Raw genomic sequence first — 72089 nt, forward strand, 5'->3', positions numbered from 1 at the left:
AAAAGGTTGTTTTCGAATAGTGTTTTGCTTGTTTATAATATTGTTGGTGGTTGTTTATAAAGGGGTTGGTGTCATGTGTAAAAAAAAAAAAAAAAAAAAAAAAAAAAAAAAAAAAAAATTGTTGTTGAAGTATAACGACTTATTTTCTTTAGTTCTTTAAAGCGAGTGTGATTGTATCTGAATCATGTTGCCAAGTAACGGGGTGGCATTAGTTGTACCACATGAAAGTTGATATGAGACATGTTCTAGGTGGATGGTTGGACAGTAATTAGTGCATGTTGGGAAATCGTGAGCGACGATTCGCGTTGCGAGTTGGATGCTTTATATATATGTAAAATAACGGTTGACTGTGATAAAGCTTGCATGATAGTGACAAGAGTCGATAGGTATAAATGTGGTCGGTGATGATGATGACATGGGGGGGGGGATGGTATTTTCAGGAGGTAATGGTTTGGCCGGGAAGTTTAGTAAGGTCGTGTTGTTTCCATGTCACGAGCGGGAGAGGTGAGTTGAACTTCGGGGACGAAGTTCTTTTTAAGGGGGGAAGACTGTAATACCCGCCCTTTTAGGTACCCTTTGACCATCTTTGACTGTCCTTGGGAACGGGAGTAGTCTTAGGAAAGTATGCCAAAACCCGTTTGAGTGCGTGTAAGAGTGTTACTCGATAGAGTAGAGGCTACTCGATCGAGTAGCTAGGGCACTCGATCGAGTAGGGGGCCACTCGATCGAGTAAGTTGGGTACTCGATCGAGTGTCGGGATTTCAGCGAGGGTTTTATATCGCGTTTTGTTAAATCCGCATATCACTTCCGCCACTTTCCTCCTATCCTTCAGTCGCCCCTTTCCCTTCCCTTTCACCTCAAAGCCTCCATGGATGTCTCTTGAAGATTCTTATGCCTTAGGAGGGCGTCCCTTGAGTCGGGTAGCGGTCTTGTGCCTTGTCTCTCCCTAATAGGTATGTCATAATCATCATCCGTGCCTTTGTTTCTATAGTTAGGGTTTTGCTTGTAGTAATAGATATTTGCGTGATGATAATAGGCTTTGCTTGGTTGCTGGACGTGTTATCTGTCGGCATGGATTGGTTGCGGTTGCTTAAAGGTAGGATTTCCTACTCAGTATTAGTCTCATAATGGGATATTGGTGATGTGCTGTAGTTAGTTATTTGATATGTTGATTGTGATTGTGATTGTGATTGTGATTGTGATTGGTTCCTATGGCTCTCGAGATGCGTTCTCGGCTGAGTGGAGTCACTTGCGGGAGTGGCTTCACGCCCTAGTTTCGCCCTTCGTGGAACCCGCCACGAAAGGGGATGTGCACATTAATGAGCAGGGTTATCGCTCGTATGATGAGAGGGGCTTAGGTGGGAACAGTGCGGTCCCCCATCGCGGGGCTGGTCCAGGTGGACGATCGATGTGAGTTTGGTTGGATTGTTGAGGTGGCGATTGGGGTCGGTGTCATTGCTTGTATGGTCGTTTGTAGTTGTCTTGTCTTGTCTCAGTCCTGACCTTGTGTGTTGTTTGTTTGTTAAGTGTCTGCCGTGATCCCTTATGGTGAGCAGTCGGTCTTAGCAGGTGTTGATGTCGTGGATAGGCTGGAGTCCCAAGGGGATGAGTCTTCACGAGATGTGATGGTCATAGCGAGTAGTCTTTGAGTTGTACCTTGTATTGTATTTTGGTTTGAATCACTTGTAATATAACTTAATAGTTCTTTTGTTGACGTTTGTAATCTTTCCTCGGAACAGAGAGATGGTAACGCCCTTATATGCTAAGGAAGGCCTAGTTAAGGCTCCTCTGGATATGGGGGTGTTACAGAAATATTTACAAATGTGATTTTGTTTGCAATTGATTCAAACTTCTAAAAAATTATAACGAAAAGAATTTCATTGTGATCGCCAATCAAAAGGTATATAAATCAAACAAAATCAAGATTTGTTACTATGCATTTGAAACGTAAACGATTAAAATAACTTGGAGGACTGCGCAACGCGCGCCGTGGAACCAACTAGTTTACACAAATAAGGTGAAAATGACAATAAAATACACAAACCATTTTTAAACAAAAAATAAAAAAGGAATAATCAAAGAAACTAAAAAACAACAACTAATCCATTATATGTCGACATGGATCATTTACACGTGTTCATTATTTGGCCAAACTTAAAAAGTGCTTTTGTAATTGAAAAAGTAGTAGCTTGGCTAAACATGGTAAATTAGAGAGTTTTAAAAGTGCTTTTGAGAAGTCAAAAACTGATTATTCACCCCTAAAAGGAGAAGTAGATATTTACTACTTCTACTTCTACTTTTTACATAAAGAACCAAATAAGCAAACAAAAGTTGTATTAAAGTAGTTAGGCCAAACATATAAATTTTGTGAGAAACCGCTTTTACAAAAGTATGGCCAAACAACTAAAACTTTTCCGAAAAGTAACTTGTGAATAAACTCCTTTTGAAAAGGAAAAGTCATTTTCCATAAGCAAGGCCAAACAACAACTAAATGAGTTTGTGACCATTTAAAAAAAAATTAAAAAATCCCCCCACCCCCACCACCAAAAAAAAGTGCCCGTAATTACTTACATGTGCCCCTCTATTAAACCGTCAACCAAAATCCACAAACTGAAAAAATTACAAGATATCTGAAAATGAATACCCGTCCCGACATCGTCGCTTGCATTTGTCCGTCTAGTATTTTTCCTAGTTTGCGCGATTTTTGTTAATATTTTCTTTGCCATGTTACCAATTTTTTTTAATGTATGAGTTTCTAGTTGATTTGTATAAAAGTAGAAGAAAGATTATAATGATTTTTGGAATATTAATATTTGAAAAAGAAGAGAGAAGGAGAATTTAAAAAGAAAGAAAATGAGAATGGGGTAGATCATAGATGACACGTGAAACAAGTGTAAATGATTAGGTTCAATTTTGATTTTTGAGTTGTGTGGTAGTAAGATACCTTGGGAATACAACAGTACTTCCCCATTTTTTTTAATCCCAAAAGGCATCATCTTCTTTTAAATGTGCGCACAGTAAAATATCTTCTCAGTTCTCTACTATCATCCGACCCGTCTTAAACTTGCGACGGATTAACCCATCACAAACAAGACTAATCGTTAAATTTGAAATGTGTGTCACAAATTTACAAAAACGGAAACTTAGTCTGAGATCGTTGTGGAAAAAATGTGGATTATTGTGTGCAAAATTTGTTGCATGGGGGCATAGTGTTGAAAATCTACAAAATATGAGCTCAATCGAATATTTTAAAATTAGACATAGCAAACAAATGAACTCGTGTCAGGTTAGTATTTGCGGGAACTTAAAATGGACCGTCGTTCCTTCAATTCGAACACAAACTTTGACATAACCCTACCATTTAGTTTTAGAATAATCCAACTTAATCAGTTTAACCCATGACCGTCATCTTCAAACCATTTAACCAATTTAACTCATTAATGACTAACCTAACTTATATTTTTTCACTCATTAACAACGTAACCACAAATGCTATTATATAACTTGTTGTATAAGAGCATTGTACAATTATAATCAATTTTGCTGAGCTTATTTGTATTTTTTTTGAGCTCATATTATTTTTTATTTATATTTTAATATTTTGACGTAAAAAATTAAAATTTAATTGAGCTCCTATATATTATTTTTGAGTTTCATTATAATTTTGTAAGTTCAATATTTTTATAATGGAGCTTGGATTCTTTAAATAAAGCTCATAATCTATAAGTCTAAGCTCAAGTAAATAATTCTAAAGCTCGGATTCTTTTCTATACAACCAATACATTGGTTGAATAGTCTATTTACTGCAAAGTAACAATTAATGATAATTCTTGTTTTTAATTAGATTTTTCAGGGAAATGTGACCTCGTTTAAGTAAATGAGTTATTTATAACGGGTTCTTGTACAAAAAAAACCCAACCCTCGTGCGTTTTATGTCGGAGCAACATCAATCCGGTTACATAAATGAATCACAAGATCTTTTTTTTTTTCGGTGACGAGGGAACCTACAACCGCTACCTTCTGCAAACCACGTATACCAGGTAAGCCACTCGAGGGTGATAACCGACACGCTCAAAGTCTATAAGGCATGAACTCAAGCCAATAATGCTCCACAAGATTTTTGCTCTTATGGAGGTTTGAACCTAAATCTATTGAGAATTTCACCCAAGTTCTAACTACTATACTCCTAGCTACTACTAACTTGATCTTAATCCTAGGCCCTAGCTACTACTAACTTCATACCAGGATCGTGTTGCATTTTTGTGTTGGATCAATGATTGTCGCCTCGACTTAAGACTACAATCTTAAAACCAAATAAGGTGAAAACACAAACCACAATTCTTCGTTAAGTTCAACTCAGTTCAGCTTCATTAAGTTCAGTTCAGTTCACCTAAGTTTCATTAAGTTCAGTTCAGTCCATTAAATTCAGTTCAGTTCAGATAATTTCAGTCTAAAAGAACAGGGCCGAAGTTCAACCACAATCCACCCAAAATTGAAACAAACACAGGATATCAGGAATCAAGTTCCAAACCGATATCACTCGAATAATTCCTGATTTCAAACTCATATACACGCACGAACTAAACGTCCCCTAAACTCTACAACTTTATCCAAAAACTCTATCGAATTTTTGATTCGGATCCACGATTGTCACCTCTTCTTTAAAACTACAATCTTAAAACCGAACAAGGTGAAAGCCCAAATCACAAGAGTCCCTCAATCAAAGCCCAAAAAATGGCATGAAATCCATGTTGATTAACCCTAAAATTCCACATTTCTAGGGTTTTAGATTTAGATACTTGAGTCTCTACACTGCTTCATCCGCCTCTTTCTCTCTCTTCCTCAATCTATCAACCATGGTACTCTCTCAATCCCTCTTTCCTTCTTCTCTACCAGTTTTACTGCTTTCTCATCTTCCCTTCTTTAATTTATTTAATTGTTTTCTTTACATTTATATACTTCGTTAATTCAATCATTGATTTATTGCTCATTTTTGTGGTTTTTTGCTTAGAAGTATGGTTGTTTTGTTTTCAAATTTGTTTAGTTGAGCTAAACTCTTATGATTCTGGGTATTTGAGGTGGTTTCGCTGTATAATTTCAGCATATTATTGTGAACTTAGTCAATCGAACGAAATTTGGATGTTTTGGGATAAATAAGTAGATAGTGTTTTAAAGTTATGGGTCGTAATCTGTAACACGTAATCGAAAAGAGTATACGAAGCTAATATAGCGTGCCAGTTGATATTGGAATCGGGTTCAAGGCGGGTTTTTGGGATATGGAGAAATTTGCTTCTTGTTGATGTGGGGAGTTTGTGTGTGATTACAGCATACAATTTGAAATTAGTCAATCTGCTAGCTTATACTATGAATGAACGTAATTTATCAAACGAAACTTTGTTGATTTGGGATAAATAATTAGATAGACAGTGTTTTAAAGTTATGTGTCGTAATTTGTAACACATAATCGAAAAAGTATACCAAGGCGGGTTTTTTTGGATATGGAGAATGGTGCTTGTTGTTGATGTGGGGAGTTTGTGTGTGATTGTTTTTAATTTTTTATTGGGAGTATTGGGTATTGGTGATTTGTAAGCATGAATGCATTGACTAAGGGTTTTGTTGATGAATGCAGCCGAAGCAGATTCATGAGATCAAGGATTTCCTCCTAACTGCCAGGAGGAAAGATGCAAGGTTTGTGAAGATCAAGAGAAGCAAGGATATCGTCAAGTTCAAGGTTCGTTGCTCCAAGTACCTGTACACCCTCTGTGTTCATGACAAGGAGAAGGCTGACAAGCTGAAGCAATCTCTTCCCCCAGGTTTGTATCTGCCTCTGCGATCCTGGTCTTCATCTGTTGTATTGATCGTCTCCGCTTGCAACCTAGTTTCTTCTTTCTGTGTAACTAACATGAGCAATGATCAAATCTTCTCAAATTTAGAAGTATTCGACTGCTACTAGTATATATGTAGGCTAACTGCTTGAATTCACTATTGTCACATAGCATTTCAATGATCAAATCTGCTCAAAATTACAAATACGTGTTGTTTGACTGCTTGCGATTACTAGTATATATGTAGGTTATGCTAGTGTTGCTGAAATTCATTGTGACAGTTGACAGCTCACAATTGAATTTTCCACAATAAAATTCAATAATTGGTGTTGTTTTTGTTCCTCCAATGTTTGGTGTAAGAATTCAGTAACATGGTGAAAACTAGTTTTCTACTATGCTAGTAGAGTACTAGAGGTGATCAAATGGCCCAAGCCCATTGGCCCGACTCGGCCCAGCCCGCTTTTTTGAAGGGCTTGGGCCTTTTATTTTGGCCCAAAAAAGCCCATGGGCCGGTCCAAAAAAGCCCAATGTACTTTTGGGCCGGGTTTGGGCCAAGCATTTGGCCCAAATTTTGGCCCGACCCGGCCCATATTTATTAATTAAGGAATATTTTTCTTATAAAATTTGTTTAAGTAGCGTAAATTTTATATATAATTCCTTATAAACTCATGTATATATTTATTGAGTTTTAAAAGCGGTGTTCACGTAACATAAATCATATCTACTAGATATGATTAAGCATTATAATGTGTCGATGATTGTCTTTTATTCTATTTTTGGAGATTAATTCATATGTATTTCATCATACTTTGTACGATTTTTTATACTAAGTGCACATTTAAAGTACAAGTTGAAGGTATTATACTACTTATCTCGTTTGGTAAGTCGTAAATTTTAGGGTCCGAAAAGCCCATATAGGCCCAAAAGCCCGATTTAGCCCATAAGGGTCGGGCTTGGGCTCGCTAAATAGGCCCTCTCATTTGGCCCGGTCCAGCCCAATCCGCACATGTGGGCCATTTTTATCATCTCGGCCTGGCCCAAGCCCGCATAGGCCCGGCCCATGATCAGCTCTATAGAGTACTATGTCATAAAACAGTGTTCGGAGGAGTCTATCCATAGACAGTGCACCTTGCCTTGCGTTTTGTTGTGGTGGTACCGCACACCTTTTAAATATAAGCTACCCATTAATCTTATCTTCCTAACTGTTAGTAGGGTTACTTATGGCTAACAGCAAATACCATTTGTTGTCGTAAGACATGGAGTCTTGAGACCCATCCTCTTGCTTTCAATTTTGTTGAGGTAGAGAAGAAGTAGGAATGCATTAGATTTATTACTTACGCTCTTATTATGCTTACAAACTTCTCCGTATTGATTGCAGGTTTGAGCGTCCAAGATCTTTGAGCAGTTGGTGTTACGTGTTACTTTCTGCATTGTAGGCAGTTATTAGGTGTAATGACCCTTTGTTTTTGTTTGATTTAAGCATTATGAGAACTCAGTACTTTGTGAACATCAGATTGCTTCAACAATTCGAGTATTTTGTTGTACTGTTTAAAATTTCTAGAGAGAGTTGAGTTATTTTGCCCCTTTATTTGCATCTTAGCTTCTCAGGTTGTGTTCTTGTGCAATTCAGTACATTCTTGTTGTACTGCTAAGACGATATTATCTTTGTCAGTTCGAATTAGCGCGGACTCCAAAGTCATTGGCTTTCAATCCTATATCGAGGTTATAACATCATTGTTGATGTTATCTATTTTACTTGAGCTGGTAGTATAATATGCAGTCTGATGTTTAGGTCAGTAATTTGATTTTTAAGCCTACCTGGCCGGGCTCTCTTTATCTCAGACTCAAAATGGGTCTTACAACCTATGATTAGTTACGGACTATTTTATTATTTGGACGTGTTTTAGACCTCCAAGGCTCCAACATTTTCACTTGATCTCAGACTTATCAAAACTCTTTCAAACGATAAACATGGTTTACATTTTTCACTGACAAGTCGCAATTATTATTATCGTTTATTATGGGTCTTAAACCGAGTCTTTTGAGCAAACAGTCGGCATCAACTGACAACTACATCATATGTTTTATTTGCGCACGAAAACAATTTAAAAAATACAAATGAAGTCGATAATAGACCCATTGTATATCCACTACTAATTTTCATAAGATGATAGCAAATAGTAATACGGAGTATTTTTTTTTTTTTTTTGGCAGCTGTAAAAGAAGGTACACCTAACTATCCATAGCCTTACATGCAAGTCCATGTGCTCTTTTATTAAACGATCTAAGAATAAAACTAATAGCTAAACAATGAAAAAAAGCGGCAGCCCCAATAACATCCTTTAGAAGCGCTTTAAGGAGGTGATGCGTTCGTTCAATACCAACTAGTTGATAGACAATTGAAATACAGTCCGTAGAGATCTCTAAGTGTCGTATGCCTTGCTCCTGAGCCCATAACATAACCGCTAACACCCCCAGTCCCTGGTGACTCAGCTCTAATCTTCCTCACCTCACTGCAACATCTTTGCCCATTCCCTAATACACCTTCCCAACCAATTCCCGCTTTCTCAGTCCCCCTCCATCCAGCATCCACCATAACCCTTACATAATCACAATTTCTTATTTCACCCACAATACAAACCGGTTTACTTTCTCTAATCCAAAGCATACTATCCATTCTTGATATATAAACTTGATTAATATACTCTTCCTATAGTGAATCTCCACATGTAAAACACAGAAGGGTTTCCATATAAGAGCAATAAAATGATCACAAAATCTCATTGAAAACGGCACGTATCCGTCACTTTGGAGTGACGGATACCATTTCCTCTCACAAATGACCCAAATAGAGGAGAGAGGGAAGCACATGGGAGTGCCCCCACCTTGTCCCCCATATCCGTTTTGTGAGTGGCATTACCCGTCACTTGCTCTGACCCGTCTTCAGTAAGACTAACTGTAAAATGATTACCAAATGAAAACTAAATTTATTTCGTGATTGTGCCATTGCCAGACGGGTTTGGGAGGGTCTCAGATTTGAGGAGGAAGAGGGAGGTAGGGGAGGTGGCGTACGAGATTGGGTTGAAGCGAGGTGGAAGGAGTTTGGGTGTCCGGAACATGCCTTGTTTATGGTGGGTTGATGGGCTTTGTGGGAACATCGCAACAAGGTAATTTTTGACTCGAAGGAGGTGGACCCGTTGAGTGTTGTTAGGCGGGCTAGGGACATGCTGGAGGAGATAGAAGAGGGATGTTATGCGCGGGTTCGAAGATGGTGTAGGGGGCAGGGGGAGGAGGATTGCGAGAAGTTTTGGCAAGACCCCACTTGCCTTGCAAGGAGATTCAACCGCATGAATATGTCGTCGTGAATTGAAGAGACGGAGCAAAACCCGTTAATTGCCTTGTATCGGATATGCTATTTAGGTAGTTTGAATAAAGTTGGTTGCCTTCTTCATCTTCTTAATTAAGAACGGTTATTGAAATAGAAATATAAGGCATGGACTTGATATTTGCAGGCAAACACGACGTTGAGTCATCCTCGAATATTTCATATACTTTGAAACTACTTCTCGTCAAACTTAATTCATATATGAAAAAAAATAACTCAATAACACAAAACAAAAAAAACAAAAAAAAAAAAAAAAAAAAAAAAAAAAAAAAAAAAAAACGCCAAAAGCTACGGAATAGATTTCTTTCAGGGTGAGGATAAAACACAACAACAGTTGAAAAAATGACGGATTTAGGGTCGAGGAAGGATCTAGGGACTACAATACGAAGTGATGCGCAAAAACAGTCTAAAGTTTGCATGATATTTGAACTAGGGACTACAATGCAACATGCCTTCTCGACTGTGTAAGCCACGAGATTCACAAATTCAAGCAAAAGATTAAAAGAAATAATCAAACTGGTCATGTGACTCATGTCCTACAATGCAAGAAGACTTCCTAAAAGTTAGGAAATATCGGTCTCATATTTTGTAAAAGTTGCTCCTCCTAAGCTAGTTCAATAGGTAAGAAAGATCTGTTTCATCTCATGTAAAACTTGCACCTAGTAAGCTAATTCATTGGGTAAGGTCATCGGAAATCGACAGCCAGCTTAAAAGTCTTAAAACACATCAACGGCTCAACTGTAATATGCAGTTCATAGACTATACATCTGAGGTAGTACCTCTTATTGTTTATTTTCTGAGTTTTATTTTAAAGTTTTTGAATTCTGCTTTAGTATAAAGTTTTTGAGCACATTTACTAAAACATTACACTAAAAAAATATAATAATCTTTCAAAAACTATATTTATAAATGGTAATATCTTTCAAAAAAAAATGTGTATATCTTTCCAGCTTCTGAGTGCCTGTCTTCGCCGGATGCGTAATCCTTTTTCTCTGTAATATGCCCTTCCTTCCAGAAGGAGGCAAAATTTTTGGAGGGGAGGGATATTTCACTAATTCAAGATAAACTATATGTACACAGCCCGAAAGATATCCATCTCATTTTTCCATTACTGCAATAAAATCAATCAAACTAGTTTTGGGTCTTATAATGCCAGTAGAAATGACAGTAAACTTCCTGAAAGTAACAAAAGATACATTTCATATTTCCATCCTATGCAAACCTAGCACTACCTAAGCTTGGTAAATAAATGGGTAAGGTCATCATCACAAATGTTTACATGGGTAAGATCATCACGGATGTAAGTTGCCGTGATTTTCTAAATACCTCAAAGGCGAATTTGAGTTGGCCTATAATGACAGGCTGATTCAAGATGAGAGGATTCACAAAGCCATTACAGCCATGGATCAAGTCATACTATAATCCGAAAGGGTACAGTGATGTGTCTTCGTAACCCACGCAAAAACGTATTCTGCTATCAGAATAGCCTAGCTACCACACATAGGATAGCAATCCTAACTTGACAAAGAAGTTTATACAATTGAAACAAACTAGTACGGAGAAACAGAAAGATAACTTGATAAGCATTTGTAACAACATTCGATGCTAACACACAGCTTCAATCAACAAAACAACAAATTGGACTCTGCTATATATACATAACATAATCCTGTAGGTACGCAACTTCCAAAGTAAGTCGCAATACCATTCACAGCAACCTTGTGATAGAACTCATAGAACATGTAGCTAAACTACTATACTAACATACATCAAAAACGATACTACAAGAAATGAAGAATAAAGAAATTTTACCGCCTCTATACTCTTCTACTCTCAAAAATTAACCCCAAACGTAATATGAAACAGTAAAGCTCCTAAACATCCTTCAACACACCTGTCTAGTACTGATAAAAACGGGAACCTCTCATTGTATTTGCCAGCAACATTCAAAAGTTTTAATTATACCCATTGAAACAACATGATCAAGCTATACCTACCCAACCGCCAAAATCATTTATTCACCTTTGAATAAAGTGCACCTCACAATAGAAACACACACAGGTAAACAGTCATTCGGGACAGAAGGATTACACCTCTCTAACCTTCTACTCTCAAAAATAACCACAAATAGTAATGCAACCAAACGGTAAAAATCATTCATAGGCCAGGCCAGATTGACCCTACCAACCTTATATCATCTCAAACATCAATCTAACCTTCTACCCTCACAAATCACCACAAATTTAACACCTCAACATCCTCCCTCCCTCCGTCCCATTCAAATGTTTACATCTTTTCATTCTTGGGAGGAAAATTCTAACCAAAGGTTAACAAATGACCAAGAATGTTTACATCTTTTCATTCTTGGGAGGAGAATTGTAACCAAAGGTTAACAAATGACCGAGAATGTTTACATCTTCTTCATTCTTGGGAGGAGATTTCAAATAAAAGGTTAACAAATTATTGAGACCGAACAAGCCAGATTTAAATGAACAAATCCAAAATCGAAACATATCACACAAAATCCCTAACAATGGCATAACATATCCAAGTCCGCACTAACATCAATTTAATCACACTGTCCAAACAATCATTCCCCACCAATTACACTGCCCAGTGCCCACCAATCAAAAACACGTGAAGCGTATACAAATATGTATGATCGAAACAGATTAATCAAATTAAACAAACCCATCTATCAAACCTTCTACTCAATAATCACCTCGGTACTAAACGAACACTCTTCTTCAATTAAACTACCCACCCCTTAAAACTTGCAAAAACCATAAACAAGAGACCAATAATCAAATTAAACAGCCCCCCTATATAACCTTCTATTCAACAATCACCACAAATTAAAACACCAAATTACTAACTACAACATCCCAAGCATCCATAAAAACAACAATTCTTATATAAAACCGTTTTACATAACCTTTACCTAAAACCCCCACTAAAACAACTTCCGCCAATTACCACTTTCCATGATCAAGGAATTAAGGTCCTTCATTAAATGGTTTTACAATGTGAATATTGTAAAACAGTTTTACAGGAGACTTACCCAAACTAAAGACGTATCAGGTAAACAAATAACCGAGACAGAATACGTAAACCAAAAACAAATCACACAAAACTCTAAACATAACCGCAACAAATTACGCAATTCCTAATTCAGTACCATAGTAAAAATCCAGAACTTGTTCAACATAAAACAATACAAATTAAAACCCAAAATCATTCTCATCGTCTTAAAATGTATCGAAACATTAATTAAAAACATAAACTACGCCATACTTATCAAAAGTCGAACCGAACCGATCAAAACCTGAGCTTGCTAAAAAACCAACGGTTCTTCCCAGTCTTAAACCGTTCCTCGAACCGGGCTTTCACCTCCTTAGCAGCAGTAACTTTCTTATCACGACTTCCAAGAACATCAGCAGAAACAACTTCTTTAAGATCAACATCAAGAGTATAACGAGTAGGCATAATATGATTGTAATTAACCATTTTAACAAAACTCTTAACCCTAGATTTCTTAGCTTGTTTTTTAGCAGAATCTTTCTTGATTACCTTGCTAGGGTATTTGGAAATTCCGGCGACAAGACAATGACCGTATTTGCGATCGTTTGTTCCTTCATCGTAGTTCTTGATGATTACTGCTTTCTTTCCTGCGTATCGGCCTTGCAGAAGGATGACTGCTTTTCCTGATTTCAGGAATTTCACCATTTTCTGTCGAGGGTTGAGAGGATTGATTTGGGGATTTAGGGTTTCGGCGATGATAAATGGGGATTGAGGGTTTTGGGAATTGAGGAAGAGGATTTGCGAGGGTTTTAAGAGGTGTGTGGTTGGGCTTTGTGATTGAGTTTCGTTTGGGCTTTTACATTTTATGATTATGATTATGATTATGAGTTACTCACTCTGTTCCGATCATTTATATTTTATATAAGATCAAGATGATTACTCGAACTTCAATGGGCCTCTGCGTAGATGACATTAGTCACCTTCTTATTTCGTTTCCAGGTCATGTAGTTTCTCGTGTTAAGCGTGGTGGGAATACGGTAGCTCATTCGGTTGCTAGATTGTGTGAAACGATTGGGGATGTTATTGTAATGTCTGCAGACTTTTCGTACGCCATTTCCGCTTTAGCGGAGATGATATAAAACCCCATCCGTTTTCCCTTCAAAAAAAAAAGTTTAATGAAGTCTCGAAATTTAATTTGAGATGGCAAATAGGTTAATTTGAGATGACTCTTTTGTAAGATCAAATTTGAAGAGTGTAACATCATTGCTTTAAATCAGTCTACAATTATCATCGCATCGTTACAAATCTGGCCTGTATTTATTGACAACTTCAAATTTGAACGCTCGATAAAACTGCGAGTACTCCCTTACCCTTTTTTATCTCTCGACTCAATATGGGTCTTACAACCTATAATTAGCTACACAGTACTCCCTTCTATTCAATGGCTTCTTTAAAAGCCACATGTATGTAAGATCCTAAAAATTCGCACCATAAGCAAATGTACAAAAAATTCGAAATGGGAAGTGTGATTTTATTTTTTGGACTTGTTTTAAACTTCTAACATTTTCACTTGATCTCAGACTTACGGAGTATCAAAACTCTCTCAAACTGAGTCTTTTAAGCAAACACAGTCAACTACATCAAATGTTTTCTTTTTCACACAATTGTTATATTTGTTGCCTATCAACAATTAATTGGTAGCTTTAAAATTGTTCAAGCATGGATAAAGCTCGAGTTAGTTACTCTAAAGCATAGTTGAGAAATCAGATTAAGAAGCTGAATATATTACATTTTCCTCAATGAAATTAAATGTCGGCATACCCAGTCTTCCCAAGTCTATTCATTTTACATAATTTGTTCTTTGTTACATACACATCACAACCTTGTTCTTTGTTAAATACACATCACAACCATATGACTTTGTCTCTTCCATCTTTATCATGGGACTATGTTTCTGCATTATTTCAAAATTTTCATCATCAATTCATCGATACCACAATGTCAAGTCTATCGTTTTCATTTAGTCAATCTCAAGATCAATTTTATTCGCAAATATTATATTAATTAATAATATAAATATCCCGTTAAAATACTAAAATTTTCCCCAGTTTAAACATTGTATAACAAATTTTCCATTAAACAGGCTTCACGCTACACTCAAAAGCACATTTTTGTGTGTATAATAACGAAAACAATTATGCTTTTTAACAACGATCTTATACAAAACCAAGTACCAATTTACGATTGCAAACCATGATACAACTCAATGGCACACTCAAAGGGCCCGTAAAAACGACATTGATAAATTATTATGGAGAAGTGGGTAAGAGTAAGACTTTTTTTTTGGTTTTGAGTGAGAATGACAACCAACCACACAGCTTGGATGTTTGATACACAGTTTGTTATGCTCATGATTCAACTAGGAGGCCCCAATTTGGTTTCAAAGCATATATATTTAGTGCTTTGGGTCAATAATGTAACATTGTAAGTTTGTAACTTTTGTATGGTAATCTGTAACACAAATTCTCATTTATGACGGATAAATCTGTCACTTTGAAGAAACGTGGGCTAAAGGAGCAAGTGGGAGAGTTGTTGAAAATATAAGGTAATAGTAGGGGCGAAGATATATTGAGAGAATATGTGATGTTGTGTCGTGGTATGGAGATCAATGAATGAGAAACGAAATCGCACCGACCATGGTACAAAATTGATATAGGCGTCGTCCCTCAAGGTCACAAAACACTCATAAAAGTTGTGTGCCAAGTACTAAGAGTTTGAACTCATATGGCATGCTCAAAATTAACATAGAGAAGCAGTAAATAATATATGAAGATGTATCGAGAGACTGCAAACTTCTCATAATTATAGTGATTAATTAACACCATAATCACAATGATGGTGGCATAACAACAACCATAAACATGGGCCAAAAACATGAAGTTAGTGGCTATAAACATGCAAGTAGTGGAGACAATGTAGAGATTCTCTTACGAGGTAATGAAATACTTCTCTAAAACGTAATATATCCTTGACAATATTACTAGCCTTTGCATTACTTCCAACAAGAGTAAGTAGCTGGGAGGGCAAGTGGAAAAGCGCTGTGAGAGATATATTTAAAGAGACCGTCACAAACAAAATCCTTTAAATCTGTAATGCTTCGCATATTTTAAATACTCTCGTATATTCGTAGTTTCACACTTGTTGAATTTGCCCCTGTCTTGGCTCTCTATAGCCAAATGGTTAGAGACTAGAGTTATCATGTATGGTTTGACAGTTTTGGACTGTGCCATCTGGTATTGAGTATATATACTCTATCGATTATCAATAATAAGTATAAGAGTTCAGGGTTATATATGTGACCTAGGTGGCTAGGTGGCAACCGGCAGGTTATGAAGCAGAAGAGAGAGAAAAAAAAAAAAAAAAAAAAAACTAGCCCAAAAAATTTGAGGCCTAGTTAACCGCCGGAAAAAGAACCTCACATATGATGTGGCGAAGATGAGAAAGCATATCATTTTATTAATTTTAGCGGTCCAGTTCTAGTAAAAGTAATTTATAAATGATAAATTTCTTTACATTAACAAATGGTTTATTCGGTTTAAACATGATTGTGGCTTAGGAATAAGTAATAACCATGGTTATTACTTTATGAGTTGCTATTTTGTGACGGGTAATATCTGTCACAAGGGAGATATATTGATTACTCATAGTGTCGTGCTGTTGTGCACCATGCACATGGTTTCGGAATTTGTCAATTTGGATCTTATTCATTTCCCCACTTTCTCTTTAATACACACATATTTTATAGTAGTATTATATCTCTCCATCCATTCAAACATTACTTTTATGAAATAATTACAATCATTAAATCATCACACAATTTAATCCAAATTATCCATTCTTTGTAAGAAATGGAGAGGAACCTAGCTTACTCAAAATTTGTAATTTACTACTCCAATTGCTATGCAATAAACTTCTCTTTAATCGTGGGTCTCAGTTCTTAATTCTAAATATATGACAGAAAAGTTCAAAAATGTAACTTTCCAAGTTTTTCCTACATCATTACTCGTTCGTTCTTCTTGAAATTTCTCCTCCCACTAACCGTAAATTTTGACTCCGCCACTGTTATAGGATGCTACGTTGCTGCTTCTTATTGCTGCTTCTTGAAGTGCAAGATTCAATGTAATTAGTACACACGTACGTACAATGGAATTTTATGGTTTATATTTATGAACTCATAATTACGGCCATACGGCCTCGCACGTGTGCTGTAGGATCTTAACTTCACATCATGTGTTACTGTGTTAGCGACCCTAGCATAATTATTTCTTATTGTACTGTAACAAAATTAAGCTACTAATAACAATTAACAAAACATCGAATTTCTAAAACCCTATTAATATCTCGTCACAATATTGAATTTCTAAATCCCCATTCTCTCGTTACAAAAATACAAAATTATTTTGCAAAATTATTTTACTACGGAGTAATATTAATATGAATATTTATAATAGTTAGTCCTCAACCATCACCTTAAGGTTTTGGTTTAGTTGGTTCATCTATCATGATATCGAGTCGTGTGGCCAAGGTCGTCACGGTTCAAATCCCTGAACCTCAAAACTCCTCAAAAACACGAAGTGGAAACCCAAAGACACGGTGCGGGGGCGACAGACAAACTAACCACTCTTCAAGCCCATAATAGTGTGCAACCCGAGTTTTTTGTCTATCGTCCAATTTTAAACATTGATACATTAGCCTAGCTATATTGTTATTAACATTTTTTGCTATGTACGTAAAAGAAGTAGTAAATAATTGAATGACATAAAGAAAGTATATTTTAATTTCTGTACAGAATCTAAATGTTAAAGGAGATAGCTAAAACCATTGTAGCGAGGTTGATTAATGTACCTTTTGCGCTTTAACAGTTGGAAGCAGAAATCATTACCACAATGATTAATTATGTATAGTAGATTAATTATATGATTAAGAGACATCCCCACCTTAGATCCTTTGTTCTTCCACTCACTCCAAATGCATAATCAAAAGATTGATCTCACATTCTTAGGTTAATATCGTCTCAGTGAAACCGTTTCACTCATTTATTTATCTTTTTATTTTTTTATAAGAGGTTGTTAAGCTCAATTTAGCAACTGCAGTCTGCAAGAGTATCAAATTTATTACGTCAAGGATATTGGGCCTTATCAAAAAAATGGATAATAGGCCCAGACAATTATTTTGGAATACTTGTACTTCTTCCGTTCAACTCTACTTTACACGTTTGCTTTTTACACGGGTATTAAAGAGCGGATTAAAAAAAATATTAAAAGTACATAGGGAAAGAGAATAGAGAGGTTAAAAATATTAAAAAAATATAAAGGTGGGTTTTATGATGGATTTGTAATACTCCACTGAACCGAAAACGTTATTCGGGTGGGGTTTCTCCTTGAAGAGGTTCATTAATAGGCTTAAAATCTGACTAGTGCTTAAGTACTACTCATATCAACAAAGTGCACTTTCTTTTCTGGTTATCCATGCGAAAGAACTCCACAGTTAAGCGTGTTTAGCTGAGAATAGTTTTAAGATGGGTGACTTCCTGGGAAGGTTCCCGGGATGCGCATGAGTGATGACCAAATGCGCTGGAAAGGACCGTGTTGATCTGTGGGCCATGTACACAGTCTGGGGGAGCTACTGTGAGTGACCGCTTTCGACCCAAGGTTTGGGCCGAGGTGTTACAAGATTAATGTGGGGGTATGGAATATGGATGACATTTTTGGTAAATATAGATTTTCAATAAAGATAAAATGGTCATTTTCGTAGCCAAATAAAGAAATGTGTAAAGTGGAGTTGAATGGACGAAAAATGAATACTTGTAAAGGGGAGTTAAATGGAGGAAGTATGAAGTAAGGGAAGACCAAAAGTCAGTTGATGATGCCTATATAAAGCAGCACAACTAATTATTAACAGTTATTCAACTGCTCCTCACTAAATAATCATCAAGCAAGAGTCCTAGATAGCACAGACACTCCACTTAACCATCGTACCTGTGACGACGGACACCGATACTTGTGGCCTTGTGGGACACGCGCTAAAACATGTCCGACACCTATAAAATTGTGTCTGACTTTCTTCATTTATTTTGGCACACATCCGACACATGTTAGTATTTAGACACGTCTCGGATACGTGTCTATGATATTTAAGAAGTTTAATTTAACGTGATAAGCGTGTATTGTTTTATGGCAGAACTTAGTGAGGAAATGAGATAAATTTTTTAAAAGAGGAATGAGATTTGGAAAAAGATTGGTTAGAAGATGAGTCTAGGTGGGAAATGAGGATAAGTTATACTCCCTATTCAATTTCAGGTTTCATTTTTACTTTTTTTTTTTTTTTCATCTTCACTTATTTAGGTGTTGTTTGGTCAAATTTTAAAAGTGTTTTTGTAACTGAAAAAGTTGTAGCTAAGTCAAACACCCTAAATTATGGAGTTTCAAAGCTAATTTTAAAAAGTCAAAAGCTCATAATTTACCTCCAAAAGTAGAAGTATTTTCTACTTCTACTTTTCCAAAAATTCATTACTTATGCGCTTTTTTTTTCCTTCAGGAAAACATTACTTATTTATATATGTTGTACCTTCACTTTTTCTCTTCTATGTACAATATTTGCTTCTTTCCTCTCTCATACTAGGGCAGAGCAAAAAATCCGATTATCCAAACTGATCCGATATCCGATCCGAATCCGATCCGAATGTTTGGATATCTGATCCGAAAGTTAAGTTTGGTTTGGATATCTGATCCGAAATCTTTGGTTTTGGTTTGGATATGGATATTAGAATTAAAACATTTGGATATCCGATCCGATCCGAAACTATAGTTTTCTAGTATAATTTCGAGAAAATAAAATTTTATTTGATACAACAACTTAATTAATGTTTAAAATATTAGAGAAATATCTAGGTGGTACTTAAATTTTATGTCGAGAACATTGAAATAAGAATACTAAAGAAAATCATCATGTAAGACTATGAATATAATCGTGTTTCAAACTTAATTTTAAAGTAAATTCTAAAGTATGGATATCCGATGGATATCCGCATCCGATCCGATTATTTTGGATACCCGAACATTGGATATCCAAAACATTTGGTTTGGATATTGGATATCTAACTTCAGGATTTTTAATATGGATATCCGATCCGAATTAGCACTTTGGATCAAATACCCGATCCGTACTCTGCCCTATCTCATACACCGTCAAAGTAGAGGGTGTGTAAAATTATTAGTTTTGATTTGCTTCTCTCCTCACACAATATTGGTTGACATAATTTTTGATTTAATAAGGATGCTCCAAATTATACGGAGTAAATTGAAGGGTAATTATATAGTTTTAGTATAATTGACGAGTAATTACATAAAAATTTAAACGTTGATTTTTATCCAAATGATGAATCTACAAATAAGATGGTTAATGAAAAAGGCAAAAAAAAAAAAAAAAAAAATGGATGGAAGTAGTTAGGCAAAACATATAAATTTTATAAGAAACCGCTTTTACAAAAGTATGGCCAAACAAGCAAAATTTTTCCAAAAAGAAACTTGTGAATAAACTCCTTTTAAAATTGAAAAACTATTTTACATAAGTAAGATCAAACAACACTTTAAATTTAATACCAAATACTTTTATAAGGATAACACCTAAATCTCTTATATTATTGTTCTTTTTTTCATATTATTATTACTTGGTCTTTATTTCAAGTTTTCAACCATCATAATTCTAAAGCTAGAGGATCAATATATATTCAAAGCGTCTTGCTTGTAACGGGCTAATCCCGTCACAAGTTGAAGACTTCTCACAAAAAGAAAGAGGGGACAAGGTGGGCATCCCCCATGTGCTTCTCCACTCACCTCTCATGGGTATTTTGTAAAAGGAAATGGTATATCGTCGTCTTCAATAAGATTTTGCCATATAGATTATATCCCCCCCTCTCCAAGCAAATTGAATCTAATTGGTCAAATTTGCCCTAAACATATATTCATCTATTTCGATTATTTGTTTGTCTTTGGTTTTGACACTAAAACAAGGAGATAGTAAAAAATCAATTATTAGATGACAAGTAGATCAAATTGAGTGTGAATTATGTAATTATCAATTAAAGACAATCGTAAAATAAAAAAACAAATAATCGATTGATACACCTTAAAATAGAATAGACAAAAATATGACCGAAACGAAGGGAGTAACCGAGTAGAACCTCTAATTATACATTTATAGTACCAAAATTTGAGGGCTCATAATCAAGTGAGAGTTGTTCAAATACAAGTATAGTTAAAGCTAGGAATGTCATGTCATTAAAAATGTGTAGACAACTCTTGACATAAAATGGACATATGGTATACAGGGGCGTCTTAAAACAAATGGAAGCCCAGTGCAACACGGAAAAATGAGGCCCCAAACCGAATGCACAAGTATATTATACTTTGAGATTTGTATTGAATTTCATTAATAAAAGCTTATAATACGGTGATCAAAAGCGGAGGCCCGGTTCCCACGCCCGTGGTTGCCCGTGGCCTTAGACACCCCTGATGGTATATAAGAGCATGTGCACTATCATAGAAAATAACATGCATTATTTCTAATATAGGGAAGGAAGAGAAGAATAGGATGACTAAATAAGTATTGGTGAAGCCTAAATCGAACTGGCATCCCCCACCATATAACATACACAAGCAACCGACATATCCTCTCTGCCATCCACATGCATCTCATGCACCCAATTGACCCCTCTAGCATGATGAATACCCTATTTTTGGGAACTACTTTCATTTTACGTGTTCTCAGTTCTCACATTATGAAATTCAACATTAATTGGAGTATATTGTATAGGTAGAACTAACTTATGATGGTACTTGTCTAATTCTCGTTGACGTAGATGTTATGGTTGGGGTTCAATTATTATAATTATTTATATTACGTTCTCTCACTCAAATGTTTACTGAGCTTGGAGAGTGGTTAGTGCACATGCTCTCTCGTACCGTGTACTGAGATTCCACTTCGTGAGTTTTTGAGGAGTTATTGAGGTTGTCAGGATTCGAAACCGTAAAGGAAATGTAATTATGATAAATGCACCATCTCAACCAAAACCTTAAAGTGATGGTTGAAGCGCAACTATTATAATTATTCCTATTACATACGAAGTAAGTTATAATGAGGGGTTCAAATCCTGTCGGTATCAAAACCGTTTTTTTTTTTACTCCCTTTACACCAAAACATATATCGGTCGGTCGAATGGATATGATTTTTAATTTGTTTAGAGCATCTCTAATAGTTTTATTTAAGGAGTTGATTGCAGCAAAATAATAAGCATGCAACTTACCACTGGAGTTTGAGAATTTACATGTAGCTTACAAGCATGTAAATAAAAGGTAAATTTTCTCATTGGATGAAAGCAAGAATGTAGGACCTATACAAGCTATTGTAGTTCGCCATTAGAGCGGTATGTAGCCGAAAAGTAAGATAGCTTAAAAATTCAATGTGGCAAATCAAGCTAACTGTCAGTTGGAGATGCTCTTAGCTGATTTAGTCTTGTTCAATCCAAATTCTTTCAAATCTGAGTCTGTTGAATTAAATACATTTTCGTCACGTAGTTTAGCTTGAAGCTACAATTAGACGTGGCAAACAGATCGAGTCATGTCAGTTCGTATTCGTGTCACATATAAACGGGTCACAAATCCTCCAAACCAAACCCGACCCATTTAAATCTCGTGTCGTGTTCCTGTCGACCCACTTGCATAAATGGGTCATAAAGCCTCAATCCTAATTTGTTAATTTCGTGTCGGGTTCACGTCGGATTTCCATGTCGTGCCATTCTTTGCCAACTCTACCTACAACAATTATGATATTTGGATTTGGATACAATGGTTGTGAATCAAATAGAACTCTAAAAGATGTTAGTATGTTGTAATGTTAGAGATTGAATAATTCCTTTATCGAATAATGACACATTGCTTGGTTGTGGAAAGCTATCGAGCTTTACAAAAGGATATATGTTGGGAGTTCTAATCATTCCGCCCTCTATGACTACTTTGGAGACGTACTCTAGAACACTTATTCATCATTATTGTCTCTTGATTGATTGATCAAAGGGTTAAGGAGGGGATCTATGTTTAATTGTACGTATGTCTTACAAGTACAAACTACAAACGACAACAATCTTGACCTAAACATGTGGTGTCAATTGAAATTAAGTCATTATTCTCTCATATAATCATCTATACTTTGAATAATCTACTACTTCATGACTGATGCGGGACGCTTTTGATACTGACGGAGTTTAAAACTACACAAAGTTATGAATTTTACCGCTTTTGAATTTTGATCTAATTAGGCTAGTTGATATTTACATGTGTCTTAGGAATGACGAGGTATTAAAAAGAAAGAAATTTGATCCAACTATCCAAGTATACAATAAAGCTTGGGAGAGACGGTTTCTCACTCAGTTATTGAGAAATTTGATATGGTCTTATTTAAAACTCAAAGCTTTATAGGTGTTTGAAATCTTGAATACATGAAAAAGTTTGTCAATCTCCAACTGATAATAGACGAATTTGTTGTAACCATATCGAATAATTTTTGCTTTCTAGGATTACTCTTGATGGGGCATATTCTGCACCCGCTGACCGAGTCAACATATTGAGCAAGGTCAAAGACATCCACAGCAAGTCAACGTATTAAACTTAACCTAACAAGCGCGCGACTGTCGGCTGTCACTTGGGTCTCGGCTAGGCAACCGGCCGGTCGGGAGACATATCCGCGTACTTATATCCAAGACCCCTCGGCATGGAGTCAACAAGGCCACCGTACCGCCACATGGGTCCCTCGGCCGAGGGTAGAACAGTCTTTCCACCTGCTCTGCCACTTGGCCACTTGGCCACTACGTGACAAAAGGTGAAAGCCTATAAATACTCCTCAATCCTCATTGAGAAAACGATCCAAAATATAACCTAAACATCTCATAATCTGGTATAAACTCCCTTATCTCTCTACAATATACTTTGCCAAGTAACACACAACTTAATCTCTTTAAGTTTACTGAATTGAGCGTCGGAGTGAGTACGCTCGGTACCAAGCCGAGCCCTCAGTTTGTTCATCTTTACAGGAGAGACCGAAAGGAAGAGACAAGCAACGACATCATTCCACAAGCTTACGTGGTCACAAAACACTACTCCGAAATTACACCCGGAATAATTGGCGCCGTCTGTGGGAATCAAGATACTAAAAGTTAGTCATCTCCCTTACAAAAAAAAAACCACTCAAAAAGCTAAGAGGATGTCAAAACAACAAGAAGTAATTGTGAGTAACGAAACCGCATTCTACCAGGATGAGACGTTCCCAAATTCTGAGATCGGGTAATCCCCCACCGGCCGAGTGATTGAGTCGGTGAAGTACGGGATGCCAAGAGAGCTGCACCGCCGCCACGGCCAAAGTCACTGTCATGGGACATGTGGTCGATGCAGCCAAACTGAAGCTATTCCTGGACCTGATGGGTGGTACGCCGGTCACCCCTGTCACGACGACGGTGACGGCAGCGCCTCCACTGGCAACCAGGGCCCACAAAGTGACTCCGAACAACTTGACCGGAGCAATACAAGGAGTTGGGCATGCAAGGACGCCGGCGGTGCCCGTGGTGCAAGTGGCAGACCAAAGTCCCTCTCCCACTCGCGGGAGGACAGCGTCGCCGCGGCACCAACGAGGCCACCCCCGAAGAAATGAAGAAAGAAGTCCGACTCTCCAAAGTCGAACAACAAGAAGCCCTTCCCGCCACGGGGAGAGAAGCCGGACTAGGAATGCGAGGAGCCGATCGCCACGTGTCATTCGGCACGTGGTCAGACAGCCCCTCAATACCTATGTCCTCGAAGTCCCTGTGCAACAAGCTGAAGTCGCCGCCCATATCATACAAAGGGGATAGCGACCCGACCGACCATGCCGAGGCTTTCGAGTCGTACATGTCGGTGTGGGAGCAACCCGATGAGGTGTGGTGCCGAGTCTTCCCAACGACCCTGCATGGGATGGCGATGGCTCAGAGTTGGTACAAGGGGCTACCCAATGGTTCGGTATACTGTTATGCCGAACTAAGGGACAATTTCCTAGCCCAGTACGCTTGCAACAAGCGAAGGGCCGTGGAGACCTCGGATCTCCTGACTATCCGACAGGGGGAGGACGAGTCCCTCCAGAGCTACGTCAAGAGATTCGACGCTAAGGTTCAGCAGATCCGAGAGCCGAACACCGAATCGGCGGCCTTCGCACGATGAAAGGCTCCGCCGAAAGGCGAGTTCAAAAACGAGCTCATCAAGTGCGAGGACCTCAACCTAGACTCCGCCGGAAAGATGGCCGACCGAGCCATAAAGGTGGAGGACTATCACAAGACTGGGTAGGCCACGTGGTGGCACCCGAAAGGAGGAGCCGCTGGGACAACGTAGATGAAGGACGCCGTGACATGAATAGGTCACGGCCTGAAAGATTCAACAGGAAACAGAACTCGGCGGGCGCCGGGGGGAGTTCGGGACCATACACCCCGAAGCGGTACAACGGTCTCACCCCCTGGTCAAATCACCGGCCGAGGTCTTCGCCCTGAGCAGGAACGAAGGGCAGAAATGGGCAAGGCCCCCCAAGGCGAGGGGGGACGGCGACCTTAGCCAGTTCTGCGACTACCACGGCCAACCCGGCCATAAGACCGACAACTGTCGGCATCTGAAGAACGCCATCGAGGAGCTGATCCGAAAGGGGCCCCCAGCAAGTATGTGGCTAGAGCCCCGGAAACAAGCTCCGACGGGGCGAATAGAAAATCAGTATTCCAGAGGATGGGAGTGATCCAGGTTGTCATCGGAGGAAACGAGAACGGCGGGTCGGTTAATGGGCACAAACGGCACCTGAATGAGCTTTATCAAGCCATCAACTTTGTACCCACCACAGCGATCCCCGCTTCCACCGTCCCCGATATAACCATCGGAAGGAAGGACTGCGAAGGAGTCGTTGCCCATACAAATGACCCACTGGTAGTCCACTTGGACATAGCCAACCACTTGGTCAAGAGGTGCCTAATTGATACGGCGCCTACACGAACATCATGTTCAGGGAATGCTTTCTCAATCTCGGTATGAAGATTGAAGACCTGAGCCCCCGCACTAACCCACTGTATGCTTCTTCTGGGGGCCGGCCTGGTACCCCAGGGTCAATCGGGATCAGGTGATGTTCGGCCAAGCCGATGCGGCTAAAAATGTTCTGTCTGAGTTTGTGGTGATCGACGGTTCGTCTGCCTACAATGTTCTTATAGGCCGGTTCACTTTGAGCGAAGCCGATGCTGTGATGTCCATCCGGGCCCTGACATTGATGTACGTCTCGGACCGGGGGGGAGGCACACAAGCTCGTCTCAAAGGACGAGAGAGACGAAGTCGTCAACATCCAGGTATCTGTCAGAGGGTGCAACATGCAATCCCTCAAAGTGGCAAAGAAGTCGAGAAAGGGAAGAGCCCATCCTTACGCGGGAGGGTGATCCGATGCACACCAACGTCGGCATGGTCGAAGGAGCCCCAGCCTGAAAGAAGTGGAAATTGACCCAGGGCGCACCGTAACTGTCGGTGTCGACCTGGAGCCAAAATTCCGAGCCGATCTCCTAGACCTGCTGAGGAAGAACAAAGATGTCTTCGCATACTCAGCAGCCAAGATGCCAGGCGTGAGCCGGGAGGTGATCGTTCACAAGCTGAACGTACTCTCCACCGCTCGCCCTATCAAGAAGAAGATGAGGAACTCCTTAGCCGAGAAAGACGAGGCCATCAAGGCTGAGGTAGATAAACTATTAGAGGCGGGCTTTATCATGCCTTGTTCTTACCCTGAATGGCTAGCAAATGTTGTAATGGTAAAAAAGTCATCAGGGGCATGGAGGATGTGTGTTGATTTTACAAATCTTAATAAAGCGTGCCCTAAAGATTGCTATCCCTTGCCTCGAATAGATAGTTTACTTGATGCAACGGCAGGCTACACTATGCTGAGCCTGCTAGACGCCTTCTCAGGGTACCATCAAGTATTCATGGCCGAAGAAGACATGACTAAGTGCGCATTCATCGCCATACACGGCACATACATGTATAAAATGATGCCGTTCGGTTTGAAAAACGCTGGCGTAACTTACACTAGGCTGGTGGACAAATGTTTCAAGATCAAAAAGGGCGAAACATCGAGGCTTACGTCGATGATGCTATCGTAAAAAGCAAATCTGACAGCGAGCACTTGGCCGACTTGAGCGAAACATTTTGTTCACTAAGGAAATATAGAATGAAGCTCAACCCAAAGAAATGCAACTTCGGTGTCCGGGCCGGCAAGTTCCTCGGCGTACTTGTCAGTGCCAGGGGAATTGATGCCAATCCGGAGAAGGTCCAAGCAATACCGGACCTACCGGAGCCGAGGAACCGAAAAGAGGTTATGACGCTGACCGGGAGAATGGCGGCTCTTGCCCGCTTCATCTCTCCGTCGGCGGACAAGAGCACACTGTTCTTTCAAGTGCTGAAAGGGAATAAAAATTTCAGCTGGGGGGAGCAACAGAGCACAGCTTTCAGGCAACTGAAAGCTCACCTTGACACTCAGAACCCCCGTCTGTGCCGATCTTTGGGGAGACGCTATATCTATACTTAGCGGTTACCTCGGCCATGGTCAGTGCCGTAATTTTCAGGGAAGAGGATAAGCAGCAGCGCCCAATTTACTTTATCAGCCATACACTGCTGGACGCCGAAAGGAATTACCCACTGATCAAGAAAGCGGCCCTCGCCGTCGTCGTTGCCGCAAGGAAGTTAAAACCCTACTTTGACGCACATCCCGTGACGGTCTTAACCGACCTGCCATTGAAGAAAGCCTTAGAAAAATTCGAAAAATCAGGCAGACTTATCAAATGGGCAGTGGAGCTCTCCGGCTTCGGCATTCAGTACAAACCAAGGCCTTCGATAAAGGGGCAAGCACTTGCAGACTTCCTGGCCGAGTGCACCTATCAAGAAAAATCAAATCCCGGTGTGTGGGAAGTATATACCGACGGATCCTCCACGGCGAACAGCTCAGGAGCCGACATCCTTATCATTAGCCCTAACGGGGACGAGTTTGAGTACGCCATGAAGTTTACCTTCTCGGCCTCAAATAACGAATCCAAATATGAGGCGGTGATAACTGGAGTCGAGTTAGCTAGAGATGCCGGGGCGGAGCATGTTGTGTTGAAGACAGATTCACTCTTAGTGGCTAATCAAATCAGAGGAGAGTATGAGACTCGAGACGATGGGATGATAAGGTATCTGGAGAGGGTAAAAGCTGACACCTCAAAATTGAAGTCTTTCCAGATACGGTGCATTCCCAGGTCTGAGAACAACCGAGCTAGCGCTCTCTCAAAACTTGCCAGTTCAAGCATCAAGAATGTCAGTCGAACCGTGCTGGTGGACATCAGGAATGCTAAAAGCATCACTGAGACCGTCGGCATGGTGGGCGACATCGAAGCCGAGACGACGTGGATGACTCCGATAATGAAATTCAAACTTACAAATGAGTTGCCGGAGGACCGCAGCTCTCTCGCGAGAAGATAAGAAGGATCGCCGCAAGGTACTCGGTATTCGAAGGAGAATTATACGAAAGTCCGTAATAAGACCACTCTTGAAATGTGTCGGCCCGGCCGACGCGGAGCTCATCTTGTGAGAGATTCACGAAGGCATCTGTGGACATCACATGAGGGCAAGAACGCTAGCCCACAAAGCTCTCCGAGCCGGCTACTTCTGGCCTACCATGCTTGAGGATTCCAGAGCAAAGACCAAGAAGTACAAGAATTGTCAGATGCATGCTCCGGTGATACATGCTCCTTCCCGAGACCTGCAACTAGTGCTTAGTCCCCTTCTTTTTGCACAGTGGGGGATGGATTTATTGGGGCCATTTCCAACGGCCTCCGGAGGAAGAAAATACCTAATTGTCGCCGTTGACTACTTCACCAAATGGGTTGAAGCCGTCGCAGTACATGCCAAGGCCACGGCGGCCGTAAGAAAGGTGATTTGGGAGAACGTTATAACTCGTTTTGGGCTACCCCAAGTCATCGTATTTGACCACGGCCGAGAGTTTTGGAGCGACATGGTAATGAATTGGTTGGAGGAACTTGGTATCAAGTTTGCATACTCCTCCGTCTGCCATCCTCAGAGCAACGGACAGGCGGAGGCGGCTAATAAAACAATCCTAAACGGGCTAAAAAAGAAGGTTGAAGATCTGAAAGGAAGATGGGCTGATCAGCTACCCGGCGTCCTGTGGTCACTTCGAACCACGGAGAAAGAAGCAACGGGGTACAGTCCATTCCACCTAATCTATGGGTCTGAGGCCGTCATGCCAATTGAAGCAACGGTGCCGACATTCGAACGCAAACTTTTGACCCGGTCGAAAATGAGGAAGGCACGAGAGCCTCCTAGACACAGTCGAAGAAAGTCGAGACACGGCACGGCTCAACTTGGCAGTATATCAAAACCGGATGAGAAGAGCATACAACCGTAGGGTCCACAAAATGGACTTAAGAGTAGGAGATCTAGTCCTAAGAAAGTCGGCCGCCACAAACAAAGGAAACGTCCATGGAAAAATGACGGCCAACTGGGAAGGACCCTACAAAGTGGTTGAAGAAACGAGGCCGGGGACATACCGGCTGACAGACATGGAGGGTGTTCCTCTAATGAGCCACTGGAACACGGACAACTTAAGGAAATATTTTGTATAGCGGCGGAGGTGTCCGAGACCGTTGTGGGCACCCCAACGCGTGATTATACCTTATGAAGAATAATCCAAGTTTTCCATCAAATACTTGTCCATAGTCATGCCAAAGAAGACGCCACGGCCAAAGCCGGGCAGTCACTACAAGTGCAGTTGATACTCGCGAAAGCGACCAACATGCTTAGGAACGTATAAGTACAGTTGAGACGCAAATCTAGCCGCCTCGGCCAACCGAAGGCCCGAGAGGAAGCGATCAATATGTCTACGGATCGAACGTCGTCGAGCCGTAACCTCGATTGCCTCGGCCAAAACTGGGAGTGACGGAGACACAACGACCGATACGCTAATAGGAACGTATAAGTACAGTTGAGACGCAAATCTAGCCGCCTCGGCCAACCGAAGGCCCTACAGAGGAAGCGATCAATATGTCTGAATAAGAACGCTTGTCGAGCTGTAACCTTGTTTTACCTCGGCCAAAGCCGGGGGCGACGGGGACACAACGACCGATACGCTAAACATGTTCACAACGGCGGTTGGGAAACGCAAATCTGACCGCCTCGGGCGGTGGAGGAAGCGACCGACATGCCAACATGTTAATAAACGTTTAAGTACAGTTGAGACGCGCCTTCTAACTGCCTCGGCTAAGCCGGAAGTAAAAATGAAATAAGCGCTCAATATGTTGAAACGTAAGAAGACAACTTTATTAAGGCAAGATAAACAAACTTTATTACAAAAATGTTTACAAGATGAGGCAAAGCAAAGACGACGGCCGTCCCCATAGAGATAGCCTTAACACAACCTACCAAAGTTTTACAAAAAACGAAAAAGTACAACAAAAGGTTACAGACATATCATTTGAAGCGCCAAAAGGATGGCAGGGAGGAAAGGCTCAATAGTTGGCCCCCGAACAACCTGAAGCTATCTGAAGGGCCGGGTGAATCTGGTGACGACCGCCCGTCTCCCTATGCCTGTTTTTGCTCGCCACCGGCAGCAGTAGCAGCATCACCAGAAGCCGACTTGGCAGCTTCACCTGCCTTCGCCCTCTCAGCTTCCTCCCTGGCCCGCCTTCACCTTTTCGGCATGGGCCGCCTTGGCCGCAGCCTCCTCAGCGGCCTTCTTCGCCTCTGCCTCCTCCGCAACCTTTGCCTCCGCAGCAGCCGCCTTATCGTCAAGCAGCTGGTCAAATTTTTGCCATGGGAAGGAGCCGTCAGGAAAGAGCTCTTTAATTACATCCCTGGTAGCATCCTCAGCCTGGTCCCGGTACTGAACACACATGTTAGGGATGATGACCGTTTGGAGCGTCTCAATGTCCTTCTCCCTCTGAGCAAGGACAACCTTTGTGTTCTTATGCTCCTTCACCTCGGTGTCGTGCAGGTCCTTCCATCTTCCCCTCTGCTCAACCATGAGCTTGTAGCCGCCATCAAGCTTGTCCTTCTCCTCCCGCAGCTTAGCGGCCTCAGCCAACGCAGCCTCAACCTTGGCTCTCTCGGCTAGGACCGCCTTTTCAGCGTTCTCCCTAAGCTTTCGCTCAGCGAGGAGATCCTTCTTGGCGGCCTGGGAATCCTCCCCCGACCTCTCGGCCTCCATCTTGGCAGCGGCAAGATCGAGCCTAAGCCGTTCCAGCGCAGGAGCTGCCTCAGCCATGAGGTTTTCTTGCTCCATAATGTGAGCGCCGGCTATTTCAGTCCATTTCGCCAGCTTTCGGGACAACCTTGCACCCTCCGCCGCAATCTGGGCGGGGGTAACCTTCAGGGATGAGGAGTCGACGGTGACGTTCTGATTGTCCGTCTGCACAGGCCGCTTCCCCATTTGCCGATCAGTAAGAACAACGGCCGGCGACGGTTGATCTACAAAAAATTCAGACAATGCATCCATGTCAACATTCATTGACATGTCAGAGAGCCTGTCATCAGGAATGCCTAAAGAACCAGCTAAATCCGAGCCATGGGTTAGATCCGTACCAGTCTGGACGTTCTTGGATGGAGGGCCGGCTGAGTCCCTCTTTTCCCCTGCCTCGGTAACAGTGGTAGCGGGCATTGTCTCTTTTCTCTTCTTTGAAGGAGCAGGACCCTCCACAACGGTGACCTCCTCTTCAACATCGACGACGACCACCTGCTCCTTTTGGATTACTGGGATTGAAGACTGAGCCGGAGTTGACGCCGTCGCCGCCGTAGACGTTGTCTTTGATCTCCGGCGCGGCACGTTACCGGCAATCTGCTCCTGAGCGGCCGTCACATCCAAAGTGCCTTCAATCGCTGGTCCATGAGTTCGTTAGAGCGGTCGGCGATCACGTGACTGGGCCTTAGGATGCAGCTTAACAACTCTCCCGTTCTCGTCCAGTCCCAACCTCTGAAGAACGGAGACAGACAGTTCCGGGCCAAATCGGTCTGCAAAAGAAACAAAGCAGGAGTTAAACAAAAGAAATAAACCAAGATTCAAAATACATAAACATAAAAAGCAAAGATGGGCCTCACACCGACCCCACTCACCCTGTTCGAGGGCCGGTATGAGGCCGACGTGGCGTGAAGCGGCTCATCCGAAGAACGATCTGCGTCGGGGGCATGCATCCCTTCGGCGTCCCATCCTTCTCGGCCTCAAACAGCCTCATTGCCCGTTGCTCGTCCTCATTAAGATAGACCCTGCTGGCGTCCATCTTAAGCTTATTCCGGGAGACATATTTATCATGCTCCCCTTGGTTCTCACACCGCAAATTGACGCGGCTCTGAAAGGACCGGGGCAGCGAGTAGTCCTCTGGAACCTCAACGTATACCCACCGCCCCTTCCAGTCCTTACAAGACGTCAGCTTGGAAACGGTGACGAAACCCGGCTTGGTCTGTTTGTTGTACCACCCCGAGCCGCCTAGGGTAGTCTGTTTAAGATGGTGGAGCCGGCGGAAGAGGTTCACCGTTGGGGCCTCCCCTTTGAAAAGACACAACCATACAAAACCAACAATCGTCCCGATGGCCAACGGATGCGGTTGGGCCACGGCGACATTCATGGCTTTAATAATAGCGACCACGTATTCATTCGAGGAAACCGGAGCCCATACTCCAGTGTCGATGTATACGCCGATACAACCCTCGGGAGGGCAACAGACGGCCCGACCCTCCTCGGGGATAACAATTCTATACCCCCGCCGAAGAAGTAATGGTGTTCAAAAAGTTCGAACCCGAACAATCGGCGAACTTGTTCGTCCGTGCACGGTCGGGGCGATCGAGCGAGCATCACCGTGCCCCGAAATAAGCGGCCTCCTTACGACGTAAGAGGTCGCCTCATCATCGTCATCATCAATACCCTCCAAATATCTCTCATCAATTTCGGGAGAAGGAGACCGGGACCCCAAACCCTATCGGGTGACAACCGTGCCTCCTCTTCATCGGACGCGACGGTTCGCCCCTCGGCGAAAATCTTGGGTCCAAATCGGCGAGAAGACATGACAACAAAAACTTAACAAATAAAAGTTGAAAATTTTGTTTGTTTACCTTGGAAAAGTGTTACGCCGAGTAACGCTTTGGAGGCTAGAGAGAAGTTTCTTCGAAGAAAGCTAGAGAGAAGAAATGTTTTTGAGAAAATGAATTTTTGGTGGCCAAAATCAGGGGCTAACTGCTCTATTTATAGAGCAAAGCCCATGAAACGGACCAATCAGGGCAAAGCCCATGAAGCGTCAACCAATCAACACCGAGCCACGTGTCAAGCATGCAGCCATGAAATGTCAATCGACAAACAGTTACAAATCTTCTTAGACACGCTCCTTGGTATTACTTGCTAACGGCCAGCTGATCAACCAAGTTTGGCAGCACCGGCCGGGGGCAATCAAAAGCACACGGCCCTCAACCTTGGTCTCGGCCAGCGCCTTTTTCCTTTCCACATTTGATGTCCATTACACATCCATGTGGAGGGGGGATATGGTACGGCCTGAACAGAACCAAGCCGATGGAGAAGAAGCCGGAGAAGAAGTTCACTTGCAGAATACGCTCAACACTCATCGAAGTCCATACCACGGCATAGACTACGCTGGGGCAAATTGATGGGGCATATTCTCGCACCCGCCGACCGAGTCAACATATTGAGCAAGGTCAAAGACATTCACACCAAGTCAACGTATTAGACACCCTAACTGACGCGGCTGTCGGCTGTCACTGGGTCTCGGCTAGGCAACCACCAAAGGGAGACATATCCGCGTACTCATATCCAAGACCCCTCGGCATGGAGTCAACAAGGCCACCCGGCTGCCACGGGTCCCTCGGCCGAGGGTAGAATGCTCTTTCCACCTGCTCTGCCACTTGGCCACTTGGCCACTACGTGACAAAAGGTGAAAGCCTATAAATACTCCTCAATCCTCATTGAGAAAACGATCCAAAATATAACCTAAACATCTCATAAACTGGTATAACCTCCCTTATCTCTCTACAATATACTTTGCCAAGTAACACACAACTTAATCTCTTTAAGTTTACTGACTTGAGCGTCGGAGTGAGTACGCTCGGTACCAAGCCGAGCCCTCAGTTTGTTCATCTTTACAGGAGAGACCGAAAGGAAGAGACAAGCAACGACATCATTCCACAAGCTTACGTGGTCACAAAACACTGCTCCGAAATTAAACCCGGAACAACTCTTAAAAGTTTTATAAAATTGTCCAACTAAATTGATTAAATCCTTTTACATACCTCTATGTATACCGATTATTTATTTACCTGCTTTATTTTAGAGTGTTTTATTTAAGCATTTTGTTTGAAATTTTAGTCGACCATATTTTGGCACTCGAATATCACATTAAGCTTTTTTTTTTTTTTTTTTTTTTTTTTGGGGCGAAGGGCTTGGTAGGCACGTGCCCAGACGTATACAATTTTTTTTTGGAAGAAATACAAATAAACGAACGACTTCTCTCCCACAAAGGCACAAACTAAAAGTAAACAAGACGACGTCATACTGGCACAAGTAAATCTGGAAACTCGAAACAAGTAAGTGATTATGATGTTATTAGACACTTTAGAGGAGTTAAGATTATTATCTCCATTACCTTAAAAGTAATGGATGAACCTTTAATAGATTCGTTTTAATTTTAATATGTTATTTGTCCTACACATCACTATCTATTACTTAATGTTGTGACAACTAGATTATTTCGGGATAATATTTAAAATGTTGAGAGGTAATGGAGAGGGAAAATAATGGAGATGATTCAAATTATAGATATGAGTCCTCGTCGGATAGCTCAGATTGTCTTACGATGCCGAGTAATGACATTGCAATTTTTATGTATAATTTTTGTTAACGTGTCTACCCTTCCTCAAATCTTGCATCCGCCCTGCTTTTAGGCTATGTTGTTTCGCCTGAAAAGAGCTGAATCAAACTGGACTTAATAGAGCAAAACTGAATTTAATAGAGCTGAATTGAACTGAACTGAAGTAAGAGTTAACTAGCTAGTGAAAAGATGTGCTGAACTAAATTGTATAAAGATGAACTAAACTGAATAAAAATGAGCTAAACTGAAATTAAATCCAAATAAACATGGCCATAACTTTTTTTTTTTTGGACAATAAGTAATAACTTGTAATTTCTGAGCGGTATAAATTAAGCTATTTGACTAAATAACACCATAATATACTTCTATTTTCTTTTTCAAATTGATTCTCTCTAAATTTATACATTGCACACCCAATCTTTAAAAATTGCGAACTATGCCTGAATCCTGATTAAAACAAGTCAATCCAAGATGCCAATTTCTGAAAATCTGATATATATCTCCACAGTTAAAGGAATATTTTATCCATTATAACCCTAATCTTCCATGTATCTAGGCATCTAGGTAACAAAATACACACACAAAAATACAAATTACAGATGCACAATATAAAACAAGTACAGATTCTTCTGCACAACTTCATTGTAACAAATTAACAAATGTTATCAATAACTGCAATTTTCTGAACTCTTCTACTTTATTGGCTTATTATACAGCTTATAGCTAAATTCCACCATATAATATCACCAAGCTAAATAAAAAGGTGGGACTACTTCACTCAAGTTTTATTTTGGGAAGTGGATCCTCGATTTCATTTTCATGTCTCATATTGTGAAGTCCTAATAAATTTGAATAAAATAGAACAAATATCGTTCTACTTATTTAGATGAGACAAATATTTTGTTATTCTCAATACATTTTACTTTTGTCCTATATATAATACTTGACCTGTCTTAAACTTAAATGAATATACCCGTTTTAAATGAGAATTTGTGCTCACTTCCTACTCTTCTATCTTAATTCTTTTACTACTCTTCACAACAATTTTCCACATTACTTTTGCGTATTCTCTAAAACAGTAGTTTGACTGTAATTACGTGCATTTTATATAGTTTCTGTTTTTCGAAAGTTATAAATCATTTTTTATAACAAATTTAAATACTCCCTCCATACCACACCAATGGTAACATTGAGAATCTTGCCACTATTCATGGTCTTAGGGAATCTTCGATATTATTCTTAATCTATAAGACAAAATATAGTCATGTGAGATGTTGTTTGATTTATCATCATGAATGCTATAAGAATATAAATTTTTTATAATTTTTAATAATGTGTAACTAAAGATATTCACGTTGCAAAACGTGTCTCGGCATGTGTGAAAAAAGTCAATGTTACCATTGGTGTGGTATGGAGGGAGTATTATAATATTACGTCACAAATATAGCTTTAAAAGTTTTTAAAAAGTATTGTTAAAAGATCTTTTTTATTTTTTGTAGGTATACTATTCGATTTAAATTCATATTCAAGCCGGGTAGGACCATTAGGGTTAGTAAAACTCTTCCTCGTGAGTTAACATCATTGCACACTTGCATCTAGGCTTGGCAAAGTTGGACCGACCCGAAAAACCTGACACACACCCGAATTGAGGACCCGAAACTCGAATTGTCCCGAAACCTAAATTGACCCAAACTTATTCAAGCCGACCTAAATGCTTATTAACGGAAACTAAATGTATCCCCAAATAACTTGAAAACAAAACCTGAAAATGACCCGAACCAGAATGACCTGACCGGCCCAATTTTTTGTAAATCTGAACAACTCAAATCCGAATTGACCCGACTTGATTAACTAAGTGCACCCCTAATTCTTGAACCCAAAACCTCTGACTAAGTTACTCACGAGTCACAAAGTGAGGTAAAATAAAACATAATAAAACACGAAAATAAGACCGAAGATATGTAGTACTCCTTTCATCCTGGTAGGGATGTCAATCTCACCCGCACCCGCTAAATATCCATCCACCTGATTTAAATAGACGGACGAAAAACCGAAATAAATGTATGATGGATGGATGATGGATGAACTAAATGGATGACAGATGAATGATGGATGAAGCTAAATCCAACCCGTCATCCATCCGCCACCCGATATTCTTCCTTTTTTGAAAAAAAATACATATTTATATAAAACTTAAGCTAGCCAATACAAATCTACTTACTTTTTATATGTTCAAGCAAACATTAAGTTACAAGATTTTTAAAGCACTTAGTCTAATACTAATTTACCTTACATATTTTTGGGTGAAATAAAATTCAATATTTTTTAGGCTTATAAATATAATTAAATCATCACCCATTTATCACCCGATCCACCCGTTTCATCCGCGGATGATGGATGGACGGGTGATGGATGATAAGTTTCGCGGATGATGGATGAGTTGGATGATGTTTTTTATGTGATGGATGGATGTTTCACCCGACCCAAACCCGATCCATTGACATCCCTACATCCTAGTCAATAGTTATCTATTTCTATTTTTGGGTGTATAGTTATCTAAGTTTTTTGTGGGCATCTTTCGTATGCACGTGAGGTTGTAGTTTTGTGTAATACAAATTCATTCATTTTTCTCAAAGCAATAGATAACCATTGATCGAGATGGATGATTACCTATTTTGTGATCTTAATTGTATGTCATTTTCTGTGTTCTAACTTGTAACTAGAAACCTATACTACTTCCTATATTTTGTGTTCCAATTTGTTCATTGAAACCCCATTACCCCACTATCCTTCTTTCTAGTTTCCTATTTCTCTCTATCTATTATATTCCATCATTTTCTCTGTAATAAACAAAAATACTTAGTTTTTCAGAAGCTTCAACTGCAAGGTCCCCTCTCTCAATCTCATTCACACTCATAAATCATAAATCTTTCCATTAAAAAAAGCTGCCTTTTTTGTGCCACAAACTTTGGATTTTTTGCTGTCAAATTAATACTTCTTCCATTTAGTTGGGTTTTCAGCATTTAAATTCTTCCCACTTCACATTTTTTAATTGGTAAGCTTTTTATCAGTTTTTATTTTTATTCGCAAACAGCCGCTTTGTGTTGCTAACACATGCTTAAGGGTAAGACTGCGTGCATCCTGAGTATTTGACTCACCCTTACCCTGCAATTTGCGGGAGTCATTGAGTCACTAGGGTAATGTTGTCGATATTGTTTAAGGTTATGATTGTTGAAAGATTAAGACTTTTCAAATAAGGGATTGAATTATTATTGAAAGATTAAAACTTTTGTGTATGTGGGTTTGTGTGTGTGATTGATACTTTTCATGTTGTTTTCTTTGAGGTATTTTTCCATGTGAGTTCTTGGTGTGCTGTCATTTTCATGGTCTAGATCCAATTTATTAATTTATTAATCTGGGTAACTCATAAATTTACTCTTCTCCATGAATATTTGTAGTTAATTTTATTGGTCATTGTGATCAGTCTCTATCTAGTGTTTCTGAAAGCTGTGCCTATCAGTTTAATTTATTGAGTTCTGTACTACTACTATTTCATTTCTAGGTTGATGGGTAATTTCATAAATCGGATATTCGCATTTGCGCAGCCTTACCCTTGTGTTATGTGTTAGTAACATTGAGAGACTGTTTCCGAATATAGTGTATTCATTGAAAGGTGTATGATTCTCTTAGCACTGTTTATTTCAAATCGCTTGTAATCAGCCTTACCCTTGTGTTATGTGTTAGTAACACGGAGAGGCGGTTTCCGAATATTGTGTATTCATTGAAAGTTGTATGATTCTTTTAGTACTGTTTATTTCTAATCGCTTGTATTCAGCCTTACTCTTGTGTTATGTGTTACTAACACGGAGAGACTGTTTCCAAATATTGTGTATTCATTGAAAAGTGTATGATTCTTTTAAAACTGTTTATTTCAACATTTCAGAGTGTTTTTCTGAATTTAATATTGTTAACTGTGATGCTTTTGCTTTGGACAATAGGTATATGCTTTCGGAACTTGTACTTTAGATAGCTTGGAGGTTTTCTTTGGAGTAATGCAAATTGAGGGTCTCAAAAATGGCTACTTTGGTACCTGGAGTTCTATTGAAGCTTCTGCAACACATGAATACGGATGTTAAAGTTGCCGGTGAGCATAGGTCGTCTTTATTGCAAGTTGTGAGCATTGTTCCTGCACTTGCTGGTGGTGATTTGTTTCAAAATCAAGGTTTTTATTTAAAAGTTTCCGATTCGTCTCATGCTACTTATGTTGCTCTTCCTGATGAGGATGATGATTTAATCCTTAGTGATAAGATTCAATTAGGTCAGTATATTCATGTAGATAAGCTAGAAGCGGCGTCCCCGGTTCCTATTCTTAGAGGTGTGAGGCTTGTTCCTGGTAGACACCCTTGTGTAGGTACCCCGGAAGATATTGTGGCAACTCATTCTCTTGGATTTCTGAACGGTTCGTCTCCTGGGTCAAAAACCAGTGAGAAGTCAAAATCAGCTGTTAAGTCATTGTTTGGTAGTAAGGAGAAATCTCCTCCATCTAAACTGAATATTGGTAGCAAAGCCGAGCAGTTAGATAAGAAAGGACTATCGATAACTAGATCAAAGTCGATATCATCGAAACCTGTCGGTGGTTTATTGGAGAGAAAAGAATTAGGAAGGTTGAAGACCTCGAGTTCTTCACAATCAATACCGTCATCTCCTACAAGTTGTTATTCACTTCCTACTTCATTTGAGAAGTTTTCAACTGTGGTTAAACATCAAGCAAAGATTAAGAGTGATAGAGGAACTCCGAAGTTGGGCTTAATGGAGAAAGTGTCTGCTAAATTAGGACTAGCGGAGAAGGGTAATTCTGGACATGTGGCGAGCACAACGCCAAAGAAGCAGCCTGTATTGAGTACTCCAAAGAAATTGGCTCATGTAATAGAGATGGGACCAAAGGCATTGAGACGAAGTTGGGAAGGGAATATGGAGGTTAAGAGTAAGGATAGTTTGAAGACGAAAACAAGCAAGCAGGATATGATCTCTGCAGTCCGGAGTTCATCTGTAAGCATTACTGGATCTTTTATCCTTTGACTAGTTTCCTTATGGCCTTATCTACCCTTTTTCTCCGTTCCTCCCGTGAATTTGAATGATAAAATCAGCTTCATCTTTTTGATGTTTTAAGATATTCATTGAGAGGTCTCTATCCGTGCTTGAATAATGAGATGTGCTTTGTGGGCTTAGATTTATGTTATCATTAACAATAATCAATAAGTGATTGTTCCATGTTCTTTGTCATTCAATAATTTCATTTGATGTTCTGATGACATGTGCAGTGTTAGCTCAAGTTTATGTTATTTGAAAGAACAAGGGTTGCGAAATATCGAGTAAATATGTTTCCATCATTTCTGACTGTTTGATTTTGATGGTTAACTATGATTATTAATTTCTCCAAATATATGTGGAATATACACTGTTAAAGAAAAATTATGTTTAATTTAACAAAATAAGTATTTTCATATTGTCATCTATAAAAATCTAAGATGATTGTGAGAATTATCCATATGGGTTGATAGTTAATTATTCCTCAATATCTAGGTACCTAAGAGAAATCCAGCGGATGACAGGTTATCTTCGAAAGGAGAGAATAAAGTGCATAAATCCTCAAAGTTGTCGAAAGAAGAAGTTAAAGATCAGACTCCTGCAAGACATTCAAATGCGAATGCAACATTGGATGATATTGATCGATCAAGTAAACCGAGAAATTCGATTAGCAGGAGATCAGTGGATACTCCTAACAATGGTTTACCGGGAAATCTGGTGAAGGTCTCTGCCGGAAACAGGAGATTGATTGATGCTAGTGTCTTATGGACTTCTCTTCCTTCCTCTGTCACTAGGCTGGGAAAGGTATACCTTAAGCTGTTCGCTTGATTGCCAATTACGTTTTAATGTTCATGCCACAATTTTTTATGGTGTCTTTGTAATTTTATTTACCTTGTTTTGGGCTCCAGTAATTTGTGTTCGTTGATACTTTTGAACTTCAGGAAGTTCTAAAGCTTAGAGATTCAGCACAAATGGCTGCAATACAGGCATTGCAGGAAGCTTCTGCAGCAGAGAGTATACTTCGCTGTTTGAGGTAGGTGCTATCAACTTCTACTGTTGCTTGCACTTCTTGTATTCCTAGGGATGAACACGCGCTGTTATGCTCTATAGCTATGAAGTCATGCGAGTGCTAAGAATCTAAGATAGAATTCAAAATGTAATCTGTCATTATAGGGGCATCCACGAATAAACTTCCCTCATCCTTTTTTATGTTGTTTGTGGTCACTATGCTTTTTAACCTTACGACTATCTTCTATTTCCTGTCACCTCATATTATATTATATTCCTTAATTTTGTGCAAAACAGAACACGGAGTTTATTCATGGATGTATGGAGTATGTTACATGCTTTTGAGATCCCTTCCGACTTTGAAAATACATTCCTGTCTCTAATCTATCGGTCATATCAGCCAGGCTGTAATATAAAACTTGGGGAAAGTCTTGATTCAACTAAAAGTTCAAATCTTTTTTAAACAACCCGTCTACCGACTTTGTTATTTAGAGTTTTAAGACGTGGAGTTTCAGTGCAGTAGCTTTTGATTTCCACCTGTGTTTTACCCTTCGCAGCATTTTGATTCATTCACTCAAAAGGAATGATTTTCTTTCCCGTGCGTACTAAGATTGTCTTAGTAATTGGTGGCACCTAAGGGCTGCATCTTGAATTAGACTCCTTGAGAATATTTGTTTAGCCTATTTAAGGTCTTAAAGAGTTATCTGTTTACCTTCCAAGAAAAAAAGAGTTATCTGTTCTCATCCTGATGCTACAGAAGAAGTTTAAGAGTACATCGACTCTGCAGTGTTGTTGTTGACACATCCCAAGCCATTTTGTATCATCTTATCCATGGAGTTCATCTTGAAATTTTTGGTACATTCAAAATCACGATGATCTGGCTTAGTCAATATTTGTTCTGTTCATTTTTCGTCTAAAATACAGGGTTTTAAGTTGCTGGAAACACTTCATTTTGTGCATGCTGTGTTTAGGTTATTTTTTTTTTCTCCCCATCATGTGTTACTTTTCAAACTAAATTCCCCGGTTGTTTTCTATTGCAGCAAGTACTCCGAGTTAAGTACATCAGCCAAGGAGGATGACCCTCAACCAGCAGTAGAACAGTTCTTGGCTCTACACACAAGCTTGAAGACTGCTCTTCTTGTAGCCGGATCTCTCTCTAAAACTCTCTCAACTGGGTCATCACCGGATAGTGAAGAAATAATATCAGAGGAGACACTTAAGATCCTGTCCGAGAAATGTAAACAAGCAGCGTCCTGGACTAATGCTGCTGTGGCCTCAGATTTATCATCCTTCTCGGTATATAGCGATCGACCAACGCTTGCCCCTTTTCAAGCTTCATCCCCCTCACAAAATCAGAAAGTCAACCATGGAAATCAACCCATCTTGGTTCTCGAGAACTCCAGTAAAAACGCTTCTCCAAAACCCATATCCAAACCTCGCGTATCAGTCAGCTCTAAGACTCCATCACCTTTAACTCCACGCCGAGACCCACGAGATGCACTAATTGGGACACAAAAGACACGGACTCCTCCACCCCCGCCTCCTGAATGGTCCAAAGGAAATGGTCTTGATGAATTAATGGACTTGGCGGAGAAGCTCCAGATGGAATCTCAAAGCTGGTTCTTGAGATACGTGGAGCGGTTCTTGGATGCTGACGTGGACACGTCTGCATTGTCAGACAATGGTCAAATAGCCGGTATGCTGACTCAGCTAAAGAGTGTCAATGATTGGTTAGTTGAAATAGGTGGAGGTGGTTCCGCGAGAGAGGATGATGAGGACGAAGAGGAAGTAGCTCGGGTCTCATGTGAAACCATTGACAGATTGAGAAAGAAGATTTACGAGTATCTTCTAACCCACGTCGAATCAGCTGCTGCAGCTCTTGGAAACGGTCCACAGTCAGATCCGCCCTCCCGAACAATAGATATTAAAGGAAGACGATAACTTGGCCTGACATATACCAGGGTTTGCAGAACAAAGTTCAGCAATATCAAGGGAAGAATACCGTATTGTTTTCGTCCGGAGCCATTCATGATGTGCAGAAATTTTCCCTTTATTCTGTATAGTGTTACTTAGGCCATTTGAGTTAAGAGTATAGGTTGAGCTGCCATTGTTTGTTCTCCAAAAGACCAAAACTGACTAAAAATTGGAGTAGAGAATTCTAGTTCACATTTTTTGTGGCTATGATGTTGTGAAACTTGCCTGTCTAAGAATGTGTACTAACATGGAGTAAGCCGTGTCTGGAGATGATTAATCGAAAGCTTATAACTTATAGCATCTCTAGGCATATGGGCAGCATTGAGCCATAGATACAAACGTTTTGCGAACCATGGTCAAACAGGATCCGCTGTTTAATCGTCAGTACATCAAAATCTTATATGCGACGGTTATATTCGTAAAGGGCAAGTATGAATAGGGAAGAAGACTTGAGGGTTTGAACATTTAAGAAGCAAGTATCCAAAGAAGCCATGGACCAGATGGGGATGTAAGTCAGAAAGTAGCACAGGAGTAGTAAGAAGGGAGACTAGTCAAAGTAGAATAATGTGAATGTACAAATACATTTAAGTTTTGTTGTGGAATTATTCTCTCTTGTTTACAAATGAGTTCACATCACCAGCCCATGGACCACCCTATAGATGGGGGAGAGGACCAAGTTTATTGGTAGCGGAAGGGCAAGGTCTTGGGTGAGTCCATTTCCTTGAAAGAAATGGAGAAGCTATTTTCTCTCAACAGCTAAATCGTATTTCGGTGTAATCTAATGGCTCTATATTTTTACATAAAAAATAAAGGAATAAGGGAGGGTAAAGTACGTTGCATTATTTTATGATTGTTAGAGAGGTAATGACATCTCCATTTCCTAAAAGAAATGAAGAGATCCTATCTCGTCTTGGGTAGGTCTAAGGAAAAAAAAAGAAGGAAAACTAAAAGAAAAGTAGGAACGAGCATCAAACATGGTCTCTCCAGCCTAGGTAGCACCAAAACGAACACGGACACGTGATACAGTTTCCCATAAAATTTAGAATACATGACACATTATTTAAATTTTGATAAAATATATATTTTATTGTTATAATTAACATTTTGTTTTATTTTTATTGATATTAAATTTAAATAATTGAAGGTAAAATTTGACTTTGACCTATAACTTATTCTCATTTTATATTCAAACCCGTCTTCTAATCAATCTCTTCCAGCATTTCGACATCTCATTCCTCATTTCTCATTCCTCATTTATAGCAACGTTTGATCAATATGAGTTTATATATGATCGGAACGCAAGACTTAAGATTAAAATACTTATGCTATGTCGTATGGTTTAAGATGTTATCTATTGTACGTTGCCATTGACTAATCATAGCAACGTACGATCAATACGAGTTTAGATACCTATGTCCTATGGTTTAAGATGTTATTGATCGTACGTTGGTATTGACTAATCATATCAATGTATGATCAATACGGGTTTAAATACCAATGTCTTATTCTTTAAGATACTATCGATCGTATGTTGCTATTGTCTAATTATAGCAATGTACGATCAATACGAGTTTAAATACCTATGTCTTATGGTTTAAGATGCTATAGATCGTACGTTGCTATTGACTAATCATAGCAATGTACGATCAATACGGGTGTAGATACCTATGTCTCGGGACGTAAAACATAAATTTAAGACCTAAGTTTAATCAATCGTATGTTGCTATAATTAGTTAATTGTTCCGATCAACAGCGTAGGACTAATTTTAGCAACATTTGATGAATATGAGTTTATATATGACCGGAACGCAAGACTTAAGATTAGATCGTACGTTGCTATTGACTAATCGTTGCAACGTACGATCAATAAAATTGTACGAATTTTTTTTTTTATAATAAACAGTTGAAAATATTGTGTTTGGCGGAAAAAGGACAATTTATGGTTAGAACAACATAAAGAGTGATGGTACTTAAGAGTTAATCGTGGACGTTCAGTTGTCAATAAAATAATAGATAATATTCCACATTAGATCGTATGCGTTCATCCTATGAGTGACCAATCACAAAGAAAGCCACGGATTAGTAAATATTACAACCTTTATAAGCATTTTTTTTTGTTTTCATATCAACTAAAAGATAATCAAAGTCTCTCTCCAACTTCTCTCAATAATACTTTTTTTCATCTCTTTTAATTCAACTTCTCTCTCTTATCTCACTAATAATCACCTTTATATTCTTATATTTAATTTATTCCTTATTTTTGTATACGTCAAGATGGAAAACGGCGCCGCTGATGTTGTTTAGAGGTCAATCAAAGGTAAACAAGCTTTTTCCTCAAAAAAAAAAGGTAAACAAGCTTTGGTGGTTGAGCTCCGTGTGACGGAGTTGGACCATGTTTCCAGGATGAAATCCCTTATGGAACGCCGCAACCGTTTGCGTGAAAGAGGTGTCAAAGATTTTGACAAATCACTCGAGGACCTCAGACAATCCTTCCTAAGTGACTAACAAAGGACATACGATTTCAGGAAGGACTTGGAGAGGGAGATCGGGGCCTTAGAGGCTATTTTGCCTTTTTTTATCTTAGAAATTAGTTTTCTTTTTTTCCTTAATATTGTAATCTTTAATTTAGCTTTTTTTTATTAATTTAGTTTTCCTTAATATTGTAATCTTTATTTTCCTTAATAGTATATTGAGTAATATATTGAGTAGTATAATTTTTATGGGCCTATTTAAATTTGACCCTTTAAATGAGTGCTTATACACGTACATTACACCAAAAACGATAAAAAAAAGGTAGAAATAAGCAACGACGTATAAATTATACAAAGTTAGCTGAAGATTCGTATTGATTTATTTTATTTTATTATCTATTATTTATATTTTTTAGCTGAATTGATTGATTTTGTATGTGTGTAACAATAGGAACGTAATGTTGGTTATACCAAAAAAAAAAAAGTTATAAAAGTGATGAAGGAATATTCCTATAATTTCTATAGTCAAATTGATTTGGGTGAAATGTTTGGCTAATAAAATGGGAAATATTTGTGAGTAATATTCTCATTGGTAATATAGATCCTATATTCGAAGGGATTTGAGACTACTTTTGAAATTTGAGATTGAAACTTGAAAAGAGAAGAATACAATTTTCTAAAAAAAAAATGGAAAGGACTTAATTTGAGGATGATAAATTGCAGATTATAATGGACTACAAATCCGAAATATGTGGCTGATTGGGAGCAATTTTAAAAATTTGACTTAATTGAGGCTTATGTAAAACTGTAAATTAAAACGACAATCAAAAATAGCAATAGCAAATTAAAGAGTTGACTTTATTTTGACAATTAAAGACGTATGAAGTATGAAGTATGATTTTTTTGTACATCATTTGACTTCGGTTTCTCGGGGAAGTGGTGATTGACCCCCATAACTTTGTGCAATTGTGAAATTAACCCTCATAACTTTTAATTAGAGTGATTATGCCCCATAACTTACATAATAAGTGAAATTAAACCCCTTTATAAAAATCTCATGAGAAATTCAATTTATCATATCACAAAAGTAAAAATGACTATGTTCTTATGAAAAATACGAAATAAAAGTTTGATAAAATTAATCAAAAATAAAAACTAGATAAATTTGATAAAATAAAATTAAAAATATTTTACGAAAATCAAACCCAATTTATTATTTTTATATAAAAGTACAGATTTTCCAAATTTTTGTAAAAAAGTTTCGATTACAAAATATTTTGATAGGTAGTTATGTTAAAATAAGAAGTTGGAATAAAAGATTTTCATGACAAAAAATATAATAAATTATAATAATAAGGTCAAAAAATATTCAAAATATTCTATTTTTCAACAATTAAAAAAAGGTTTACACATAAAATTGGCAATTGTTTTTTTTTTCCAAAAAAACACACCGAATTTTACTATTTTTCTATTTGGTATTTTTCATAATAACATAACTATCTTTACTTTTGTAATATGATAAATTGAATTTCTCGTGAGATTTTGATAAAGGAGTTTAATTTCACTTATTATGTAAGTTATGGGGCCTAATCACTCCAATTGAAAGTTATGGGGGTTAATTTCACAATTGCACAAAGTTATGGGGGTTAATCACCACTTTCCCTGTGACCCCCTTAAATCTAGCCTTAAATAAATACGTAAATTCTACAGAGAAAAACTGGTCGGATATGTTTGTAAATGGTTCAACTAGTCAAAAACCTGCAATTTCAAAAATTTTTCTTCCTAAACCATTCACAACCAATCCAACTCAAGAAGAGTGTCATAAACCCTGCAAAAGTTGATAACTAATCCGCTAAAGGTAAGAAAATTCATAACTAAAGACGCGGAAATATAAGGATACAACCCAAAAAAAAAAGGAGACATATGTCCCTTCAAATTATATACAAAACCAAAATAGAAAAGGTTTACTAAAAGAATAGTCAAACTAGGTCCAAGGTTCCTTGCTCACTAGCTCGTCTGTGACCCCAACAAAGCATCAACAACCTGTCAATCGCATTTTATACAAACACGAAAGCCACAATTCAGTGGGGAGTAACTTCGAGTCCTCCCAGCCACGAATCGTCAAAATTTATGTAACATGTAATGTAACATGTAAACAATTTGATAAACCATTTACTTATCATGTATTCTAACAAATGACCCCTAACCTGACCAAACTAAACTATCATGTGAATCGGATAACAAATAGTAATCCAAACTTTATCAATCGTAACCGGCTTACATCTCACCTATTACGATTCATAAAATCACCATACAAGAAAGGGCAATATATCAAAGACAGGCATAAGTTCTTAGCACGGTCAATAGTCACTTTGTAACTCGAGTCTATACCACGAGGTAGGGAAGGTAATCGAACCGGTATCTTGGCTCGCGGTTACTATTAAGAAAACATGGCCAAGAGACAACGAACCCTAGCCTAAAATCAAGGCAGACCTAGACATGCGGATACACACCACCGCACCCAAGACTCACAACTTTTTTTAAAACAAAGTGAAGTGAGTACCCTAAGGACACCACCGAAGGGTTGACTAGTACTTAAGTGACCCCATACTATCAAAATAAGTAACGAGGTCATGCCCCAACTTGGATATAAATCCACTAGTCGGAACACAAAGGCTATCAAGCAAAGAACATATACTCGTCAGAGACTATAAAGACCTATCTATGATGAAGGCCGAAATACTCACCTAGGACCTAGTCCCAGCTTGAATACTTTAGCCCACACCACACACGACTCACCACACAAGTCAATTAAGATACCCACTTAACCATAAGAGGGCAAAAAGTCCCACTTACCAACATGAATTCTAACATTCTATCATGTGAAAGGCTATATAATATTGTCTATTCAAATGAGATAAACCAACAGTTCCTCAATAAGTATTCAATACTAATTGCCAATCCTAGCAATTATAACAATATTTAAGGCTTTAGGGGAAACTAGGGCCATTACTACAAAATAAGAAGCTATTAAATTCAATAAGCTATACATGTGAACTAAAGCTTGAGAAATGGCCTAAAACAAGAAAAAGGCCGATTATCTAAATCATTCAACCGAATTTTTACCCGCAACCCCACCTGCGGCAGTGCGGGTCAAATTGCGGTGACCAATCACTCAATTAATCGACATCGCATCGATCAAAGGGACTAAGGCTCGGTTTTTGTTTAATCAACAAAACATTACAATTATCGCTATAAAATTCATTTGAGCCTATTAATTACAAATTCATTTTGTAAAACTATCCTAACATGTGATAACTACTATTCAAACAAAAATCACCAAACATACAAAAACAACAAAGCATGTGACGATCTTTCGTCGAGTAACTCGAAATATGTTACCTTACTAGCAAAGAGACAAGTAATAACTTGAGAAAGCTTTTAAAACCCAAAATTACTCTTCATCTTCAACCACATATGAGGCACCTAAAATAATTATGTGAAAGGACGATATTAACGAATTATCTTTATATAAAATATGAGACGGAAATTAAATAGATAACTAATCTTAGACTATTATCTCGGATTTTAGACACTTGTTGTATACATAGGTTTTACGTGACACTTCAATACGGTAATTCCAAGCTTCAAATGAAATTAAACTCTTACAGGATACTAATGCCACATTAACCTTAATCTCACCCATATAATTTCCCATTTAGTGAGCCAACTCAGACCCTTCACACAAACTACTTCATTGGTACCAAAATGACCAGTGAAATTGTTAGCAATATCCAACTACTAGACGCCAAAAGAAGCTATGACCACGACTCAAACTCTCAAAGAGCCACTTAGGCAGCCCCTCTCACGACCTCAAACAACCAGCCGTGACCAAGGCCGCGACTGGCCAGCCATGGTCACTCTGCCTGGCTCCAATCCGTGCCCAGCCAGCCTCTGCCGAGGCCAGGCATGCCCTTGCCCAGGTCACTCGACCCCAGTACATCCCGCTGTGGCAGACCTTGCAAAACAGGTCGCCCACTGACCAACCAGCCAGCAACACGCCTCCAAAACAATCCCAAAACGCCAGCAAAAACCGTCCCAAAAACAGTCCTAAAATACATACAACCCATTGTAACAGTCCCAAAGATGTCCCGATTTTTGGCCTTAAAACAGTCCCAATTTCAACACCTATAATTTCCAGGGATATGTGCCAAAACAGAAATCAAATACCCCATTTTCCCTATTAAAGAAGCTCATTTGTGACCGTCTTAAGACGAAATTTTAAGCATTAAAATGATAGTATTCACCCAATTAAATTACCCAACATAAATACCCACTTCACCATGAATCCAAAGGTACTAACTTTTCTCAAAATTAATAAGTAAATCTAGTATAAGACCGTCACAAACTAGCATACAAAATCGACTTAGTAACGAATAATCCTATCACCGTTACCTTAAACGCTCCTTATTCTCCGAATAAATGGTCCACAAGGCACGAGACTCACCCCGGGTCTTCGAATCCTTCATAAAAGGGCAAGAAAACGGAATAAAGAAGCTAAAAGACGACACTTTTATAAGACGGCGAAAGACGAAACCACTACAAAAAGGAGACTTTCTTACCTTAAAAGAACGAGGAAGGAATGAGGAAGCTAAAGGTGTAAAAATTATTAATTTTGGTTGAGAAATGGGACGGGATCTGAGGTTGGGGGTGACGAAATGGTGCTTTGGTCCATTTTTGTGTTGTTGTAGGGATGTTGTTGTTGTTGACTTCGAATGAAGAAGAAGAAAATGGGAAAAAATAAGGGGGTGGGGACGGTACATCAACAACGGGGGAAGTGGCAAATAAGCCCCAAACGTTTGCCACTACGTGCAAATTAGCCCCATAACATTTAACTAGTGCGAATTAGCCCCATTAGTTATACCCGACGTGCAATTCAGCCCAATTAGAAATATCCGAGTAAAATTCTCGCCGGAAAATTGTAACATGGCACCGGAAAAATGACTAGGATAGATTAAATTAAATAATAATTTAAAAAAAAAAAAAAAACATAAATTATCACTACCTAATTAAGCTGCTACTCAACACTTCGTTGCTTCCTTCTTCAATTATCTCTTCCCTCTCATATGTTTTTGAGCTCCTCCTTCAGTTTCACGCCTCTAACCATTTTTCTATTTTTTTCCACCTCAATTTTATTTGATGTAGCCTACCCTCATCCCCATAAATCACCATTTTTGTAATTAAAAATTTACCAAGTATCACAAAAACTGGAAAAAAAAATTGAAATTTGGGGGAAATTGAATTTATGCACACTACAACTATATACCGTCATTTTTACACGATTTGAGCTACGAAGTTCCGCATCAATGGTGATGATTGAGGTTAATATTGCTCTGATAAACGGAGTTGTTGTGATTAAACTGAACGTCATTTTACACGATCTGAGCTCGGAAATTAAATGAAGATAGTAATGAAGAAAATGGGAAGAAGATGAACATGCGTAAGAAATAAAACTAGATGGAAAACCTAAATTCTGGCAATAAAACAGACGTAAGAAATTAAGTAGTGATAATTTAGGTTTTTTTTTTAAAAAATTATTATTTAATTTAATCTATCCTAGTCATTTTTCCGGTGCCTTGTCACAATTTTCCGGCGAGAATTCTACTCGGATATCTCTAATTGGGCTGAATTGCACGTCGGGTATAACTAATGGGGCTAATTCGCACTAGTTAAATGTTATGGGGCTAATTTGCACGTAGTGGCAAACGTTTGGGGCTTACTTGCCACTTCCCCGCATCAACAACAACAATAATAATAATAATAATAATAATAATAATAATAATAATGATACACCAGCTAGCTTGCTAGCTTCTAATTATACGTACGTTTCTTCATCGTTAAGTAATTTCGCTCGTTTTTAAAACCGCCTCGAGTTAATAAAATCGGTTTTTAGTAAAAGTTTCAATAATAAAACGGAATTAATAATAAATAAATTTAATGAGTGAAAATAAAATAAACTCAGCTAGTTAACGTAAATAATACAATATCAGCTTGAATCGGAATTATTAGCGATTTTTACAAAACTAACGGATATTAATAAAAATTACTAATTTAGTGAAATAAGCTCAAAATAGCTAATTGGACGGTTTTGTTCCCAAAATCCATCTCGGGTTCACTTAAAACAACTTTCATAAGGACTCGTAAAGAAACGGAAATTATTAAATAAATAAACCCGAACTAACTTCAATAAATTCGAACTAACTTTAAATAAACTTATTAATGATTATTAAAATTAACGTATCGAATTATGATGAAATTAATTAATTAGCTAAGCATATATATATAAATCGTTAAATGATGTAATTAAATTCAAAATAGCAATTAAAAGAATTTTATTCAACTTAATAAAATACGGGGTGTTACATTCCCAATGTACGATCAATCAAAATCAGTGACTATTTTTCTTAATTCATTTTCATATTATTGAGTGTATGTTTTCAATTATTAGCATTTGGTTGTGCAAATTTATGACAAAAAAAAACCCACAAGAGGATTTGAACACGAGACACTTAGTAAGGAAATCATCAACTAAACCACTACACCACTACACCACTAACTTATTCTGTCACATGTCCAGTCCTATATATTATAAGGCGCTTTTCACTTCCCGTCATGGATATTAACAAATATAAATTAAACAAATAAAATATTAATCAATTTAATTAAAATTTTAAAATGATGTGTATAAAAAAAAGACATAACTTATTCATACCCACATAAGCAAAAAAAAAAAAGTACAATGAAAATTAATCATAAAAAAATTTGATTTAATTTGAAATTTTAATAAAAAAATTAAATTTAAACAAATAAAATATTAACCAATTTAATTAAAATTTTAAACCAGTGTGTATAAAAAAAACATTACTTATTCATACCCAAATAAGCAAAAAGAAAAAAAATTACAACGAAATTTAGATATAATTTAAAATAAAAATTTTTAATAAAAAAAATTAAATTTTAAACAAAATTTAAATATAAGACAAAACTAAAGGTATTATATTAAACAATATAAATTGAAAAAAAAATATTAAAAAAAAATTAACGCAAATAAATAATGTACTTCCGTAAATACATAAACATACATATAAGGAATGTATACGTATATTAAATCATACCGTATAAAGAAATTAATACAGCACGTATATTAAATTGTAGCGTATATAGGTATACATAAATATACGAAATATTAAAGATATACATAAATACTAAAAATAATAAAAGATATTAGTAATAAATAAGAGTTAAATAAAAAATTAGGAGAAAAGTTTTTTTAATTAATAAAATATATGTGATTACCGAGAAGCAATTGATAGGGGAGTAATTAATGAAGGAATCAACCTAATTAATAGATAAATTCAGATTCTTCAAAATGGACAAGTGGAGCGTTTTTATTGGTGGTGTATGAGGACTTCATACACCTGGTGTAACTCTAACATCTTCCCTAATTCAACAAGAAACTTTGTGGATATCGATTTTTCTACATTAAAATCCAAACTCGCTTTCAAGTACGATTATTTTTTTCAATAATATAATTTTGAGAAAAGTCATTTTTTGGGTACGAATTTTTGAGAAAACTTATGATGGGATTATTATTTGATGCTTCACATAATTCCGTACCTCATAGAAACTACTCTATAATCTTAAACTAGTTTTAAACCCGTGCAAAAAAATGCACGGGTCGAAAATGAAGGAAATGTAGATTCATATACATATTTAACATACTCATATATGTCTAAAAATTGTCATAAAATTAAAACGGATTTTATGCATGCAAACAACAATATAAATAGAGGAGAAATCAAGTCCTTACATTGTAGATTTCGGCTATTAGGGCACAAGAGAGATCACCTTTCTCTTCTTGTTCTTGAGCTTATCCTTATGAAAGAACAAAGATCTAAGTATAAGATCTCTCCCTATGTATTATACCCAAGGCTTCTCTTAATTTGATTAATATTATAAGTACTAGTATAATATTAATCTTAGTAGAAAATTGAACCAAAAATTATAAAACACTTATATTATTTCGGTTTTATGGGGGAGGAAGAAGAGAGAATTTTGTCTCTCTAAAACTCTAAAAATTTGATTAAGGAATGAATGAATTATCACACTAAAACAAGGTAGTGTATATTAGAAAAATAAGACAAAAACTTTGCCTTTTTCTCTATGGGAAAACCGGTGGGTGGGGTGCTTTTAGGGGAGCCAATGCATGCCTATTTTGGTCTTCACAAGGAGAATAGGTTTGCATGGCTACCTAGCTTTATCATCATTATGTTTTCTATACAAAATATAAACACAATATTTTAGCTAGTGCACCTCCAATATTTCGGCACTTATGATAATATGGTGTCCATATTATTTTCATCAATTATCTATATGTTACATGTCACATGTCACATATATTTGTTTATGTATTTTTATCATATTAAAAATCAACGTATTAATAAAAATACGTCATATACAAAATCGACTTAGTAATTTCATAATTACTTGTGCCAAAATATTTTTCCATTTATAAATCACAACAGATTGTATTTATATCAATTCATTCAAATTTAATTGTTACATTAAACAATTTATTTCATCCGAGTAACTATACAATTTAATTACTCGATCAGTATCTCATTTAATCACATTTCAATTTGATACGTAAATTTTACTTCCAAAATCGTCCGTCAATTTTCAAGTAATTTAATTAACTCGTAACGTTATACGATTAATTAAATAATCAATTAAGAGTATTGCCCTTTAGGTATGACCTAGGGGGTCAACTGATCACCACCGTCACACGACAGTAATGTCAAACTCTAGTCAGCCAATCATTACCGATATATGTTGACCAGTTGACAGTAACAATATTACTTCCCAATTGTATTCTTAAAATGAGATTTAATAATGATATTTAAATCACGTGATCGCACTATTGTTGAGGACACATTTCCCAACAGAAAACGCATGGCTTAAACCCGTGCAACAAAAAAATGCAGGGGTCGAAAACGCACGGCTTAAACCTCATTTTATCATAAGATGATAATTTTCCCAAAAACTTCACACAACAACAATAAAGTTTAACCCTCTATTTCAACTTTCCTTCTCATAATCTCACCCAATCACATAAAAAAACACCATAAAAATAATTAATAAAAATAATAATAATATAACCAATAAAAAGCAACTATTCTCATTGTGACTCTCATCATATTTGGATAAGTTTTACAAAAACTCATAAGTTAAAAACTTTTTGTTGTTGTGGGGGATGAGAGTGAAAATATCAACTTTAGAAGGGGATCTCTTTGTTGTTGTGGATGGTCTAAACCAGCGTGATTATGTTCAATGTTGTTACAATATAAAAAGTCTATAATTGAAAAATCGACATATAATTTAAGTTATTAATCACTAACACTGATTCGATACAAATTATATAAAAAAGTGTACGATTTTTTTTAGGGAAAAAGTGTACGATTATTGAGATTGAATAAAGGAGGACAATTGCATGTACATGCAGCTAAAAGTATACCGTTTATAAACAATGTGGTTGTTAGATTAATAATTTAAAACATATATTTCAAAACATTATACACTCACATTTAAGTGTTAATGTCATGTGTGGTGAAATTTTAGTACTGATCTATACTTCCTTCATTTTCATATGATGTACTCATTTTATTCAAATGCTCCACTCAACAAATGGGTATATCGTATAAAAACGGAGGAAGTATTAGACATGGGATTACATATAATCGAAATATATCGTCATAATATGAATCGGGTTACGTAACTTACATTATCGAATTTTCATGAATGCTCAATACATGGGCCATTGCCCATTGGGCCGAGCACACATTGTTTTCATAATTCGAAAATACAAAAAATGCAAGCACCGAACCCATAACATAACACAATAAACAACATTATCCATTTCGCCATATAAATCATCCATCAACAAACCCTACCCCTCCATTTATAAAAACTCTCATCTGACCTCCCCCCCTTCCTTCTCATTTGAGTTTTCTAGTTGACAACACTACCGCCGACACCGCATCTCCTCTTATTTCATTCATAATAAACTCAAATCATCCACTTCTCTCACTTATAATCTCGTCTAACCTCGCTCCCTCATTTAACTCTCCTAAATCTTCAATCTTCATCACCATCCCATGCGAGATTTGTGCCTCTCACGATCCTAGCTTCGTTTCTTAGTTAGATCCTCATCAAAGATGACACCATTGATTGATTTGTTTTAGAGGTCTGTTTTCTTTCATTTTTTTTTACCGTATGCAACATAATTATCACAATTTGTGTTTAATTATTTTAAACTTGTTAAATTATTTTAACACTTCTTAAATTAAGTTTCTCGTTTTTATTCGTTTAGTTCGATTATTTTTAATTCTCTATAAATTTTTAAGTAAATATCATTTACCTGATTAATATTTATTTTTTAAAATTTGATTTTTTTATAAAAATATTAGTGAATTATTAGTTAATATCATAGATCTCTTAATTTTAAATTTTAATTTTTTTTATTATGTTTATAATAGTAATTTCACATATCTGGTGATTTTTTTAATTTCTATAAAATTATTTCCTGATTTAAAATTCGGTGATTTTTTTATATATGTACCGTAGATATTATGAAAATTGTTGTTTATTTTTATAAACTATGAATAAAAATATTCATAAATCTGATGAGTTTTGTTGTTTTTTATTAAAATGTTGTAAATATAAAAAATTTGATATAAATATTTGTATAAAACTAAATATTTGTATATTAAGATATGTATTTTTGTGTTCTGCATTTTGGAATGGATAACTTATAAGGAGAAGGTGAGGAAGAAGCTTGAAGTTAAATTCTGGAATACACATGAATTTGATGAGGAATTTGTAATTTGATGTTTTGAAATGATTATTTGTAACATTTTGTAATTTTTGGATGTGCATAGTGTATTAGGAATTTGTAATTTTTGGATGTTCATATTGTATTATAATGTATGGTTTCATGTAAACTCGCTAATTAAATAAGAGCAAGAGTTGAGATGTTAAATATCATATATTATATCATATAATATCACCATATAATATAATATAATATAATACACCATATAATATAACTTTTAATTAAAAGTATTGAGTATATTAAAAAGTAAGAAAGAGTATAATTAATTGTGTTGAAGAAGTGGGTGAGTAATTGCAAGAATTTTTTTTTGCAGTGAACCCCATCTAAAAAATTGAGAACCAATCACAATCCTTTAAAAAACATAACTTTTATACTAGGTAGATAGAGCATCATAACGCTCAAAACTCGTCGTAAGTTCGTAACGACACCAAAATGAAGTAGAGCATTGCGCGCTAATAGTGGCAGCAGGTATAGACGAGCCCACAAACATCCCAATAAAGTTACTGTTAGGGTGCAAATTCATGTCCCACACCGGTAGAATAAAGATGGAATATCATCTTTATAAGTGTCTACAATATATAATAGTATGAGGCCTTTTGGGAAGGAACCCAAGAGTAAATCCGTGAGGGTTTGGCCCAAAGCGGACAATATCGTACTATTATGGACAGTGGACACATGTGCAGCAGAGGCCCAACATGAGGTATACACGCTTCAGCACAACAAGTGGTATCAGAGCCCAAGGTTCGACTTGGGCTAGACACGAAGATTCATCAGGACCAAGACTTAAAGGTGGACGTGCACTATAAGGCGTGGAACTCCTATAGCTCGAGGGAGAGCTAATATGCTCGCGTAAGGCGACATTCGTCTCACGGTGATGAGACGGCAGGCCGTCCAAGAGAAGATCGTCAGCGACCCGGCGAGGTGGGCTGATCCTTAATGGAGGCAACAAAAGCGGTCCATGATAAGTCCAAAGGCGGTCCGGTGTGGCGCGCTCAGGCAGTGGATTCGGACCCAGTCCAGAATATATTGGATGCAGAGGAGTTTAATACGCAAGTGTAGCACAATCCCCTTGAGACACATGGTGTGTCGTTTAAGGGGAGGTTATCTAGACTTGGTGATGCGAGTGTCTAGAAGTTGGGGTTGTATAGTGTGGGAAGTTCTCCATAGAGGTCAAAGTCCAAGTCAAGATGATGGTCCTTGGTTTGAGGGGGGGATTTTTAGGGTGCAAACCCATGTCCCACATCGGTAGAATAAAGATGAATAACATCTTTATAAGTGTCTACAAAATATAATAATACGATGCCTTTTGGGAAGGAGCCCAAGAGTAAATCCATGAGGGCTTGACCCAAAGCGGACAATATCGTACTATTATGGACAGTGAACACATGTGCAGCAGAGGCCCAACACGAGGTATACACGCTTCCACACAACAGTTATAATGATTCGCCATCAAAACTCCTTCAGATCAACATAAAACGATACAAAAATTGAGCTGAAACTTAGCATGATGACTCTTACAAAGATCATTTTGCCTATACGTTCTAAGCGCCTGAATTGGATTAAATTCATTACTACATAACTATGAGACACAAGACTATGAAATCGATACTTGTTATATTCAACAACGGGCCTGAGCCGCACCCAAACAGAGAAAAAAGAGTCCACAACGTAGAAAAAAAAAAAAAAAAAATTTTATGGTGATAATTGTAATTTTATGGTTTTAATTTTTTTTTTTTTTTTTTTTTTTTTCTAGAGGGTTCCACTCTAAAACCAATTGGCAATAGAGGGAGTAGCCTCTTGCCTCATAAAGTGGTAATTCTTCTCCTCTTTTATCAATTTGGGACAACCCTCACATGTGGGACTTTAGGTTTCTTCAATACTAATGAAATTAATGCATGCATTTCGAAAAAAAAGTAATGTATGCAGTATGTAACTTGTTTCGAAATGCATGCATTAATTTCGTTAGTATCACGTCTACTCATTTTCTTATTATCGATTATTGACAATTTAATACTCCCCCGTTCCCGATTATTTATTTACGTATTCCATTGTTGGGTGTCCGAGTCAATTGTTTTAGCTTTCTATTTTAAGAATTTCCTTAATGAACAATTTGATCATCGACCCTCAATATAATCCACTTATCATTTTATAAATAGCCATCTTTTATCTCTCGGTCTTTGTGTTAGTTATACATAAGAGAGTAACAATCAAGACTCAAATAAGAGTAGTTAGTAATTAGTAGTCACGTTGATATCAAAACTTGAAATACTGTCGATCAATATGCATGTTATCTGTCATTAACTCATTGTTAGTATGAAACTTCATCATGATGATATGAAGTTGTACTAAACAGAATAAGAAATGATGAGAATGAAGGAAGAAGATAAACGATGCTAGTGAGAATTTGATAGAATGTAATTTGTATATTAAATTGTGATATTACATTGTAAGGTTTGATCTTTATATAGGAATATAAAGGCTTGGTGTAACAAACTCTAACTAATTCCTAACAACCTCATGTAACTGATTTCTAACAACCATAACTATATGTTAGTTAGTCCATACGCCCCCCTCAAGCTGGAGTATACTTTCCAAGATCAAGACCCAGCTTGACAGAAAGGGAATAATGATCAGAAGCTCCAAGAGGCTTCGTCATAATATCAGCAAGTTGGAGAGTACTCTTAACATGTTGAGTCCTGAGAAATCCTTTTTGTTGTCTTTCTCTGACATAATAACAGTCCATGTTCAGATGCTTAGTCCGTTCATGGAACACATGGTTGTTGGCTATATGATGAGCAGTAGTGTTATCATAGTAAAGTGAGATAGGCAGTTGTACAAGAACCTGCAATTCCCGCAACAAATTGACTAACCAGACAGATCAATTCATTTGATGTGTAAAACATGCTGCGATACTCAGCTTCGGCGGAGCATTTACTAATTGTCTTTTGCTTTTTTTTTGTTTTCCAAGACTCTAATGAATTTCCCGGGAAAACACAGAAACCACTCAGGGACCTGCAAGAAAAGGCATATGTTGCCCAGTCTGCATCTGTGTATGCCTTGACTGTTAAAATCACTACAAGAATATCCGTTAAAAGTGTCTAAAGTAGGCGACTGTAAGTCCAGTTGCCAATTTGGCGACAGAAAAAAAACGGGCGACCAAAAACAGTCGCCAAATTGGTACTATAGTATCTTATCCCAAAATCCGTATGAAATTCAAGTGTGACGGAATAATATCCAAATTGGCGTCTGAAAACGTTCGCCAAATTGGCGACTGATGACGGTCGCCAATTGTCTGATTATGATTTTTTTCACCTCCTTCCTTCATTTCACCCGTCATTTGCATTCTACCCAAAAAAAAAAACGCAACACACACATCTGACGCCACAACCATCCTCCACCACCACCACCACCGGAGAGGCAACCCATCCACCGTAGGCACCACATCACCATCGACCACCGGAGTTTTCTTCACTATTCTTCTTTTTTTCTAAAGGTTTGTTTTTGACTCAAACTGATTTAATTACTTCAATCCTTAATTTTTTTTGTTTAATTTGTGATGCATATTAAGTATGTAGTTGTAATTTAAACATTAGTGATGCCTATTTAGTATGTAATTGTAATTTAATTAGCATTTTTCTTAATTAATTGTAGTTAGGGTTATAAATTAGAGGTTTTGTTAAATTGCTAATATCATATGATTAGGGGATGTAATTGAAGGTTATCTTGATAATATTAGTACTATTGAAGGTAGTAACTTAGTTTTAGTAATATTGAAGGTAGTATAGTGTTAGTATTGTTGAAGGTAGTATAATGTTAGTATTGTTGAAGGGAGTATAGTGTTAGCACTACAAGAAAAAGGTCACTTAGCAACCAACTTTTGCGACTAACCAGTTATTGGTTGCTAATTAGCAACCACTTTGAAATTGGTTGCTCATTAGCAACCAACTTGACATTGGTTTCATAAAAATTAGATGCTAATTAGCAACCACTCACAAATTAGTCGCTAATTAGCATCTATTTAACATTGGTTGCAAATATTAGATGCTAGTTAGCATCCGATTACAAGTTGGTTTCTAATTATAGACCAAGTTAGCAACCGTCTTAAACAAGAATTCGTGGAAAAATGTTGGTTATACTCCGTAATCCGTATAAAATATGTATATTGGTATACAAACGAAAAAAGAAAAAAAAAAGCACAAGTAATAGTGTAAGAAGGTCTCACACCCTGAGACGGTCTACAAAAAATTATTCATTTTTTGCTAATAAATGAGTTACTTTTTCACACAATGGGACGCAATAACTATGAAAAAAGAGAGTAGCAAGGTGGGCGGGAGAACTCGTGCTTGAAATTTCGTTTTCCGCCAAAATGAAATTTCGTTTTCCGCCAAGTCCTAAGGTTTTTAACTCCTATCTCTCCTCTAGCCTCTAGCCGCATTTTTTCACTCACCTACCCTTTTTCCATCTTCTTCCCAAAGTAAAGAAATCTCATCATTAACTCACCATTTTACCTCTTATCCACCTCTAATATAATTTTAAGTTCATTTTCTTTCTTTCACAACATGAGTTTCTTCATCCCTTTATCAACTCAATAAAATACCTTCCATATGAACAAAGAGTAATTTCTATTTCTTCCAAAAATTTATAGTTCCGAATCAACACTAATTTTCGAGTACAATTCTCATTTGTTCCGAATTTGGTCATTTAAGTTATTGTTAATGTTAGTGTAGTTTATCAATGTTATTGATTATGATCTTGGAATAGAGTTTAGTTAGTTGTTGATTAGAATAATGCTAGTATTGTCAAATTTTTTCATACTTTAGTTACTCCCTCCTATTCATTATATTCTTCCCCTTTCCTTTTTGCACAAAAAATAAGAAAGTGAATTTGGACCACACAAAACACACTACCCCACATGCAATTTAATTTGGACCACACAAATCAACCCAAAAAAGGAAACAAGGAAGAAAACCCGAATAAGGAAATAGGGAAGAATCTATATATATATATATAAAAAAGAGTTTTTTCGAGCGATTTGAGAGCGTCCACATCATCAAAAATCAATTTAGGAAAGTATACTTTTTGATGTAAAAAATAAAGGAGTGAATCTTTTAATTATTATAATATGTATATTTCCTAAATTATATTCAAGTGATATTTCTAATTTTTATATCAAACTTTTACATTTCATTTGCCAAAAAAATATCGTTTAAAAAATTATGAAAATAATATAATTAGCTTTGTAGTAAAAAATGCTATCATTAGAGTATAAATTTCATATTATTTGCACATATTAAAGATAGTGTACTTATTAATATGTAAAATTGTGTACTTTTTAGTATGTTTTGTCCTACACTGGAAAATAAGTAGGTGTGGTGAATATACTACATATAAATAGTAGAATTGTCCCACATCGAAAGATTAGTATAAGGTAGTGTGATCCTATGATTATAAATAGGAGACATATTTGGAACTTATGTATCAACCCAAAATTTTTTGAGTCTCATAAATATTGTTTTAAGGAGCTCTCTTAAGATTTTCTATTATTATCTCTATGATATGATATAAAAAATAAAGTGGAGATTGATGATAACTACTCGGGAAAGAGTTAAGAACATGAACAAGAGAAGTAAAAATCACTTAATGTTGGTGTCACATATGCAACCTATAATGAACAACATTGCAACATACACAAAGTTAAAGGCTTAAAGCACAATACAAAACCAAGAGTTTTACTAATGGTTGTCTCCTAACACAGTACAAAACTAAAGATTTTACTAATGGTTGTCTCCCAGAGCGTTAATGTGTCGTTTTTTTAAGAAGAGACATTTACTTCTTGGTATGTTATATCTTTCACATTGAAAAATAATGTAGGCATGATGAACATATTACGTCTAAATAATTAAATTATGTATTTCACATCGAAAGAATAGTATATAAAAGATATGTACTTTTTAGTAGGGTGAAATTTAAATAGGAGGCATCCTAAAAGACATGTACTTTTTAGTATATTATATATCCCACATTGAAAAATAATGTAGGTGTGGTGAATATATTATGTATAAATAATAGAATTGTCTCATATATATACATTTTCTATATTATATTAAAGTGTTGTTTATAATTTTGAGATAAAAACTTTATATTTCATTTGACAAAAAAGTATCGTATGAAAATTATATAATTAGATGATGACAAAAAAATGCTATCATTAGAGTGTAGATTCTATTGTATTTTCTCATTATTAAATCGAGTTGATGTCAAAGTAGGTGCGAAAATAAATGGTGTACTTAGTATGTTATGTGTCCTACATTGAAAAGTAATGTAAGTGTGGTGAATATACTATGTATATATATTAGAATTGTCCCACATCAGAAGATTACCATAAGGCAGGGTGATCTTATGATTATAAATAGAAGTCATAACCCAAAATCTTTTGAGTCTGTTAAGTATTGTCTTGGAGAGCTCTTAAAGTTTATATCATTATTTTTTACCTATAGATTTTATATGTCCCACATTGAAAAATAATGTAGGTGTGATAAATATACTAAGTTTAAATATAATTAGAATTGTATTAAAAAAATTCTATTATTAGAGTATAGGTTCATATCATTTGCATATATTTTAATTATGATAAAAAAGATAGAAAACAAACGTATGAATATTAATAGATAATATAGTATTTGCTTATTATTAAATCGGGTTGGATATCGAATTAGGTTCAAAAAATATGGTGTACTTTTAATATGTTATTCGTCTCACATTGAAAAATAATGTAGGTGTGATAAATATATACTACGTATAAATAGTTGAATTGTCCCACATCAGAAGATTATCATAAGGTGAGGTGATCCCATGTTTATAAATAGGATTTATCCTTGGAACTTAGGTATCACCCCAAATATATTGAATCTCTCAAAGTATACTTATTATATAAGAGACTTTAAACATAATCTTAAATTAAATGTTAAATTTTTAAAGTTGTAATATTTTTTTAGGTGGGAGGAAGAGCGATAAAATGGTAAATATTATAACGAAAATTTTTCATTGTACCCTCGAATTTTGGTAGATTACACATAATACCCCTAATTTTAAGTTTCTACATATAATACCCTTGTGTTTAATTTTTTTCATAATGTCGTTACTCCTATGAGTAACTGAGCATGCCATACTATTTGTGATTTATTATTTAGGTATTAGATGTTAGTTTATTAAATAAAATATGAAATTAGGAATTAGATGATGAAGTGTTTGTGTAATAGATAACAAAAGAAAAAGGAGTCACAAGTCATAGGAGTAATGACGAAAGTTGTCAAATGGTATTCTGGGAAAGAAAAAGGTGAACACATGGGTATTATTTGTAGAAACTTAAAATTAGGGGTACCATGTGTAATCTATCAAAGTTAAAGGTTACCATGAGAAATTTCCAATATTATAATGATATAGTTAATTAAATTTTCATTTAAAAGAGAGAGATATCCGTACCAATAAAACAATAAAGGGGATATTATTCTTTTATTGTTATTTTATTAACATGTCATCAAACTTAACGTCCATTTAACAGCCTTTACATTATGGGGGTACCATAGGCAAAAAAATAGAACCTTAAGGGTACCATAGACAGATTCTTAAAAGTAGGGTAACATGGAAAATCTGACAAAATTAAGGGGTACCACGGGACATTTCCGTATCTCAATTATGATAAAAAAAAATAAAGAAGAAAAACAACGTTCAAATATTAATGGAGGGTACTTGATCATATTATTAAATTTAAATATAACTATTATATATAATGAGTAGCAATTGTCCGTATTCGGTATTCGGGATCTGGTTGGATGTCGAACTAAGTGCAAAAAAGATGGTCTAATTCTGAGTATGTTATTTGTCCCATATTGAAAAACAATGGAGGTTTGATGAATATATACTATGTATAAATAGTAGAATTGTCCCACATCAGAAATATAATCCAAGTTTGGTGAATATATTACTTATAAATAGTAGAATTGTTCTACATCGAAAGATTAGTATAAGGTGGGGTGATTATATGATTATAAATAAGAGTTAAACCACGTATATATTAATCTTTTATTTTTTTGAAAGATATATTTTAATAATATGTAAACAAATCATTAGACATAGAATGTAAACATTAAACTCTTATAACATTTTTTTCATTATAAATAAGTTAATTATCCCGTTGCAACGCACGGGCATTCAAACTAGTATAGTGAATAGGAGGGAGTATAATACAAATTTGCCTTATAATTGACGAAATTAAGTTAGAATGAGCATGACGTATAAATTGCATTTTTTAAAATTTTATTTACATTTTGACAACTTGTTTAATAATGACCTAGTACCCGTTCAAGAATTACTCATTAGGAGCAAATCTTGAATAGTCCCCATTTTGGGACGGTTTTTGTACGTTTAAAGTCACTTTGGTAGTAAACACACAGTTGTGATTTTATTAATGAGAAAAGAGTTTGGTGACAATTTTATTAATGTTCTCTAAATACATATATGGAATATGTATTTTCTATATATATTATTAGATATAATTTTATTTATTCTAATTTTCTTATTATTGATTTGTTTCTCATGAGTTTGCTTATTTTTTTTGTAGCGTCTATTCTATTGGCCAAACGACCTTGAACGCCTAATTTGGCAAATGTATAATGACATTATCAAGAAGAGACTAAGGGACAACCTGTATAAGGTATCTAGGAGGAAAAATGCGCCATCTTTCATGAAAGGTATTTAGTTCCTTTTAATACCCGTGATTAGTTAAAATTCTTTACATATTTTGAATCTATATTAATAGTTGATATTTTATTGATTATAGGTACGTCATATGAGGAATTAACCAAGTACCGGAACAATCCCGAGTTCAAGGAAGCGTCAGTCAGGGCAAAGATCAACAAGAGGGGAGGAGAAAAGGACGCGGAAGTTGAGCCTACTCATTACGGAGGGTTCTCAATCTTTCCACGATCGAGTGTTGTCAAGTGTAAGTTATTAGTATTAGCTTTTAATTTAATAGTCTTGTAATTATCTTATATTATATTTCCACAATTTACTAAACTTTTACCACATATTATTAGTATTTTGCCATGAATATTGCTACGTTTATTAATATTTTGCCATGATTATTTTTATTAATATTGTTTTTGATTTTTTCAATCTTTTTAATTATACTCATTCTTTCCCAATCATTTGTATATTAAAAAAAACAACAACAAAAAAAACAAACTTTTCAAAATAGGAATTTCCACTTGCAAACTATAATTCAATGTAGATTGAACAATTAACATTGTATTTGAAAGAATATGGTGATAATTATAAACGATGAAGAAATAAATTTGATTTTGTTCCTAAAGTTTATTCTAACACTAAAATTCCTAAATTTATTTAGTATTTGTTTTGATGGTTAATGATTACCACTCATTTACCTTTTTAATTCCAAATAAGTCTACAATCATCCGATCAACTCTAGATTTAATCTGGACCGTTAATGGACCTCCATTTCTTAAATCCTTACTCCAACAATTTTTTTATATGACAATTGTACTTCTTATACAACTATCCGTCTAAAAATTAAATAGCTAACACCATGAGCCGCTTTGTAAACAAGCTCAAAAATATTGACCTAAAAATAATCAAAGGCCCAAATCAACTCATTGGAAATGTTTTGGTTAAGCTTCATAAGGATGACATAGAAGAGTTGGAGAAAACAGATACTGAAGAAGATGTGCGAGACAATGTGTTAGATAAAACAGGTAAGTTAGCAATCATCTTAGACAGAGTTGAATTAACCTATAAAGGTGGAGCTCTGGCTCATCTAGACAATCAAGATGTCGATGATGCGGAGATAAGCTAAAAGCCAAACTTGGTGTCTCTGCCTCCGATGACTCTTGAAAAGATGTTAAAGAATCGTTGTAGGGAACTAGCATTATGGTGGAGGAAAAAGAGAATATCCTCGAAGATTATCTTTTTTGAGGAGGAAGTGGCAATGGAAAGGGGGATCCAATGAAAAGGGCGACTTCGAGGACGAGTTGGAGTGAAATGATCCCAACCAACTGATGCATGAGTAGAAGATGCATGCATGTTTAGCTTTTAATAATATTTCTATTTTTTACTTAATTATCTAGGGTTAACTTTGTTCGTACGTAGGTTTTTATTTGTTAATTTCGGTTTAGACATTTAGCCTCGGAATGTAGTTTGTTTAATGAATTTTTTTAGTTGAAAAGTTTAGTTAGACCTGGTGTTGAATTTAGCTTTCAAAACAAAATCAACACGACTTGACTAAAACTCGAACAAATGAACTCGAATAAAACTTAGAGACTCGAATTATATTCCTCTTCCAAATGATTTATAGAAGAATAATGAGATAGCGCCATCGGATGATACTTAAATTGAGCATCACCCGAGGCATAATAGTAAAATCTACCTAGTATAAAAGTTAGGTTTTTTTAAAGAACTATCATTGGTTCCTGAATTTTAGACAATAAAAAACCAAAGTTTATTTTTTGCTTAATGTAGGGTCCTCACAATCTTTAAGAGGATTAATTTCTCTCTTTCTTCCTTCTTTGTTTTCTAATTTCATATTTGTTTCATGAGTAGTCAATCAGTTTATGACGTAAACACTTAATTTGATAAATTATTTTTGCAAATTATCTGATTTCTCTAATTAATTAAAAAATTTGGGAAAATAATTATTTATTTTAAAAAATATTGCCTAAATCATTCGGCAAAGATTATGAAATTTAAGGTACTGCGATTCTTTGCAATAGGAATAAAAAAAAGGAACAAAAATAATTAAATAATCGCTTCAGTAATAATAAAATTTAAAATTAGCTATAATTTGAAGAATATTAAAAAATTATCAGATTTGACAACCTTAAAAAAATTATTAAACAAAATGAAATACAAATAAAATACAAAACGACAGGGAAAAATCTAAATAAAAGTTTGCAAATTATAAAAGCTAGGTCTATAAAAATATGGAAGGACAAAAATCAACCTTCAAGGCTAACATTTAATTTTTTTTCATTTGGCATTCCTCGTTAATTTTTAACCCGTAATCACCCATTAAAAGAGGGATCCATGCAAGCATCTATCCAATGAATATTAATGAAGTTGAAAATATATAAAAGTGTTGCTTTTTAATGAGTGTGACGATTCAATAGGTGGTGGTGTTGGTGAGAAGAGGAAGGTGGTGGAGGTGTGATGGTGGCGGCGGAGTTGTGAAAGCATATGGAGAAAGTTGAGTACAATAGGAAAGTTGGAATGAAATAATGTTTATTGGAGAAGATGGAGGCAGTGTGTAGAGTGAGGCAAGATGTTAAGTATTAGGGTAAGCAATTGAATAAAAAATAGTTTACATACCTAGGATAATTACGGTAACTTATACCGACCACAAGCAAATGGGGCGAGAAGTAATGAGTCGAAAACTTTAATACGGAGTACTAACTAATATGTTCACAGATAAGTGGGCTAAAAAATTACTATTTCCTCCGCCCGATTATTTTTTTACCATTGTTTTGGACTATTTCTGAGTAGTGGTATTGGATAAGTGGACATATGTCCCATTAGATGGTCAAGTTACCCATTGAAAGCCTTCCCAACATAAAAAGGTAAACAAATTATTGAAACAACTAAAATGGAAAAGGTAAACACATGACCGAGACGGAGTACTAACGTAGTAACTTTAAAGTTGATTATTATTATTATTATTATTATTATTATTATTATTATTATTATTATTATTATTATTATTATTATTATTATTATTATTATTATTATTATTATTATTATTATTATTATTATTATTATTGTTATTATTGTTATTATTATTTTGTTTTTTTTTGCAAGAAATTATAGTCCATTTTATTCATCCACTTAGGGCAAAGAAAATGGACAAGGATTTTATACAAAGAATAACCCCTATGGCAGAAGGCATAAACTTAGACGTTTAGCCTATGGGCAGCCTTATCATAGTCCTTACTAGGAACTTTCTCTAAGATACGACTACTAACAGTATATCTGATAATGTGAATGAGTTGAGCAACAGTTTTCTCAGCTCCTAGAAAAATTCTAACATTTCTTTCAGCCCAAATATGGTAACAGACAGCTCCGATACAGTAGTGTAACCATCCATTTTCCAGTGTCTTACATGCTTCTTTTCAATGCTGTAATACTACGTTTTTATGAGTCTCTGGGTACTTTATCGAGTGGGCCTTACTCTGTCGAGTAAGGGTGTTTTGGTTTTTAAAACAGTTTATGTCTGTAGGGTACTCGATCGAGTAGCCTTGGTACTCGATCGAGTAGCCTTGGTACTCGATCGAGTAGGGGGCACTCGATCGAGTATGTTGGGCACTCGATCGAGTGGCTCGGTTTACGGGTAATGCTTTGTCGGGTTTTGTTAATAATGCGAATAGATATATATAACTTTCTGTCATCATCATTAAACACTTTTATTAAACCTAATCACTTCAAAAGAGATTTCAAACTACATTCTTCGCATTTTTCGCATTATTGACAAATCCCGGAGCTTGAGAGGTCGGAATTCATCATCCTTTACATTCTTGTGATCCTTGCGTCGAGGGTAAGATCTACGTACCGATTTTATAGTATTTTATTAAGTTTGTTTAAACCCTAATTTGGGGGATTGGGGTTTTTTTTAGTTTTATGATTGTTAGTAATTATGTGATCATATGTTAGGAGGAGGATTCGTAGAGGAGGCTTTTTGATAACAGCTGTTGAGATCGTCTGATTGTATTGCATTCCAGGTAAGGTTTCCCTACTAAGTATTAGTCACATGATGTGTTGGTTGTGCTTTATGGTTGTTGAGTTTTATCGTACGAGTATTGTGACAGTTGTTGGGTTTGATTGCTAATTAGTAGTTGTGATTGATTGTATCTGTCTGTGTTCTTCGGGGTGCGTCCCTGGCTGAGTAGAGTCACTTGCGGGAGTGGCTTCATGCCCATGATTCGCCTTCTGTGGAACCCGCCACAGAAGGGATGTGCACATTAATGGATTTGGGTTTATCGCTCGACGGAGATGAGCGGGGCTTAGGTGGGAACAGGTGCGGTCCCCCACTGGCGGCGATGAGTAACCTGTTGCGATGGGTGCTCTGGCAGGGCTACACACTTTAGTGTGTAGTCAGTATTGTGGAGTTGGCGATGGAGTTCGGGGCATATCTGTGACGATTGAGCAGTGTTGTGTGTGTTTTATTGAGTTATGTAAATTGTGTGATTAGTACTGACCCCGTTTAATTGTTTTAAAAATTGTGGTGATCCATTCTGGGATGGTGAGCAGTTGTTGAGCAGGTATGAGTCGAGATACATGGGATAGCTGGGATGTGTCGCCACCAGATGATAGAGTCTTCCGCTGTAGTTTTGATAGTTCTTAGACAGTTGTTTTGAGATCATGTAAACCGTATTTTTGGCAGTTGGTTTTGGATTGTATTTTACTCACTTAAGCTTTATACTATTTAAATGCTGTTTCTTTATTGTCTTTTGATTATCATTGCCTCGGGAAACCGAGATGCTGACAGCTTTATACCTGAGTGGTCCTGGTAAGGCACTTGGAGTATGGGGGTGTCACAAATGCACCAGAGTAGCTCCTTAGCAGGATTAAAAGTTCTGTGTGGCAGGCGAAGCCAGGTGAGAATACCAGTCCAAAGATGTCTAGAGAAGGAGCATTGAAGGCAAATATGACTGTGAGTTTCCTAAGCTTCCTTACAAAGAATGCATCTGTAAGTTAGGGAGAAACATCTAGCAGCAATTTTATCCACATGATATGACTCATATTTGAGCATATTTAGTCCTCGAATTAGCCTCGTTCTTATGCTTTTTAGTGCATAATTGGGTCATTTACTATCTTTAGATTCTCGTTTTGCATATTCTTTGAGGAATTGCCTCTTTTGTAGAAAAGGAGCGCAAATCTTGCATTTTCGTGGCAAAATGGAGCTAAATTGATTGAATTCAATGACCAAACATCAAAGGGAAGACAACATTAGAAGGCCTATGTAGGAAATAAAGTATATTGGCAAATGATGAAAGGATCCTTGCATCCCCAACAAGATCCTCTAGGATTGTTGAGGAAAGAAGAAAAGAGGAAGAGCTGACCCAGGATCCGAGCGGCTCCCTGCCCAATCCGAGCGTCTCCCTGCTGTGATCCGAGCGTCCCGTTGCCAAGACGTTCGTCTTGAGGCCGATGAATCCGAGCGTCTTCCCCTTAATTCGCTCGGATTCCCTTGCAGAAACCCACTTCTATGCTGCCCAGCCGCTCGAGACGAGCATATTCTATGGAGACCATCAAAACGGAGAGGAGCATCTCCTTGGAGAGGAGCATCTCCTTGGAGAGGAGCACTTCCTCAACTTTTCTTAAGGGTCTTAATAGTCATTTAAGCACTTAGTAACCCTAATTTTTGTACCTAATCTTTAGTATAAATACCCCTTTGTACTACTTAGATTGGCATGCTCTCTTAATATCATCTTAATCCTATCTTAATCTTTTAATCAACTCTTAATTTAGAATTAATACAAATCTCATCTCTTAATATTTCCTTAATTTCTCTATTGTTCATCTTTTATTTTGGGTAATTGAAGATTATTTGGGTATTATTGAGAGATTGTCAACCTTCCATCAATCAACAAGTACTTCTATTATTCTTTTGCTTTATAATTGTGGAATCTCCATAGGTATAATTCTCTTAATCCTTGCTTTAATTATTGTTAATCATTTCCATTCATTCATCATGTTTTGCCTTGTTAATATGATTGACAACCTTGTTAGCATGTTAAACTTGATAATGAGTGAGTAGTCTCTTAGCTAGAGTTAATGGGTAATTAGGGGAAACCAACATGGGGAAAAATTCATGCTTAATTTAATATGTTCACATAATTTATTTGCTTGCTTGTTGTGATTTCAACTTATGCACATGTTATGTTTGATGAAATGCGAGTCTATGAATCCTTACATTTTTTACCCATCACTTATCTATTCAATGAGACTTGTGAGACATAAACCAACTCGAGTCTCATTAGACCATGCATATAGTTGAATAGGGAGGATTAAGTCGACTTGTAGGTGTTGTACAATCTAATCGATTCGGCTCCGGGACCCAAACCTTCCTAGGATTGTAAGATATAAACCAACTCGATTCTATCACAACAATAATTGCTTGCTTATAATTTGAGAATATGTTTGTATGATCAATTCGCATGTATCCTCTATGAACCCATGACAACCTAGTGTTTTTAATCAATTGTTTACATCTTAATCATCTTGCTTGCTTTCATTACTTTATTTTCATTGTTGATTAGTTTAGTTGATCTCCTACCTCAATCCAAAATTGTGACACCCTTAGATACGACCATTTGCAATCGAAAATCCTACATCAATACCCGTCCCTTGGGATCCGACCTTTACTTATCTCTTTACTAAGAGTAGTTTGTGAAGTTATAAATATTGTTTTGGTCTAAGGTAACTTTTGACGACAAGTGGCAAAGTCGAAGCTCCGACCAAAAATAGCGCCGTTGCCGGGGACGGTGTTAACTTGATTTGATTTTCTTTGATTGCTTTTAGTTGTATCTTTCTTTACCTTGGGGAAGTCAAACTCCTCAAGGTTGTTCTAATTGTTTTCAAGTTGTTTTATATTTTGCATGTCTAGAAGATCACAAGGTAACTTGTTACCCATTGATCTTGAAATTGAAAGAACTTTAACCTACAATAGAAGACTTGCTAGAAATACTTTGAGAGGTATTGGTGAAATTGTGGATATTCAACCAAACATTGAGTTTACCAACCCTTTTGCAAGAGAAGGAGAGGATAACCCAACACAAAACCAACCACAAAATCAACCTACAATGCCTAAATTCTCATCACATTCCGTACCAACCGAGGAGAACCTACCCAATGGTACTCCTACACCACAACATTGAACCGGTAATTTTATTACAAAATCCGCATTTATACAACTAGTTGAGAGAAGTCAATTTGGAGAGATGCCTAGTGAAGACCCTCATTCTCATATGGAGACTTTTTATGACTATTGTGATGCGATTTCTCAAACCGGTGTTACTCAAGAACAAATCCGATGTGTCTTATTTCCTTTTTCTTTGATTGGTTCCGCGAAACAATGGTTGAAGAGCCTAGATAAGGCTACTCTTGGTATTGACTCTTGGAAGAAATTGGCACTTGCTTTTAATAAGAAATTCTATCCTCCGGAAAACACTAACATGCTGAGACCCCAAATCACCGGGTTCAAACAAAGGGATGAAGAATCTTTATATGAAGCATGGGAGAGATTCAAGGATACTTGTCGATCTTGTCCACACCATGGACTTAGCGAGTGGTTCCTTGT

The 72089-nt window shown here is 36.9% G+C and overlaps 3 protein-coding genes and 1 non-coding gene across 6 annotated transcripts; 2 read left to right on the forward strand and 2 right to left on the reverse strand.

Moving 5' to 3' along the window:
• Positions 1–4726: 4726 nt before the first annotated feature.
• Positions 4727–7413, forward strand: LOC141606282 (large ribosomal subunit protein eL38z/eL38y). The gene is made up of 3 exons (XM_074425349.1): positions 4727–4859; positions 5630–5813; positions 7204–7413. Exons 1-3 carry the CDS (start codon positions 4857–4859, stop codon positions 7224–7226), a joined length of 210 nt encoding a protein of 69 aa, XP_074281450.1. The 5' UTR covers positions 4727–4856; the 3' UTR covers positions 7227–7413.
• Positions 7414–12346: 4933 nt separating this feature from the next.
• On the reverse strand, positions 12347–13075 carry LOC141606283 (large ribosomal subunit protein eL27y-like). Its single transcript, XM_074425350.1, has one exon. It carries the CDS (start codon positions 12934–12936, stop codon positions 12529–12531), a length of 408 nt encoding a protein of 135 aa, XP_074281451.1. The 5' UTR covers positions 12937–13075; the 3' UTR covers positions 12347–12528.
• Positions 13076–36927: 23852 nt separating this feature from the next.
• On the forward strand, positions 36928–42604 carry LOC141606284 (uncharacterized). Of its 3 annotated transcripts, none has more exons than XM_074425351.1 (5): positions 36928–37289; positions 38233–39283; positions 39818–40126; positions 40264–40355; positions 41371–42604. In XM_074425351.1, exons 2-5 carry the CDS (start codon positions 38309–38311, stop codon positions 42269–42271), a joined length of 2277 nt encoding a protein of 758 aa, XP_074281452.1. In that variant the 5' UTR covers positions 36928–37289; positions 38233–38308; the 3' UTR covers positions 42272–42604. The 3 variants fall into 3 exon arrangements, with proteins under 3 accessions (XP_074281452.1, XP_074281454.1, XP_074281453.1); XM_074425353.1 differs by having other exon boundaries at positions 36983–37358; XM_074425352.1 differs by lacking the exon at positions 36928–37289 and adding an exon at positions 37661–37907.
• Positions 42605–71964: 29360 nt separating this feature from the next.
• Positions 71965–72071, reverse strand: LOC141610171 (small nucleolar RNA R71). The gene has a single exon (XR_012528067.1). It is a non-coding gene; the product is annotated as a small nucleolar RNA R71 (small nucleolar RNA).
• Between the last annotated feature and the right edge of the window lie 18 nt (positions 72072–72089).

The sequence above is a fragment of the Silene latifolia genome, chromosome 10 (assembly GCF_048544455.1).
Source record: "Silene latifolia isolate original U9 population chromosome 10, ASM4854445v1, whole genome shotgun sequence".
Classification (NCBI taxonomy): Eukaryota; Viridiplantae; Streptophyta; class Magnoliopsida; order Caryophyllales; family Caryophyllaceae; genus Silene; species Silene latifolia.

Bases quoted from the DNA above. Each gene is read 5' to 3' on its own strand.
- LOC141606284 (XM_074425351.1), top strand. From the start codon at position 38,309: ATGGCTACTTTGGTACCTGGAGTTCTATTGAAGCTTCTGCAACACATG. The intron at 39,284-39,817 runs GTAAGCATTACT...CTCAATATCTAG, and splicing joins CTGCAGTCCGGAGTTCATCT to GTACCTAAGAGAAATCCAGC. The intron at 40,356-41,370 runs GTAGGTGCTATC...TTTCTATTGCAG, and splicing joins AGTATACTTCGCTGTTTGAG to CAAGTACTCCGAGTTAAGTA.
- LOC141606282 (XM_074425349.1), top strand. The intron at 5,814-7,203 runs GTTTGTATCTGC...TATTGATTGCAG, and splicing joins GAAGCAATCTCTTCCCCCAG to GTTTGAGCGTCCAAGATCTT.
- LOC141606283 (XM_074425350.1), bottom strand. From the start codon at position 12,936: ATGGTGAAATTCCTGAAATCAGGAAAAGCAGTCATCCTTCTGCAAGGC.